At 37.4% G+C, this 72089-nt stretch overlaps 2 protein-coding genes across 2 annotated transcripts; one reads left to right on the top strand and one right to left on the bottom strand.

The window, feature by feature from the left end:
* The first annotated feature begins 23602 nt into the window (after positions 1-23602).
* On the top strand, positions 23603-58120 carry LOC149828226 (uncharacterized). The gene is made up of 6 exons (XM_090016788.1): positions 23603-23742; positions 24319-25125; positions 28585-28662; positions 52905-53196; positions 57297-57697; positions 57779-58120. The coding sequence occupies exons 2-6, from the start codon at positions 24397-24399 to the stop codon at positions 58034-58036; spliced, it is 1758 nt and encodes a 585-aa protein (XP_089872914.1). The 5' UTR covers positions 23603-23742; positions 24319-24396; the 3' UTR covers positions 58037-58120.
* Positions 58121-66242: 8122 nt separating this feature from the next.
* Positions 66243-69904, bottom strand: LOC149828225 (uncharacterized). The gene is made up of 2 exons (XM_090018134.1): positions 67243-69904; positions 66243-66755 (listed from the first exon to the last, which is right to left on the bottom strand). Exons 1-2 carry the CDS (start codon positions 69902-69904, stop codon positions 66427-66429), a joined length of 2991 nt encoding a protein of 996 aa, XP_089874260.1. The 3' UTR covers positions 66243-66426.
* Positions 69905-72089: the final 2185 nt, after the last annotated feature.

Below are 72089 nucleotides of genomic sequence, written 5' to 3'. Positions count from 1 at the left end.
CCTTCGCTTCTAAGCCCATGACAAGTTGGTACTAGAGCCTTGTCGACATTGGGATTGACAATGGCGTCGAAGAAGAATGTCATGACTCATTCAAGCAGTATGTTTCTTTTGAAGAATATTTTATGGCCAATGATCGGGTGTCAATCATCTCGCGTGATGTTGTCAAGCTTACTGGAACAATGACCAACATAGATAAGTTAGTTAATAGGACTTGTATTACTTTTAAGGATCTCAATGCAGAGATCAAGACAGCGGTAGAGGGAGTGAAAGACTCTATAGAAAGTCTTGCCACTAAACTTAGTTATTCGATGGAGGATTTTGCCACCAGATTCGATGATTTGTTGAGTCAGTTCAACATCATGGCTACTGAATTGGATCTTGTCTGACGAAAGAATGATCAGTTATAGCGGCAGTTGAGGACTGCTCCAGCTGGCACCGCTGCGACATACGCAGATAGGCCATGTTACAAGCTACCTGAGCTTGCAAAACATAAAGGCATGCAGAACTCGAAGGATCTCGAGAACTTTATCTACAAAATGAATCAGTTTTTGAAAGTTGCAAGAATAGATGAAGACGCAGATAGACTGTGGACCACAACAATGTACTTTGCAGATGGAGTGACTCTTTGGTCGAGACATCGCTTGGGTAATGTTCGACGTAGATTGGTTGCTATAGTATCATAGGAGGACCTCCAAAAAGAATTGTGAGACTACTTTTTGCTTAAAAATCAAGAGAAAATGGCTCGCAAAAGGTTGCTAACACTGAAACGGACAACATCAGTGCAAGACTATGTCAAGGCATTCTCTTCGATAATGATGGAAGTCGAGAGAATGGATGATTAGGATCAGTTGTTTTATTTCACTAACAGTTTGCAAGGGTGGGCAAACACTGAACTCATTCGACATGACCCTGCAACGCTAGGTGAGGTGCTTGTGATTGCAGAAAAACTTGTCGAGCTTGACATAAACGATACGACATTTCAAGGCAGACAACAGGTAAATGACCACAGCAATAGAAAGGACAACCGAAGGAATGACCATGCACAGAATGTTGGTTGTGGGAACCAGCAGAATCATGGCCGACAGGATGGCAAAAATAACAATCAAAATCGGAATAACTTTCAAGGTGGCAACTATCGTCGCCCCGACTGTCGTATCTACCACGGTGATCATTGGCAAGATACATGTCCCAATATAAATTACGGTCAAGGGAATGGAGACAATTGTGTGCCTCGAGCTGTGAATGATGTTCATGGTGAGGAAAGTCATCAACCTGCATTGCGCCAACTGTTGGCGCAATGCAGATGATCAATGTAGTGAAGGTAACAGCTATTGCAGAACCAATCATATGCAAAGAACTTATATACTTGGAACTTGCGAACTTAAGATCAAGCACTCGCTTCCTTTGATTGCGGACTTGTTTGATCAGTTCGGAAAGACGCATGTCTTTTCTAAGGTGAACCTAAGATTTAGTTACTGGCAGGTCAGAGTTGCAGAAGAGAATGAGACAAAAACTACCTGAATAACGCGATATGGGGCATTCAAATTATTTGTCATGTCCTTTGGCTTAATGGACACACCCGCTACCTTCTCGACCCTGATGAATAATATTTTATACCTGCACCTTGATAAGTTTGTCATCGTGTATTTGTATGACATAGTAGTGTACAACGATTCTATTGAGCAGCATGTTCAACACCTTCAGATTGTGTTCTAGACTCTGAAGGACTATGAGCTATATCTCAAGCGGGAAAAGTGGCTATTTGGTTAAAAGAAAGTTCACTTTTTTGGCCATACTGTGGGGGGAGGCACTCTGAAGATGGACCACAAGAAAATTGAGGCTATTCAAGCATACGAACTGTCTTCTAAGGTTCCTAAATTACGATCATTCTTGGGTCTTGCAAATTATTATTAACGCTTCATCAAGGGATATTCGCAGATCGCTACTGCATTCACAGTTCTACTAAAGAAAGACAAACCATGGCTATGGTCTGATGCATGCCAGAAGGCTTTTGGTGGGTTGAAGCATGCCCTGACAGAGGAGCCAGTGCCAAAGTTGTTCGACTGTCGGCAACCATTTGAGGTGCAGACTGATGCGTCTAACTTTGCTATCGGAGGGGTGTTGCTTCAGGAAGGGCATCTCATTGCCTTTGAAAGCAGAAATTTGAACAACACTGAGGTTCGATACACTGTGCACGAGCGTGAGATGTTGGCGGTCGTGCACTGTCTCCGCACATGAAGACATTGTAATATCGCGTATTTTCATAATTAATCATTTTGTGAGTTTTCAAAAAAAATGGCTAAGTATAGAAGAAAAATCGATAAAATCTCAAATTTATGCAGATGCTTTTGAGTCTGGGTTTGGCCCATGTTTCATTGTCAAGGCCTAAACGAGCCACTTAAAGCGTGAGAAAATTTTTTATTATTGACCTTTAAATTTAAGCAAAATTTAAGTTATTTTTTGGCGAATTTTTGAAGAAAAAATGGAGTTATATATCGTTGGATGCATCTAAAAAGTTGTGAGCATAACGATATTTTATTTGACTTGATTCGGGCTACGGTTGGCCCAAAAATCATATTTTTTTCAAAAATTGAGTAGTTTTTCGGTTTGAATTCGGGTTTGGATCAAACCAGATCTGATAGATTTGATCCAAATTAACATGGATTTCGACTCTATCCAAGACCCATATTAATCTGGATTTGATACAGCTCAAGACCCATTTGGATTTTTAAGATGATTTTGGATCTTGGATCCAGATTCATATCTGAATACATGCCCAATGATTTTTCCAACTTTAAATTCATCAAAAACCTTTAAATTGGGGTTTATTAATGTTAAGAAGCCTCTTGAGTTAATTTGGTAATTTTTTAAAGCTTCCAAAAAATTATTTAATATTTAACATTAAATAATTAATTAATTTAATATAATTTCAACATTTTATTTTGAGGGTTGTTTAGGACTCTTAATAGAGCTCTTAAACACACCTAGAAACATCTAAGAAGCATGGAGTTTCAAATAAAATAAAACTTTGAAAAAGTCAAACTTAAGAGTTTCGAAATTTTTGGAAAACTCTAAGAGAAAATCTCTTCTCCAGTCCATCTAGAGCTTTTTAAATAGATCAAAAAAAAAAGAAAAGAAAGAGAAGGAAAAAGATAGGAAGAGAGAAAAGAAGAGGAAAAGAGAGAAAGAAGAAAAAGGTTTCCTTCTTCAATCATCCACCGTTTTCACCATCAAATCCATATTTATTTTCAATCTACGATAAAGATACAGGTTCTTCTCTTGTTTTGAATAAAAAAAAGAGCATAGATTTGTATTCCATGCAATGTTTTGGTAAAAATATATAAAGGAGTAAATCTGGATATTTACTCCGATGAGACTTTGATTTCTATTTTTTTCGAAGAATATTTATGGTGAAAATTTATATTTTTATACTTGATATTGTGGATCCCTAATTTGGGACAGATTGCCCATGCTTAGAGCATGTGCAACTCTGATTCAGAGTTAGGATAGGTAAAATCTTGAAACCGGATGCAAAAAAATAAGCATATGCATGTATCCATAAGAGTGAATGTGTTCATACATGCATTCCTAATTGAAAATATGCATAAACAACATTATTGGTTTATAAATCTATGCAAATCTGAACATGCTTATATTATTGAGTGTAAATATGCATATGAATGCATACTTGAAATATGAAATTGTGTATACATGCATAAATGAATGAAAATATGCCTATTCATGCATACATGAGATGTAAAAATTTGCTTATACATGCATCCTAAACTTGAGTATGCATATGCATGCATAATCAGAAATAAACGTATATGTTTTCACATGTTTAGATTTTTTTTATGTGTGTGTTGGCTCGGTTGGCAGCTCAGCCGAGTGGCGCTTGACTAAGCAACAACCAGCCCTGACAGGCCCAGCCAGGCGGTTGGGCAAGTGCTGACAGACCCTACCTGGCCCAGTCGATTAGCTGGTCAGGTGTTCTTTCTTAAAAAAAAAGATGTTATTCTTTTGGGTTGCGGTCTGGTCGATAGACCAACCGAGCTCGGCTCGGTTGACCAGACCTGGCAGCGCCTTGACAGGCTTGCAAGGCCCAGCTGAACCAGTTCAGTTGGCCTAGTTTGGCCTGCCAGGCCTGTCGAGCCGCAAGGGCCCAGCCGAGTGGGCTCGGTTGAGCAAGTGTTAAAAAAAAAAAGGTTTCAGCAGATATTCAAACAAAAATGTTTATGTTGGGCCTTAGCCGACCCATAGTCGGCTGAGCTTATGGGTCAGTCAGCCCCCAGCCGACTGGGTCACATGTTCTCAAAAAAAGAAAAAAATTTAATTATGTGTTGAGGATTTGAAATTTCAGTTTTCGCACGTATGAATGCTTTGACTATGTGCATGCAAGAAATTGATTTCGTATGCTTATGATTGATTACTTATGCGTGATCAACATTCAAATGCAATGCTATTTACATGTGTATCTTGTGGGTATGTGCAAATCTTGAGCTTTAGACTATGTGCATATGTATATTTGCATGAGTAGTCACGTGTTTTAAGTGAAGAGATTCATGAATGAAAGCATGCATTTGACATGAATACATGCATTAAATGAAATCATGCATTTTATTTAAATATGTCTATTGAATGAAAACATGTATTTAACCTGAATATGTGTAAACTCATGGGTATGCATATGAATATTATTGTTTCATACACATGTATAGACATGAGATTGATATGTTATTACATAGAATGATTGCATGAGTATTCATCTGTTTAGTTGAATTGATTCATGAATAGCAGCATGCATTGGTTTTCACGTATACTTGAATTGGTTCATGAATGGAAGTATGCATTGGGCATAACCATGTAAACACATGCATTTGAAAAGTGGATACATGCATTTGAATACTATTGTTTCATGCACATCTCTGAATTGACATTCATGGTTGTGCATTAAAAAGCATGTGATATGAAATTAATGCATTAGCATATTCTTAATGATTTTCGCATATGAATGCATGGGTGATCAAAGTGAATCATCATGGGTTGTGGTATGCCTTAAGATGGTGTGCTTGTTGCTTTACTTGTTTATATATTGCAAATATCATATTTGATATTATGGTTTTAATTGCACTATTATATTGTTGCCATGGGTGATAGATCGTGAAGAGTTTCGCATGCTAATTTGTGAGCTTATGTTTGCATGTTGATTTGCAAATTTATGGAATTGATATTAACAACAAGATAAGAAAGAAAAGAGTGTAATTAACGTTCTCTTGATGTTCCTTCTGCGAAAAGGTAATCTTGGGCTTAGCGGTTTGGAGACTGTGAGAATACTAAAACTTCATGTGCATTGTTGTTGCCGCTGAACCCGATATTAAGGTTCTTCTCCTGACCACAGTTTTAGAGAGAGTTCACTACTTTGCCTGGGGGTGGTGTGTAGACACAGTTGTTGTTTTGATATACCAAGAAAGTGATACTTGTGGATGTTGATGTCCCGACATTAGATGTTGATTTTTAATGTTTTGATGGATGATGTTGTTTTCTAATATCGATTGGGGGTTAAATTTGGAACACAGTAATAAAATACAACTTGTATGCTAAGTTACCCTGAGAACCCTAATTGACCTCAGAATTTTTTACCCATTTGGAGTATCGGCGGGCAACAATAATTAAAAAGATGAACTTAAATTGTGTGCATTTAATAGAGATATGCATATGAAAAGAAAACTCTAATAAAAAATAATAATAATGCATTCATGCATTGTACTTAAGTCATGCATATTCCTCATATGCATTAAATCATGAATATTTACTTGTTCTCTTAGTTGTTATATATTAGTAAATGCATGATGTTGTTCCCTAATGCATGTTAAATGTTCATATTGCTTAATTCGTGATCCCTGTTATTTATTAAATGTTCTCTCATGCTTAATAATTGTGTCATATTACATAAATAGTTATTTAAGTTATGAATTTGTTATAATTGTATCTCTCTAAAATATTACATGAATCTTATTTATTTTCTTTTTACTTATTTGTTTCACTAGAGGGATTCGTACGTAAGATTCTTTGGATTTTGACACCCTACTTTTTGTATTTTTTTCGTATCCTCAGATGCCCAGTGAGGCGACTTGCTTTGAGAAGAGCTACGAGGAGACCCCACGATTGTTTGGCAGATTCTTTTGGACAGTGTGACTTTTCTTTTTGCCTTAACTATATTTTGTTTTCTTATGTCTCAAACTCTGCATTTTCAATAAATAAAGTTTGGGTTTGGTTTGGTATGAAAGATGAGTATAAGATCCCTTGTGGTGGTGGTTGCGTTTTAACTGTAAGGCCCTGGGTTTGGAAGAATATTTTTCGCACTTGTTTTTAAAAAAAAATGTCACTTTTTCACGATTATGAGTTGGGGTTGTTACAGACACTATCTTTTGGTATCACAATTCGTTGTGCATACTGCCAACATTGCAACAAGCTACTTTCATACTTAAAAGAAGCTTAGTCCAAGGCAAGCGCACTGGCAAGATTTCTTGGCAGAATTCGATATGGTCCTCAAGTACAAGCCAAGCAAGACCATTGTTGTTGCCGATGCCTTGAGTCAAAAGGCAAAATTTATAGTTTTGCTCGTGTGGGACAGCAGTGTGAGCCAACCGACGAGTGATCTTCTCGAACAGGTTTGAGAATCTTTGAAGAGTGACATGACGGCTCAACAACTGATCGCATTGGTGAAGAAAGAAAAGACATAGAGATTTTGGCTGGAGAACGATTTGCTTCGCTTAACGGGCGACCGTCTATATATTCCACGACATGATAATATACGAAAGCGCTTGATGCATGAGTGCTATGATACTACCTAGGCGGGCCACCCAGGACAACAAAGAATGTTGGCGTTGTTAGAATGCGTATTCTACTGGCTGCAGATGCGCGACGATGTGGATGCTTATGTGCGTACTTGCTTGATTTGCCAACAAGATAAGACCATTAATTAGAGACCTCGTGGACTACTGGAGCTTCTACATGTGCCAAGTTGTTCGAGAAAGTGCATAACCATGGATTTCATAGTGAGCTTTCCAAAAGCTCAAGGTTGTAGTTCCATCTATATGGTTGTGGATAGGTTTTTGAAGTATGCTATCTTTGTGCCTACCCCTGCCACCTGCTCAGGTGCCGATACTGCGAAGTTGTTCATGTAGAATGTAGTCAACCATTGGAGAATCTCATATAGCATTGTCAACGATCGAGATGCCCACTTTACTAGCATGTTTTGGTGAGAAGTGTTTTGCTTGATAGGGATAAACTTACATTTCAGCACAAGTTTTTACCCCCAAACCGACAGACATATAGAGAGGATCAATGACATGTTGGAGAAATATATGTGGCACTTTGTTAATGCAAACCAAAGGGATTGAGTTGATTTACTTGATGCAACTCAATTCTGCTACAACCTCTAAAAGAGCGAGTCATCCGGCCACAGTCCATTCAAAGTTGTAATTGGACAACAGCAATAGACTCTACACTCTCTTATTGCGTGAGGACGTGGCAAGGCGTCTTATGCATACCAATTTGTCAGAAACTGACAAGATTAGACAGAGTTAGCAAAGGCGCATTTGAATAAGGCGACCAAGTGCATGCAAAAAATGGGCAGATGAGAAGCGTTGACCGACAAAATTTTATGTTGGAGACAAAGTGTTGGTGAAGCTCTTTTTCAGTCGAACAGTTATCTTTCAGGGTCAACATCGAGGCCTTATTCGCAAGTATGATGGTCTCTTTACCATTATCAAGCACATGAAAAACTTGGCGTACCGGCTGGACTTGTCATCAAACTTTCAAATGCACCTGGTATTCCACATATGTAACCTGAAATCGTTCCATGTAGATGAAAGAGACCCTCAACGAAGCATGCCTCAACGTGCTCCCATTCCGTAGCATATACCCTCAACGGTCAACACCCCAGGCAAAGAACCATAAGTTATCCTCAACATTACAACAACTACCTTAGGAAAGTCAAAAAGTACCCAGTGCAGTAGAAGAGATTGCTAGAATGTGAAGCCACCTAGGAAAAGGCCAGCGACATGTTTTAGCATCAACAACTTGTAGAAGACTACCATGAATTGGCATCGAGGGCGGTGCCAACTTAGGCGGGGGAGCGTGTTTCGGACCACCATGTTTTTCACCTTTTTGTTTTTTATGTATATACCTCTTTGGCACTCTCGAGTGCCCCACAAGGCCTTACAGCTTAAAAACCCTTGTATTTGAACCCTCTCTTCTCCTCTTAACGTACTTTGCTTTCAAGTATTTATAAAGAAGCTTTTTACATTCTTGCCTTTTTGCTCTCTTTGTGATTGTGTATGTGTGTACTCTTGCTTTTGCTTATGCATGCATTGTGCATTGCTTGTGCAATAAAAAAGCCTGCTTTCGGTGTTTGCGATTACCCAAAGCTGCGTCACGAGGGCCTTCGCTTCTAAGCCCGTGACAGTACTGCACCACTATAATAAACTTTTTATAATGAAACAAAAAATGGGTTGGTAATAATAACTTTTTTAGCACATGCACACAAAAAGTGTGTCGGTAAAATAAAACCACATTTAAAATAAATTTGGTCATTTTCACTCGTTCACGGGCTCTCTCCCTCTATCTCCCACTCTTGCTCTTTGTCGACCGACGTCCTCTTCCTTTGCCACCATCATCAGTATTCTCTCTCTCTCTCTCTGCCACCACCGGCGGCATCCTCTCTAATGTCCTTCGCTCTCGATGGCATTCTCTCTGGTGTCCTTCACTCCAATTGGCATCATGTCTAACGTCATTATCTAAGGTATGTTAAACCTGATTTTTTTTATGTATGCTTTAGATTTTGGGGGTTTTGGATTATAATTTTTTTGTAATTTATTGAGTGAATTCATGTTAAATCTGATTTGTTTTCTCATATATGCTTTAGATTTAGGGTTTTATATTATAATATATAATTTTGTAATTTATTGAGTGAATGCATGCTAAATCCGATTTTCTTCAAGTATGATTTAGATTTTAAGAGTTTTGTATTTTAATTGCTAATTTAAAATTTTATTTAGTGAATGCATATTTAATCCATTTTTTTCAAGTATGATTTAGATTTTAGGGATTTTATGATTTAATTGCTAATTTATAAATGTATTTAGTGTATACATGCTCAAACTAATTTTGTTTTTAAGTATAATTTATATGTCAGGGGTTTTATATTTTAATTGTTATTTTAAAAATTTATTAAGTGAATGCTTGGTTAATCTGATTTTATTTACAAGTATGATTTAGATTTCAGGGGTTTTGTATTTTAATTGCTAATTTAAAATTTTATTTAGTATTCAAGTATCATTTAGATTTTAAGTGTTTTATATTTTAATAGCTAATTTAGAAATTTATTTAGTGAATGCATGCTTAATCCATTTTTTTTTTCAAATATGATTTAGATTTTAGTGATTTGTGTTTTAATTGCTAATTTTCTAATTTATTTAATGAATGAGTGCTTAATCCAATTTTCTTTTTGCTTAACATGATTTAGATTTTAGAGTTTTTGCATCTCATATATAACTTAGAATTTAGGGGATTTACACATTAATCCATATATTTGAAATTAATTTATTATATATGTATATATGCATCTATATATAATTAAATTATCGGGGTTTTAATTAATTCAATATATATAGTTATATATGTATATAGTATTTTAATATTTTTATGTGATATCTAGTTAGGCGATACTTTTTGAAATTATGTATATCTAAAAAAGTATGCAAGTTATACACGACAGAAGTTGGATTCAAATTGGAAGGTAATTTTAAGTATTTTTTTTAGTTGTCGTATCTGCAAGTTAATATTAAATTTGTATGCAGTAGTTGATCATGACAATTTTTTTATAACCTTTATTTCACAGAAAATACCTTAATTTTTATTTGAAAGGAGTTAAGAATTTCTTAGAACTTACCCATAACAATAATATAGTATGCCAGAAAAATCTCAAGTGCTCATGTCGAAAGTATGTAAACCTCTTGTAGCAGCCAGTGGAGGATGTTTTCGATCATATAATGTGCAATAGATTTTTATAAAGTTATGTCAATTGACATTTTCGTGGTGAAGCTATGAGACCACGTGCGAGTGATCTGTCGGCTAAAACATTTAAAGTACATCCAAATCCTCCAACTTAAATGTTAGTGGATAGATTTGGAGTATATTTGAATATGATAATTGGTGATCATGTAGATGAGATACCTGCTGGTGAAAGTCTAGAGGATGATGTGTATTTCAGGTTGCTAAATGATAATGCACATGAATTATAACTTGGATATGAGATACCTGTTGGTAAAAGTCTAGAGGGTGATGTGTATGTCAAGTTGCTAAATGATAATGCACATGAATTATAACTTGGATGCTCGAAGTTTACTAAACAATATTTTCTTTTATGTTTGTTCCATTCGAAATGCATTAACTGGTGGAGTAATAAGTTTTTTGATATGTTGTTAAAGCTATTGCATGAAGCTTTTCCTATTGGTGTACAATTACCTAAGGATTATTACGAAATGAAAAAAAAATTATTGAAAAACTATGATTAAGTTTTGCAAAATAGATGCACATCTCAAAAATTGCATGTTATATTAGAAACAAGACAAAAAAAGGAGAAATATGCGCACTATGAAATTTCAAGATAGAGAGAGAGAAGTTGATGTGACACATCAAAATGAAATTACCAATGTTCTTGTGAAGATTTTGCTATATTTTTCTTTGATTTTGAGGTTGTGAAGGTTGTTTATATCAATAATGACTCCTTTGAAAATGAGATGGCATGATGAAGGGCACATCAAAGATGGCAGTTGAAGGCATCCTACATACTCGTATATATGAAAATCTTTTGATTTTTTGCAGCCATTGTTTGTGGCTGACAATTATAATGTTAGATTTGGATTGACAAGTGATGGTTTCAATCAGGGGCATAGCCATGTTTTAGGGAGGGTGGGCACATGCCCACCCTGACCCCCCCTCCCCCCCCCCCCCCCCCAAAAAAAAAAAAAACAAGTGGTAATGGGTCAGGGTGGGCCATGCCTACCCTTACCTGGACCGTAGGTGGGCAATGCCAACGCTGACCCAAACTACAGGTGGGCACCACTCATGCCCAACTCTCGAGTCAAGTGGCAAATACATACCCACTCTTTCTCTCTCTTCCTTTAATTTTGGTTTGATAAATAGTTTTTTATTATTTTTAGTTAGCATAAATTAATTTTTAAAAAGTTAAGGTATTGATTTGGACCTGAATGTTTTGATTTTAGGGGTTCTATTTGCTTTTCTTAGCATAATGTATGATAGAGTTTTTAATTTTTTATTTAGTTTATTTTTAAATGATATAAATGTTTAATTAGAGTTTTAAGTTTTTTTGTATTTTTTTTAATTAGCATTAGGCATGTAATGAGAGCTTGATTTTAGTTAGAATATTAGTGTTTTTTTTAATGAATATAAATCATTGATTTTTTAAAGATTATGGTATTGATGTGCATTTTTCTAAATAATGTAAATGCTTAATTATAATTTTTGAGTTTTTTGTATTTTTTATATATAATTAAGCAAGATTCCATTAATGAATTTTGTTTCTGGTTATTACTTATCAAACCCCTAAATCTTTGATTTGTTAAAATTTAAGTTTTTTATTTGGTTTCTTAAATGTCATGAATATTTAATTCGCCATTTTTGTCTATCTTTTTCAATGAACATTATACATGATTCCATGAATGCATATTTGATTTTAATTAGAATTTTAGAGGTTTTATATTTCTTTTTCAATTAACATATTGATGAATCATGTTGTTAGAATTTAGGGTTTTGATTTTTTTATTGTGTATTTGTACCCACCCTAGTTTTGATTATTGTCTCCGCCTCTGGTTTCAATCTGTACAAAACTTTGAGTACCACTTACAACATATGGTTAGTTGTTGTTGCATACAACTTGCATCCATGGATGTGTATGAAGTAGTCTTACATGATGATGTCAATGCTTATTTTTTTAACACAATTTCTTGAAAAATAGATTGATGTGTTGTTGCAACCTTTTATTGATGAGTTGAAGACATTGTGGGTCAATGGTGTTCTCACTTATAATGCATCAAATAGCGAGTATTTTCAATTGTGTGCAACTTTTATGTGTATTATTAATGATTTTCCTGCATACGTAGATCTATCAGGATGGAGTACAAAAGAGAACTTAGCATGCTCATTATGTCATTACATATGTTTTATGCCACTAAAAAATAACAAAAAAATGTTATATGAGAAATCATAGGTTCTTGCCCAAGGATCATCGATATTGGTGGAACAAACACGCATTCAATGGCTTAGTTGAAATTAATACAACTCCAACTCCTATTTCAGGTACGAACATGTTGCAGAAACTGACTGATGCACATATTTCAGTCGCTAGTGAACTTAATCTTTCATGGAACTGAAAGAAAAAAAAATAAAGTAGCATTATTGAGAGCATAATTTGGATATCATGCATATCGAGAAGAATGTATGTGATAACATCACTGGAACATTATTAAACACTGATAAGAAGTGAAAGGATCATCTCAATGCTTGACTAGATTTACAGACAATGAATATAAAACATGTACTTCATTCATAAAGGCATGCCAGTTCTACTAGAGTGTTCATACCTATTGAATGTTTTTCTATGAGCAAGAAGAAGAAAACTATAGTTTGTAAAGTATTGAATTACTTTATTTATTCATAACTTTCAAAATTTACAGATTTTACATCCTTTCCCCTAAAAAAAATTTGCATCCCCAAAATTTACATAATCACTCAAATAAGTACTTATCCCTCGTACTCAATTTGGGTTCCCATGTACACTCCTCAATATCGTGGTGCTGCCAACACACTTAACAAGTAGAATGACTTTGGTTAGCAGAACATGCTTATTTTTTTCAACAATCTCAAGCAGTCTCTCATCAAAAGACAGGTCATTTTGGATATCCACATCCTCGAACTGAATAACATGTGAATATTGAATTATTATGCAGATATCGCAAATAATATGATAATTAATGCTAAGTACCACAAAATGGTTACTGAGCCAATGCACATTAAAAAAAAATGAATGCAATGCTTATAAAATTAGGTAAACTACCCATGGTGAGTATAAATGATGTCAAGCATTGCGCAAATATTGAAATATAGTTCGCAGATCATAGTGAGCATGATTTAAATGTAAGAGAATAAAAGTGTTCTTGTTGTGGTATAGAGATCATGCTTGACATGATTTTAGAATAATGGAATATAGAGTGCTTTTGCAGGTACATATTTGTGCATGCATGATTGAAATGAATGTATACATGAATCGTGTAAATATATAACTGAAATAAATGTTTGTGCATCATGAATATATGTGAAGCATGTCATATATTCTATGAATATGTCATGCATAAGAATGTGAAATGAATAATGCATGCGAGCATAAATGAAATATGACATGTATAATGTATAAAAGCAAGTTTTGAACAAATCATGCATGAAAGCATGTGTGAATGAATCATGCATAAAAACATGAGAGGGTTATCTTATGAAATAATGACACTGAAATGTAACGTATGGCTTCAATAAAAGATAACACTAGGACCACAGGTCCAAATGAAGCACCAGTGAAATTGGGCTCTTAGAGATGACTAGGTCCATTTTGATCTCAATGAGATGACTAAGTCTATCCCAATCTCAACGAGATGTCTAAATCCATCTCGATCTCATGTCTTTCTTGGAGAGAAAAAGATGAAACAAACCTTGTGGAGTATTACGATGATGGAGGACTATGAATGTCTCGTCCTCGCCCCATGAAGGTTATGGGGACAGGGCTATCCAAAAATTCACAGAGTAGGGTCAAAAACTCTATAGAGTAAGGTAAGACGTTCTTTTTGTTTTTAGCTTGGACAACATACACGGGCATAGGCCAATACAAGGACTGTGTCTATTTTTTAATCGCAACATTGTGTGATTGACCTCCTGAGATAGACCCAATTAAGTCATAGGATAGATAATGAAAAATACATAGCATAATAAATACCCCTATGGTTGTTTCTAAGTAGTTATACACTCTATCGTACCAGATGGGTTTAAAACAATCAAGAGAAACAATGCATTTAAACTAACTTGAGCTAAAAAAATTATAGAATATGGAAAAAATCTCAAAAGAGCAAAGGAAGAGGACTCTAAGAGCTTTTCAATGACACTTGAATCGCTAGAAACAACAAAAAAATATTGTGACACAGCTCTGACAATGCACCTATTTTAGGATAAATATAAGCACTTGAGTACCTATTATGTTAGATATAAACTATTTTCTAGGCACTTATACTAAAAATTCTAAGAAAATAATATAAAGAACATAGAAAGATAAAAAAAAAATTCTAACGACACCAAAAGCACCTAAAACTAATATACATTTGGAGAGATATGGCTCCTGAAAAAAAGATTGTCCAATGATCATCAGCTGTAGGCTAGAAATCTGTGCTGATTTTGAAACCTAAAAATAAAAACCCTAGAAGGGTCTTCAATTCTTACCCAAAACAAAACAATTTTATATAAAAATCTCAACATTTTAATGGTTATGGAATCATAATTTTTTAAAATATGAATATTGAGATCTGACCCAAAAATTAAGGATTAGTTGGTGTTAAAAAGTCAAAAAATCGACTATTTTCTGGATTCTTGTGCATTTTCAGAGGCACTAGAGGCATAATTCAAAGGTGTACCAAAAATAAGAAATGTAGCCACATATATTTATTTTCCAATGACTCCTAATACATGACAATATAAACCAAGGATGCGGAGATATGGCCTTGCCAAGAAGGCAAGGTCAAATTAGAAAGTACAATAGAAAGTGGATCTTGGATATGGGGTGGATCCAATATTTGAAAGCACCAAAAAAATGATAGAGGCTAACAATTCAACACTAAATCCCAAGAATTCCAATTCTGAAATTTAGATGAGTTGTCCCACCATGATCGCCATTATGTGAGTCCCCAAATTTTAATATGAAAAATATTGGTAGTTTGAAAAAGATTTTGTATTTGAAAACAGATTTGAATTTGAGACATAAGAGAATATGGGTCCACACTTCAAGTACCATGTCTTTCCTCCGATGCGCAACGATCAACTGCCAGAAGAACTTCAAAATCTTTAATGTCTGGGTTTTACCTTGCAAGTGACTAATATCTCATATGTGAATCCTAAAAAAAGGTGATGTTGATGATGCAACACCAATGCTAAAAAACATGGAAATAAACAATAACATGAAAAATATAAATATACATTTTTTTAAAAGGTGCCTAAAGTTTGAGAATTAGTCAAAAGGGTACCTAAGTTTTGGAAAACTTTAGAAAATACTTAAAAAATACTATGGTTAATTAAAAGTGCCCAAGAGTTTACTACCGTCAAGATTGTTGTTAAATGTGATATAGAATTACCATTTTATCCTCAACATCATATTTAAAAAAAAACACCTTAAGTAGAGGGAAGGAGTCTTTGAAGGGTTAACTAGTAAATTAACTCTCTTAACCCATTTTGGGTTAGTGATAACCTAGGTTAAATGATTGGAAATTTGTTAATTAAGAGTTTTTTTTTTCAAAACTTAGGTACACTTTTTAAAATCTCTCTTAGAAATAACACATTGTAAATCAATTAAATAAAATAAGTAAAGAAAAATAAACAAGGTAAAATTTCTTACCACGAGCTTAGGTAGACCTCCTAAGATGACTCTAACAAGCGACAAATTCGACAACATCTACATAGTGTAAATACTTAAAGAGGTTTGGATCCAACATAATAGATCCTACGATAGGTGATCTAGACCTAGATTTGAAAGATAATTTCGATAGGGTGAGGGTATCTAGGCTAGGATAGGCTCTCACAGTCACAACATCCTCACACTCATGATCTAGATATTGAACTAGGGGGCCTAGACCTCTATTTAGAGATTTCTGGTTGGGTATATATCATAATCCTGAGGTTGGGCTCTAAAGATTTGGATCTTCCTTCAAATGACATGGAGAATCCTATTGGTTAGAAGTTTTGAGGTCTCATTATGATTGGTTCTTGTTTTATATTCTGAATTCTATTGGTTAGAGATTTTTAACTTGAGAATTAAAAAATCCAAGACTGTTTGGGATCACTGAATGGTACTAGATGTTTCCTAGGATAGGGATGATGCGTTGGGATGAGGCTTATCTTCAACTAGCATGCATTCTGAGTGAAATGATGGCACAACCATGCTAATGACAATACAATGATGATACAACATGCTAACAACAATTGGTATCCTGATGACAAGCTAACGACAATTGACACTAACAAGAAGTGTACCTTTGGAGTTCATTACTAACGACAATTAGGGTTATCACTGGAAACAAGTATACCTTTGAAGTTCACTGCTAATAACAATTTGGATTATTCCTAATGACAATTGAACCTTTGGGTCAATTTCTGACAAGTGTACCTTGTCATCAAAAACAGGCTTTAACTGCATTTTTAGGTTGACTTATTTGGGCCACATTTCCCTATTTGAATGTCGTATTGAGATAATTTTTGATGTGTTGAAAACCTAGAATCCTCAACTTTAATTAATCTTTTAAGTGAAAACCAAATTCAATTGTTTTAGTAGTCAAAACCACACTTAAAATGACACCTGTCTAAAATGACAGGTTTTGACCAGATAAGTCATTTTATTTTTGTCGTAACTCTCTATTTCGATGTCATATTGACATGATGTTTGTCACATTGGAAAGCTAAGACCTTCTAGTTTGAACCTTCTTACATATAGTTCATTAATGCTTTAATTAATGCTTTATGATAATTCAATAATTCCTGATGATAACCTTGGTATTGCTAATGATAATCTAAGTTATCGCTAGAACTAAACCAAGACAACTTTGACAAATTGAATTGTTTCGACCATATCTCCCTAACCAGATGTCAAATCAAGATGTTGTTTGGTGTATTAAAAAATAGCATTCTCAACCTTAAGACACTATGAAAAACCAAATTCAATAGTTTTTATAATAAAAAATATATTTAAAGTGAGATATGGCTGAAAAGCAAGGTTTGACTACACAAGTTACTTTGTTTTGGTCATAACTTTTGGTTTCAATGTCTGATTGACTTAGTTTTTGGCTTGTTTGAAATCTGAAATCCTTTAGTTTATTTCATCTTCTGAGCAAAAACTTTGAAGATCTTATGATCTAGCTTGGATCATGAGCTTATTCAAGCATATCCTGAGTTTGTTACGAGTCAAGCTTGGCGAGTTGATCATGAGCTATCTCGTTTTCTTTAAAAAAATATTTGTAAGTATTTTTAAGCTTGATAATATATAAAATATATAATAAATATAATATAATATATAAGTATATAAGTATATAATATATAAAATGAGCCTACATGAATTGTGCTGAGCTGAACTTCCCATGTTCGTGCTCAACTTATTGTAGACACCCCAATTTTGACCAATCATATCCTGAGGGCTATTTTCCAAATGTTTGTTTTCTCAAAACATCGATGTCGCCTGTTCAAAACTATTGGATCTATTTTACATAAATTTTTAGCTTAAAATAGTGTTTCCAAGCTTTTCATTGCAAAAGGAAAATTAAAGAGGACATCATAAGCTTTCCAATGCACCAAAAATCAACTCAAATGGACATCAAAATAAAAAGTTATGGGCCAAACAAGCTTTTTAGCATGTTTGGATATGGTTTTGGATCCAAAATCATTCCAAATTTTCCTCCATACATTGTCGTCAAAGCCCAATTGTTGTCCTCACTAGTTTTTATTCTAAGTATGGATCTGAACCCGAATTATTGTTTGAACTGAATGGATCTAGATTAGATCTAGTTTAATTGGTTGCCTTGCTATTTGGATCTAGAGTGAATCCAAGCCAAGTTGTCATTCTAGATAATGGATCTAGTTTGGATCTGAAACCGTTTTGTTAAGACAACAACCTATGTTTTAGCCCATATTCATACGACAACCTAGGTTGTTGCCCAAGCAATCTATGCGGTACCCAAATCAAAACTTGACATTTTGGGCTTAACTCGCACTTGGAAGGTGTTTTGGACATTGTAACTTACCAAAAACCTTGCAACTCACTCCCTAAGCCTTCCAACCTCAGTCTATCAAATCTATAAAACTTAGTCCCTAAGCTAAAACCTTATCCAATCAGATTGTGCTATCTCAGATCTTTGGCCAATCAAATTCAGGCAACTGCATGGCACTTGGATATGTTTTTTTTTTTATCTCAGAATCCATTAGCTCTAGGTCCAAGACCCAATCCCCCCCCCCCCCCCACACACACCAATACAACATCTATGATGTATGGTCTCCCTATGCTCAATCAATAATGTAAGTCCCTTTGTAACCAGATTCTTCTAGATTCACCATAGCCTAGTGCACCCATACATGAAGCCCCAACGCTACCCCATAGATCTCGAACACCTATCCCCTCTCTACCAGTTCATCATTGTGCTTGTCATCATCATATAAAGGGTTACCTAACCATGTGTGATCTTTATTTTATTTAAGTGTAGATTTATTTAACGGGTACCATATTATATATTTTGGATCTTTTTCGAGCCTTGATGGTGTCTCTACACCATCAAGCTCACTTTGTTTTAAGATTGCATATGAGGTACATGATGTTGCATGTTAAAGCTTTAATTGAAGGAGAGCCAAAGTTCCTCGTGAGGTTGATCCCTTCTTAACAAAGAAGAAAAAATGCTCGACTTGCAGGCAGAGACCCCATATCTGCTTAAACAAAAATCTAGATCCATTTCAAAACTCAACTTGTCAAAACCCCATTGGATTAATTAATCACTCATTTACCTAAATGATCTGGCTCATAGCTCGGCTCACTGAGCTCAATTTTTGAGCCGACCCAAGACGAATTTCTCATGGGTCGAGCATGAGCCGAACAATAAGCTGCTCATTTCATTTTTCAGTGCTACCTATTTTGAAAATATCATACTTTTAACAGGATAATAATGCGAATAAACACACAAATTGCTTAGTTTTTACACTTTATATTTTTGAAATATTTTTATATATGATCATTTTTAGAAAATTGTATTCTTTTCAAAATATTATGAGACTTTCCCTTTGCAAATATTTTCTTGAGAAGAATTGTGAGTTGTGACTATGGTTTGAACCTTAATTGGTCCCTCTAAACTGTCATATATAGGGAAATGGTACTTTGGGAACAAAACTTTGTCATGTAAAATCAAGCAACCCAACTTTGCACAGTTGATGCCAATGCAATTTGGCAATTGTTACCAGTTCCAAATCTGTTTTTTATAAAAAATATGGGGCTAGGTGGACCCTTACCGGTTGTTGACACCCAATTTTTTTTGGGTTCCCAAACAACATAAATGTTGGCCCCGACACTTTGGAATCACCATATTGACTCATTGGAAATGAGATCATTTATTCACATTCCAAAGATTTTGGATGTGCACTCAAAGTATTCACATATGCAAGGAGCAAGATACTTTCATGAAAAAATCATTTGTGTAAGGTTGGCGATCAATTCCAAGCACTTCTCCATCAAAATTGTTTTCAAAACCAAGAGAGAGAAACCCTTTTTCATAAACCCCACAAAACATTCAAGCTTATTTTGAAAATTTTTTGGCCAAAATTTGGTTTATGCCATATTTACCTCTCAAAACTTCATCCTCCAAGAGTTTTCATGAAAAACTAAAGGTTTCAAGCTTTCCAACCAAACAAAAACCACTTTTGTTTGACATTAGAGTGCAAAGTTACAAGCAAAACAAGTTTTAAAAAACTAGGGTCCATTTTCAACACATTTTTGACAAATCAAATGGAAAAAACCTAACACATATTTCTTAGGAGAGGATGTCATATTTCCAACACTTTAAACTGTCGTTTCGATACCCGAGTAGAAAGATATGACCAAAATACCAAGCAAAGGCTGAGACGACACTAGTAAGTGTCGACAGATATAAGACATGTCGACAAGCATATAGCTTGTCAACATATCCTACGTTGAGAGACTTATTTTGAGATTGTTTTGGCCATTTCAAGAGCAAAAAACAAAGAGAGGGGGGCTCTAACTAGGGATGGCAGTGGACCGGGGCGGGGCAGGGGACAAGGTCTCCACCCTCGCCCCGTTTCAAAATTTGAACCTTCATCCCCGCACGAGGATGAATTTTAACCTCCACTCCTGCCTCCATCCCCGGTCCAAACGGGGGTGAGGCAGGGCGGGGCCCCGTTTTCCTTCGGTCTATAGTTATTCCTTAAAGGATTGGGGACGGGGCGGAGAAAGGCGGGAATTGAGATGCGGAAGGAACGGGGGAAAGCATAAGTCCATCCCCGCATGGGGATAGATTTTAACCTTCATCCTTGCCTCCATCTCCGTTTCATACCCTTCATCCCCGATCCAAATGGGGCGAGGCGGTGCCTAGCTCTAACATATAAATAGGAATCCCCACTTCTTTCCCAAACCATCTCATGTTACTCTCAAACAATCTTAAGTTCTCAAAAGCTCTAAAGTTCCTTAGGTTGTCCCTTTTTAAAAAAAATTATGGTTTTTTAGAGATTTTGAGTGAAAAAAAATCCCCTTGGCTCCCAAATCTCTCTCTCTTTCTCTCCTCCAAGTGTTGCCCAACCTACGCATCCTTCGACAAGTGTGCAAGGGAACCTAAGGTAATTTTGATCTTTTTCTTTGAAGATTCATTTTTTCTTGCTTTCTTGGGGTTCTTTTTCTCAAGATTTTGGGTTTCTTCTCCCAAGAAACCATCTTTCTTGGATTTTTGTTCCAAGAAACTTAACTCCTATGTCGGAAAAACCTTTTTTATACTTTGATTTCTACGTCAACGTGATCAAGACGCTGCCGCCATTATGCCGGATTATCACGACGAAAGGGCTAGGGTTTTGCCGGAAACCCGAGTAAATTCTCTCTCTCATTCTTATTTCATTTGTTGCACCTTTTTTTTACACTTTCCTAATAATTTAGTTCGTTTGCTCACATTCTAATTGAAAAACACACTTTCTTGAATTTGGTTTAGCTTGGGTGGGTCCACCATCCAAGCTTACCTCCCAGGTGCACATCGAAAGATCAAGAAAGCTCAAAAAAGGGTTTTCCCAGGTAAAGATCTGAACCTTGATTGGGCCATCTCTTGCCATTTGGGAAGGAAATACTCAATTTTGTACCGAGCGAGTGAATTCCATCACTTTTGAAATATAGGCGATCAATTCCAGCGAGCTCCCCACTTCACTGTGCTTCGCAAGGAACCAAAGCAAAAAACAAAAAAAAGAGATTAAAATAAGGTCTTGTGAGTGAGAGCCCATGTTCAGTCGTAGGGAGGGCTAATGGAGCTCTGGAATCCATTCCAACGAGCTCTTCGCCCTCCGCCCCCCTAAGCAGCCAAGTGCCTAATGGAGCTCGCCGGAATCGATTATGGCGAGTTTTCCCCGCCCCCTTAAGCAGTCAGAAAAATAAAAAAAAACCACTTTACTTGATTTTTTCGGTGATCTTCCCTTTTTCCAGCGAGCTTCCTTTTTCCGGCGAGCCTTGGAATTTCTAGCGAACTTGGTTGCTCCGCCTTTCGCCCCATCTTCCATGCTCTTCTTCTTCATATAGGAGAGAGGAGAAGATGAGGGAGACGATTGTTGTGGTTCCCCCAATGTTCGCCTCCGTCCTTCTTAGCATAACTCGTGAAATAATCATGTGATTCCAAATCACAACTCAACCCGTGAGATTCAAAATTTTACGGGTTGACGTGATTTTGAATAACGTGAGCCCCAAATCTCATGTTTGGTTGAAAATGAGATTTTGGGGTCACGTGAGAATCACTTTCTCATCGAGTGAGAGAGTGATCATCATGTGATCGAAGCAATAGTGAGGGTATTTTCCTTCTACTGGAACGATATATATATTTTTTTCAATAGACATATTGGAAAGATATACATCTTCTTAGACAACTTATTGAAAGATATAGAGAGAGGAACAAAGATTTGCATATGGTTTTTATTGATTTAGAGAAGGCATACGATAGAGTACCTAGGGACGTTCTCTGGTGGACAATGATGAAGAAAGGTGTTTCTCTCAAGTACATTAGTATAATTAAAGATATGTATGAAGGAGTAGTAACCAATGTCCGCACTTGTGGAGGGGTGACAACCAATTTCCCGATAACGGTTGGGTTACATCAAGGATCTGCTTTAAGCCCTTTCCTATTTGCGATAGTGATGGATGAGCTTACGAGATCAATTCAAGAAAATGTACCGTGGTGTATGTTGTTTGCTGATGATATTGTTTTGATTGATGAGTCTAGAGCTGGGGTTAATGCTAAGTTAGAATTATGGAGACAGACATTGGAAGCTAGAGGTTTTAAGTTGAGTAAGAGTAAGACTGAATATATGGAATGTCGGTTTAGTAAGCAACGAAGTAGTGATGGGAGTGTAGTGAAGCTTGGTGAGCAAGATATACCGGTGAATGATTATTTCAAATATTTGGGATCCATCATTCAAAAGTATGGAGAAATTGATGGAGATGTAAATCATAGGATAAAGGTTGGGTGGATGAAATGGAAAAGTGCTACTGGAGTGCTGTGCGATCGTAGAATGCCATTGCGGTTGAAGGGAAAGTTTTATAGGACGACTATTAGACCCGCTTTACTATATGGTACGGAATGTTGGGCTGCCAAGAGACATCATATTCAAAAAATGAGTGTAGCTGAGATGCGGATGCTTAGATGGATGTGTGGAAATACAATAAAAGATAAGATTCGGAACGAAGAGATACGTAAGAAGGTAGGTGTTGCACCCATTGAAAATAAGATGCGAGAGAATCGTTTACGGTGGTTTGGACATATTCGGCGAAGGCCTAATGATGCTCCAGTTAGAAGGTTGGAGAAATGGGAAAATATATTAGTTAAAAGAGGTCGGGGTAGGCCTAGGAAGACTTGGATGGAGATGATAGGAAAGGATATGAATGCTTTGAACCTCACCGAGGACATGGCGTTGGATAGAAATGATTGGAGGAAAAGGATTCATGTGGAAGACCCAAAATGAATTTCTTTTTTGGTTCATATCGCTGACCCCAATTGTTTTGGGATGAAGGCGTAGTTGTTGTTGTTGTAGACATATTGGAAAGATATTTCATATAGAAATACCGAGGTGGTATTCCATGTGGTAAGCGGGTCCTGTCCCAAGCTGAAGGCCCATGTTCGAATCCCTCTGCCACATGGGGCTTGGTAGCCCAGCTTGCCTTTCAAAAAAAGACATTTCATATAGAAATATTGCATCAAACTATCACATCGTTCAGTGTCATATGCTAGCCCTTTTTATTTTTGGTGAATGTGTGAACCACAATGAGCTTCATTCGGTTACGCAAGAAGTGAAAAATAATCAGAGTTTGGTTCCTTGAGAGTAATGGAGAGCTCCTTCAACTTCACCAGACAGAGAGATAGAGAGAGAGAGAGAGACGCTTTCAAAGGCGTGTCAAATTTGACACCTTGAGTGCGTGCGAGTCTAAAAACGTTAACCTTCCTTTTCCTTTACTACGTTTTGGTGGTCTCCGCTCCAAAGAATAGGAGGCCCTTGCAAGTACAACCGCCCATTCCCGGCCCTTTTCTTTTCCCTCCCCACGTGGTGGCACTGCTTACGTGACTGAAAACAACGGAGGAGGAGAAGAAGGGTTGAAATTATCATAGTGCTCATCATGATCTTCATTGGGTATGTGATTTGATACCTTGTTACTCAAGGTGAAAATGGGGAAGATAACAATTAGGGAAGTCTTGGTTGTGAATAGCACATTTTATCACAGTATGTGGAGAACTGTTTGATGGTATATTGATCGATTCGGTTCAATGCTATCTAATGTTCCTTATAATTATGTTTTTTTTTTAATTTTTTCATTCTGAATTTTCTGAAGTGTTATGCTTATTCACCATTTGCTGATTGTGAGCATCAATCCCTTGAAGCATAGTTTTGCTTTTGATCCTGATGTTTTAAGCTACCGATTGTTGTTATTATGGTGTCTGTTATTTAGGTAAATGGAGAAATAGGATTGCTAAAACCGGTCCCATATGGGTGGGAAAAGATCTGATTAAGATGATCATAAAACCTGTTTTTAACATTTGTGCTTACATATTGGCATTCATCTGCCCCATTTATTTGTTTTACATGTTCAATAACTAGATTAATTGATCTTTAGATCACTGGGATCGTGTGTTTAATTTCTGGTGCTAATTCATGCTCTTGATAACAATTTAATGATTTGGAAAAATTTTGGCCTCCCCTGTTTTGCAGTTGTCTCTGTTTATGTAGCACGATTTGTGGGATCGTGTGTTTCTGAAGTTTCTCTCAGCTTTTTCCTGGTTAAAGGACATGGCGAGTTTGTTATCCAGGTTTTCCTTTGGCTTAGCAAAAAAGAAAAAGGAAAATCATATGGAAAGAACACACTCTCATGATGATTTCAAGGTGGAACTTGCAGAAAGGTCTTCAGTTGCTGATATAGAGCTAGGCAGCAGAAATGGTCGATCACTGCGTTCTTTGAGCAGCGGATGCAGGAGTTCTTTCCGTGGTGGAAGTGGGAGAAGAAGCTCTGTGAGCATGTCTCGTTGCATCAGCAACAAGTTTGACGGAGATGATGAGGTTGAGATGGAACTGGCAGAAAGGTCGTCTTCAGGAGCTGATTTGAAGCCGGGTGGCAGAAATGATCAGCCATCACGTTCTTTGAGTAATGGGCGCACGGGTTCTTTCCGTGAAGAAAGTAGGAGAAGAAGCTCTGTCAGCCTATCTCGGGGAATTAGCAAACAGTTTGATGGAGACAGTCTCAATCCTAGTGAATACAGTGTTGTTGTTGATGGGGCATTGCTCCATGATGGAAACCCAAGATTAGGATCCATTTCATTGAGCGTGGATGGAGATAAACTATGCGCTGAGACTGGGATGGTTGTACCTGATGATGTTCTTATATTGACCAATGGCTTTCGGTTCCAAGAAGGTCATCATTCCAGCATGCAGTCACCTTCTTCACCATTGGATCCAGATATCGTGGACATTCCTATTTTGCATAGTAATGGCCATAGTAGAGATTCCATGTTGCTGGTTCAGGTTAGTTGCTTTTTCTTTCTTTCTTTCTTTCTTTCTTTTTTCTTTACAGCAAGAAAACAAAAAACAGATATATCGCAGTAATGGGTCTTGATATGTAAAGTGACTACTGAATATGAATTCTTTTTGTTAGAGAGAATTCCATCTATTTTATACATGTATATTGATTTTTATTAATTGATGTATTTATCTGAAATTAAAGCCTTTTTGGAACAAATATAAATGTTGCTCAGTTACTTCTAGATTCTCAATAACGAGACTGCAAGTCTCTTTTTTTCATGATGAGCAAGACTGCATGTGCTTGAAATGCTAAATAGATACTTTAAGCTTAGATATGTTATAGAAAGACAGTAGTGTAAGTTTTTATTTATCAATTTTCGAGGCATAGCCAATTGTGCTAGAAACTTTAATTACGAGGCTAGTTTGGTCTGAGGGCTCTAACAAAAGTTGATTGGCCTGACAACTCAAGCCCTTGCTTATAGACATTGTACAGATTTTTGCAGTGCATAGGATTTTGTAGTTTAGTGATTTCACAATGGTTCATTTCCCTGATCTTTTTTAGCCTGCATCTCTAGTATTTCTAGCGGAACTGGTATTCTATGAATCCCTTTAAAGGTGACCTGCCTATTTATTGTCGTGGACAGTAGATCATCTATTAATAATATACAATTTGGGATATTTCTGGACTTCACTTGAAATTCAGATTTTTGGCACAGACTCAGATACAATAACTATGCAAGCTCATCTCTGTCCATGTGCTATAGACATGGATGGCTCCTTCAAGATCAAGAATGCGAGATTGTACGAGTCTAAATTATGAGCCTGTTAACATCCTAATTAATAGATTTGTCAAGAGAAGAACTCCACCATCGATTGTCACTGAGCTGATCACTTAGATCTGAGAGCTTGCAACTGAGAATCAAAGCTTAAACGGTTCCTCTCCAAAATTGCCAGGGGCTTTATTTATTGGAACTACTAGTTGAAGATGGCTCGTGCTGCAATATTTTTAGCTCTCCTTTGTTGATGTAACTGTCATCCAAAACAGTACTCTTTGGAGGAGAAGAGTACAACTTACCAACTATAAGTTGCGTCAACTGGCTTTCATGATCCAATGTCTCTGCTTTAATCTGTAACAGTGAAGGATGATCAAATGTTGGACACCATGGACAAAGAAATGAAGTATAATAAAACTTAGATGACTATAAGGATTGAAAATGAAGAACCTTGTTGGGCGTAAGTGGGCATGTGATGCTAAATGATTTGATGTGTATAGATGGAATCGAGGCTTAATGATTATCTAGTGTATGCTTCAGAGGGATCTACTAAGAATGATGGTCTTGATTTTGACGATGCATTAAACCCTGTTCACATAAAGAATGATTTTTGCATAGTGTTGTAAGGGAAGTCTTTAACGTCATCTGAATGAAATAGATTTTGCTGGCTGAATGGTTCAAAGCTTCAAGTACATGGATAAAAACAAGCTTCACGAAGCCATTTTTAGACTTGAAATAATTATTGAAAAGAGCATGGGTTTAGAAGAGCAATAATTGAAGGCTTCTTTCTCTTCTCTGGAAATAGCTATATATGTCAGTGTACTAACAACATCCAGCTCACTATCCTTGAACAACAAATGAAAGACCTTGGTGAGCTGAGAAACTTTCTTAGAATTAAAGTGGATACAAATTCTTAATATATTTAGCTGTCAACAGTATGTGGTTGACTTATTTGAAGAGTTTGACATGGCTACCCATGCTTGAAACCTTTGTTCATATGAGTAAGCTACCAAAGGATCTGTGGAACCTCTTCAAGAACAAAAAGATATAATAGCATGACATTGTTTTAGGGTTTGAGAACCAGGCCCAATATAGCACTGTTAGACATGCCAATTTGAACAACTACCACTTAGTTCACCCTGGAACCTCAGAAAATAGATACATATGTTAAAGGAACCATGAAGCACTGACCTCCTATGATTAATGTTGTTATTTTTGCCATTTTTACATTTATTGCACAGAACAACGAAAAGAACTTATAAAACAAGTTTTTTGTTGTCTTTTTTACTTTGACTAATATAGAGTTCCAGATTCATGTAGATAATTTCTGTGCTGTTGTGTTTATTTGGAAGAAACATACTACCATGCAGAAATAACAGATACAAGACCGTTGTAAGACTAAACTAAAGCAATAACACAATTAGCCATCTTTTCAGAAATCTTGTGGACACAATATTGAAACTGTTTTTGATAAAAACTACTTCATTTGATTTGATTTATTATAATTATGCTCTAACAACTAAATCCAGATGATAAATCTGAATATCTACAAATCAAGTTTCTGACATAAGTTGGAAGTGCAAGCTATACGGTTTTGGTACCATTTGCTTTTAGCTGATTTTCTAAAATTTTGTCTTTTTATTATTGACTTCATAGTAAGTTATCATCTACGAAGAACAAAATCCTTGAGCATGGTAGACCATGTTAAGTGGCCTCCTCCATAACTAGACCAAAACAGGGTGAGAAGAACATGAAAAAGAAGATAAGCCAGTAAGTCAAAAGACAGAAGGCAAATGAACATCATACCTGAGAAACAAACAATGAAGCCATGTACTAGATGGTCTACCACAATGCACTCATTTATTTTATCTGAGCATTCAGCGGGGAGCAAAGAACTATTGTGAGGTCTAGTTAGAAGACTAATATTATCTTATGATAACCAGTATGTTTGAATTTACTTAGATAACAAGTATCATGGCAGCTCCTGGCCATTAGTTGGGCAGAAAGATCTTTACTGTGAAGAGCAAAATGCCTTGGTTATGTTGTGAAACCTAGACTGTAGCAGCATATGAAGAATAAATCATCATTTTGGTTTGAGAAAATTTTGAAGATTGCAAATTCAAACTGAATACATTGGTCAAAGGGTTGAGTTGCTGATATCTTGGATATTTTTAGTGCCATTATGCCATAGTTTGTTCAAAAGCAAGCCCTACAAGGTTTTTTCTGATGCATAGCTGGAAGGTAATCAATGGACCCAGACTGCTGTGCCATTGACACCTTGTCACCACTCATCAGATTGATAGCACACCAGTCCTCCTTGTACTTCATCATTTTTGTATCTTATATGCTATTTACAGTAATGTCTTCTGCACAAGGGAAGATGAAAAATACATTACTCAAAATATTTCTTTCTTTCATGCAGGTTGATGGTTTTGTGCAATACACAAATGTTGTAACTATAATTATTTATTTGTTTTCATAGGAGTTTATGCTTTTATGAAGTTGGAAGGGAAAATATTTGCCTTTTTTCCAACTTCAGACAAATATCTGTAGTTTCTGTATGTTGGTCCATGCACGTACCATATCATGTTTAACAAAAATTTAGTGATTACATTCTTGAATTTAGGTTTCCATGTTTATTAGTAGAATATTATCTTAATAATATCTTTTGCAATGTTTTGTATTACAGGCTAGGCAGGAATCACTTCCAAAAGTACTTATGCATATATCTATACTTGTTCACCTGGCTGTTTTTGGAATCTTTGGGGTAAGCACCTCCATTTAAATAATTTTATTTTAGCGAAATGTGAAAATATCTAATGCAAGTATCTAAGCTTATATTTACATTCCCCCACCTGGATGTTTTTGGAATCCTTAGGCTCTGAAATTCTATTCAGATTGTATTCTTCAGTGGAAATATACAATATGATTGTCATAGAAAAAAATCAACTTTCTTAAACATCCTGACAAATCCTCGCTGCCTGCAAAAAATGGTGATCTTTGTTACTTTTGTTTCTACATCATTTGTTCTGATCCAATCTCCAACCTGTCAACTGCTTTTCAAGACCCATGTGTGGACAGAACCCTGAGGTAGTAAGATATGGTTTCATTACTGAATACTCGGGTGTCTTCAAAGTCCATAGTGCTTGTTTATGTAATTTTAGTTATACTTTTGTTGTTTATGTATTTGTGGAATCACAGAAGAGGTGATTGCATTTTGGGGTCCTTTTACTTGTATTAAAGTGCTCCAAGCATTAAACATAGATAGTGAAACCCTAGATGATTATTTGGGTCCTCTATTCTATTTCAGCAATCTTCACTTGATCTCTCTCTGGCAAAATCATTAATTTCAAACACGATATTCATCTATCACTTTAATCATTCATGAAATCATGCACACATATATATTTTCAACATTATCAATATCATGATGAAATAACTCATAAAGATATATAAATAACAAATCATTTTTACACAGTGAAAGATAAGAAATGATTTCAATTACTCAATATATTTAAGAAAAATCAAATACACAGATGACTTCCATTTTAGAAGCAATATTAGCCATACAACTAAAAAAGTCACTTATGGACCAATTTTAAGAGATAATAATGAAAAATCTTTCAAAAACACATGCTTAGAAAACTAACTAATGAAACCAACAATATCTCATGGAAGTGCCACAAAGGCTACAATGAGATATCAATACGATGAGGGTCACTTATGGACCAACTGAAAACACACAAACAACTCCCAAGGTAACAATAATATAGCCTTCATTAACAAATGCTTAGAAAGCATTAATTAAACTTATGCAAAACATGCAAGGCAATCAATCATGGAACAAATCATGCAACTAAATCATGTTAAATGCAAAATGCATGAAAAATTTTCAATAATCATTTATCATACAAGAGCAAATGAGTTTAGAAAAATTACGAAGAGATTTAAAAATCCCACAATGAATGATATTAGCAAATCTTAAAACTAGTTTGACCACCTCCCTAAACCTCCAATCCTAAAAAATCAAATGTATTAGCGATTAGAATAAAAGCATAATCATAATGTCACTAAAGGGCTAAAAAACACAAAAAAAATGTTAATAACCAACATCTCTTGTCTATATAAAATATCACTTAAAACTTGTACGGATGTATCAACGACTAGAACAAGAGCATAACCAAAATGTATGCACATAACTCACCACATTGAAAACATTTTCTCTTGTCTACATATAGTGACACTCAAAATAAGTGTATCAAGTATTAGAACAAGAGTATAATTTTAATGTCACTTATGGGCTAAAAAAACACAAAAAAAAGTGGGAATAAACATCTCTTGTCTACATATAATGACACTCAAAATAAATGTATCATCTACTAGAACAAGAGTGCAATCTCAATGCCACTTATGGGCTAAACAAACACACAAAAAATATGAATAAATATCTCTTGTCTACATATAATGGCACTCAAAATAAGTGTATCAGCTACTAGAACAAGAGTGTAATCTCAATGCCACTTATGAGCTAAAAAGACACAAAAATGTGAACAAACATCTCTTATTTCATAGCCCAATTATGGGTCACCTTTCAAATATGTCTTCAGAGAACTATGTGAAAGAACTAAGTAAAGATTTGAGTTTTCTTTATAAAATACCACTGTTATCTTCTGCCCATACTTCCAGCAAAGTGGAAAAGCCAATTGAAAAAAAACACATTTTTTTATTAAGTTAAAATGTGACTCAATCACCTATCTTAATATTAGCTATAACAAATTCTCATACTAGAGTTTAAAAATTAGCCAGTGCCAATGATGTGTTTGCACGAGAATGACATTTGTGGACACACACACACACATATATATGTGTGTGTGTGTGCGCACAAATCAATGGATGAATACATCAATTATATTAAAATACTATAAAAATCAAACTTTAGATGCTACTGGTTTTTAATTCGTCATAATGTACTTCAATATGTTTATTATTTAATTAAAAATCTCATATTTGGAAAAATAGTTGCCAATGATTTAATTGAATCATATGAATGAACTATAAGAAAAAAAATATTTGATGAATGAGCAAATTGCAATGAATATGCCCATAATATATGATGAAAATAAAGGAATGAAGGTGGTTGGGACAAACAAATGAACAAATTGATAATAAAAATATTTGACAAATGAATAAATGGCAGCGCTTATAGGCACAATAGATAAACGATAAAAATGAAGCAAAAGGGAGGGCGAAAGTAGACAAATGGGTAAATGGTGTTAAAACTGTCTTGGGTTGGCAGACTTTGTCTTGAAAACCGAGAAGAAGTGGTAGAAGGGAGGAGAGAGGAGAGAGAGAGGAGAGAGGACGTTCTTTTCTTGGAATTGGCAGCCACACAGATTTCCTGTAGCTGCACTAAACTTCATTAAGGTGAAATAGGTTTTACAAATCTTTTACAATGACAAGACTACCCTTAGTTAGTAATGTATATTATATTACAATATAACATACACGTGATCTATATGGATCCTCTACTGGATCCATATCTGATCTGTATTCTAATACCCTCCCTCAAGTTGTGCATGGGATTGAACCATATGCAACTTGTTCTTCAGATACCAAAAGTGGTTACTTGTGAGACCTTTTGTGAACATATCAGCAGCTTGGTCTTCTGAAGACACATAAATCGGTTCAATCTCTTTGTTTGCTACTTTTTGTCTGATGAAATGTTGGTCAATCTCAATATGTTTGGTCCGACTGTGATGAACAGGATTGAACGCAATTTGTATAGCACTTCTATTATCACACATGAGGGTTGAACTTGAGATACTCTCTCCCATCTCTGTAAGGAGATGCCTAATCCAGGTTACTTCTCCTGTGGTAGCTGCCATAGATCTATATTCTGCCTCCGTGCTAGATCTTGCCACAACTTTTTGTTTTCTGCTACTCCATGAGATAAGATTGCTTCTAATGAAAACACAATATCCTGAAACAGACCTCCTTTCATTTGGGTCCCCTGCCCAGCATCTGTATAGGCCAATATGTCATGTTTCGGTGTTACCCATGAAGATTGAGCATATATGAGTCCATCACTCACCGTGCCTTTTAGATAGCGGAGAATACGTTTGACGACATCCATGTGACCAGTCTTTGGTTCATGTATGAACTGAGATACTTGATTTACAGAATAAACAATGTTTGGTCTAGTAAAGGTAAGATACTGTAACATGCCCACTAAACTGCAATACTTGCTTGCATCAGGATACAACTTGCCATCACAAATGTTGAGTTTTTGATTGACAACACTGGGTGTAGGCACAGGTTTGCAATTTGTCATTCCTGCTTTGGCCAGAAGATCAAGAGTGTATTTGCGTTGAGTTAATGATATTTTTCCATCTTGTCTGTCCACCTTTACACCAAGAAAATATCTTAGTTCTCCAAAATCTTTCATCTTGAATCGCATACTTAGTAAAACTTTAATTTGTTGAATATGCTCTGGAGCATTACCAGTGATCACTATATCATCAACATATATAAGTAAGAAAACCATAGTGGTTTCATCCTTGTATATGAATAAAGAATGATCTAGTTGGGAACGAATAAAACTGTGGTTTTGAATCTCTAAGGAGAAGCTTTCAAACCATGACCTGGAGGCTTGCTTTAAACCATACAATGCTCTGGTTAATTACATACATATTCTTTTGGATTTCCCTCTGCATAACCTTGAGGTTGCTCCATGTAGACCTCTTCTTTTAAATTCCCATGAAGAAATGCATTTTTAACATCAAGCTGACTAAGGCTCTACCCATGTTCAATAGCCAGGCCAAGGATAATACGAATAATTCCCATTTTCACCACTGGACTGAAGGTCTCATCATAATTTTGACCATATTCTTGGGTGAAACCTTTGGCAACAAGACGTGCCTTGTATCGTTCAATGCTCCCATCCGGTTTATACTTAATCTTATACACCCATTTCGAGCCAACAACATTTTTATCTAGGGGACGACCAACTATCTCTCATGTTCGACACTCATAAAGTGCCTCTATCTCCTCATTCATCGCCTCAATCCATTTGTTAGATTGAACAACTTGACAAAACCCAAGTGGTTCTTCATGTTTTTCAATCTTGGATAGAAAGATATGAAAATCCATAGAGAAGTTATCATAACTTACCCATTTTTCAATAGGATGCCTTATCCTGCTTGATCTTCTTGGTGCCTCTCTGTTACTGGGTAATGCCATGTGTTCTCCAACAGGTGCATCTGTTTGCTCTCTGGGTCTTCTGGTTTAGACATTCCCTTTGTATTTCAGACATTCTGTTTCCGATACCTTATCCGAATCCATCTCATCATGTATGCTTTTAGGAGCCAAAGTGGTACATTCAGCAGCATGTGAAATAAGTTCAACACTGAGTCATGGATCATACCAATTATCAGCTATATCGCCATATTCACGATCATAGTTGGCTTTATTTTCCAGAAAATTATTTTCATCAAAAACAACATTTCTGGAAATTCTGATCTTCTTATTGGCAGGGTCATAGCACCTGTACCTCTTGTATTCATCTGCATAACCTACAAATTGGCATATAGAGGCTTTGTCTTGAAATTTAGTTCTCATGGATTTGTCAATATGTACATAACATGTGCATCCAAAAACTCGTAACTCATCATAATCAGGGTGTATACCAAGGAGAACATAATAGGGAGACTGATTTTCAAGGATAGGCATAGGAAGGCGATTTATCACATGAGTGGTAGTGTGAAAGGCTTCTGTTCAAAGACTGATGGGCAAGTTACAACCATGCATCATACTCATTGCACTTTCCACAATATGTCTGTGTTTACGTTCAACAATTCTATTTTGTTATGGAGTATACGGGCAAGAAACTCTACAATGTATCCCATTATCTTGGAGGAAATTTAAAAATTCTTTGGAGGAATACTCACCACCTCCATCGCATTGGAGAATTTGAATATTTTGGGAGAATTGATTTTTAACATAGGCATGAAAGTGACGGAAAATAAGAAAGACCTCTGTTTTTTGTTTCATGAAGAATATCCAGGTAAAACGAGAGAAACTGTCAATAAAAGATACATAATATTTACTTTCAGAAGAGGAAGGATTGGGAGCTGGACTCCAAACATCCGAACATATTATCTCAAAAGGAATAGAAGCTCTTTTATTTATTTGATGAAAATGAAGTACATGACTCTTGTAAACTTGACAATTGGGACACATTTTATCCTTCAATGAAGGTGAAACAGACTCTCAAAGAAAACCATTAGACATTAACTTTTCAATAAAGACTTGACTACAATGACCAAGACGAGAATGCCAGAGATCTGCCTTATTACATTTGGATATACTTAGGACGTTTTTAGAGACATGATCAGACTTGGGCTTCAAGACACTGGCGGCTGGATCTTCATTAAAGACATACATGTTTCCACGTCGCTCTCCTTTAGCGAACATCTCCTTCATTTGAAGATCCTTGACAAAGACAGAAGTAGGAGTAAATTCCACAGATGAATTGGTAGAGTCAACAAGTTTAGATACATAGACAATATTTTTCTTTATATTTGGTGCATGAACAACATCAGATAAAAAAATAGATGATTCAGACAAAGGAATAAGGACGTTGCCTATGTTTGAAATAGGGTGGTGAGTCTCATCTCCAGTTACAATATTAGATTTACCAAAATAGGAAACCAAAGTAGAGAATTTACCTGCATTGCCTGTGACATGAATCGCTGCCCCAGAGTCAACATACCATATTCCATCATCATTCTGTTTCAGGTTCAAGTTGGCCATCGCAGATAAGAGAAGATCCTTAGCATCATCACTGACCCGAAATGTACCTACAGTTCCTGATGTAGCAACATTTCTATTGTTTTGCGCTCTATTTCGATTTTGTGGGTTGAACCAACAGTTGGCTTTGATGTGACCTCGTTTATTACACTGATAGCATGTGAGAACATTCCTTGAAAAACTGACTGTGGAATTTGGTGTAGGTAGTAACCCATGTCCACCCTGGATGGGAGTTCCCCTGCCTCTGCCACGTTCTCCTCGTGCACGATCAACTATCATCCCTGTGGCAAGAACCTCATGCGTAGATGATTGTCCAGCTGAAGTATCAGACATGCTCTTCAGAGTCATCTCGTACTGAAAGAGTTTGGCACGTAATTTCTCAAAACTGAGTAACGTAGGCAAGCACAATAAAGAGGTCACAAGAACATGATATTCTGATCCTAGGGCATTCAGTGTCTGCTGCACCTTTTCTTTATCTGACACTGAATATCAAACTATGGCTAACTGATCTGTGATACTTTTGACTTGATTTAAGAATTCAATGATGCTGATTGCTCCCTTTCTTAACATCTGAAATTCGCGTTTGAGAAACAACACTTTGGCCTCTGATATCTGAGAATATGTCTGAGCTAAATCTTCCTACAAAACTTTGGATGTGCAATCATCAGGAATGAAAATCAATACTTCTTGTGATAATGTGGAAGTGATGTACGCGACAAGAGCCTGATCGCGCTTCATCCAAGAAACAAATGCAGGATTGCGAATAATATTCGGCAATCCTCCATCCTCTTTGGCTTCGGTTGTGATAAATTCTGGAGGCATTGGAGTGTAGCCATCCAAGTGGCCCGAAAGGTCTTGACTTCGAATAAAAGGAGCAATTTGCCTTTTCCAAGTCAGATAGTTGTTGGTAGTTAACTTTTTCGAAACTAGCTGTCCCAGGAAGTTGGAAGAAAGACCTGAATTGCCTGAAGTATCCATTGTTAGCTTGTTGACAACGGAAAGACACTAGTGACTGAAACTGAGATGAAAAACTGACAAAAGAGTGTAAGATAAAAGGTTAAAATAAATGAGAATAGAGCAGACGTGACAAGGTAGTTTTCAGACCAGCAGTAACGTGATGTTCAAAACCGATAGAGAAGAAAATCAGAAAACAACAGCAGCGTGAGAAAAAAAATAATTTGCGTGATATGGGAATGAAACTGCAAATCAATTTGCGTGATATGAGAATCAAACTGGATGGGAATTCGGCTCTAAGAAGGAACAATAACAGATCTGAAACTGCTTCAGATCTGCGACAGAGAAACTCAGCAGATGAAAATAGAGAAAACAGAACTCGGCTTTATAAGATTGAAAAGAAACTCAGCTTAAGGAGAGACGATAACAGATCTATGTTTCAAATCTGCGACAGAGAAACTCAGCGAAAGAAAATAGAAGAAGAGGATGATGTCGTTGAAAGGAAAGAAATATTTCAGCAGAAGGGAAAAAGAAGCAAAAGAAGAAGACAAACGAAAGAAACGTGACCTGTCGACCTTTCACGCTGATGGAGCACGGGCTTGACAACTTTTCTTCATGCCCAGAACCTGCACCGCTCTGATACTATGTTAAAACTGTCTTGGGTTGGCAGACTTTGTCTTGAAAACCGAGAAGAAGTGGTAGAAGGGAGGAGAGAGGAGAGAGGAGAGAACACGTTCTTTTCTTGGAATCGGCAGCCACACAGATTTCCTCTAGCTGCACTAAACTTCATTAAGGTGAAATAGGTTTTACAAATCTTTTACAATGACAAGACTACCCTTAGTTAGTAATGTATATTACATTACAATATAACATACACGTGATCTATATGGATCCTCTACTGGATCCATATCCGATCTGTATTCTAATAAATGGAAGAAGGAGGTGAGGGAGGGAGGGACAAAGACACAGGCAGGTGGATGAAGGAATGGAATGAGGGATAAAAACGATGCGCAAAAAATAAATATACAAATGAATTACTAGATGCATGCACTCATGGGGCCTTTAGTAAATATCACCTCCTCAATTAGAAGCAGGTGTACTAGACATTAACTTTGTTGTGAAATGCACAAACAAACAAATTACTACATACATGCACTCATGGGGCCTTTAGTAAATATCATCTCCTCTATTAGAAGCAGGTGGACTAGACATCAACTTTGTTGTGAAATGTGCAAACAAACAAATTACTAGATGCATGCACCCATAGGGCCTTTAGTAAATATCATGTCCTCAATTAGAAGCAGGTGGACTAGACATTAACTTTGTTTTGAACTCCTGATCACCTCTCTCATCAGCTTACCTGGAACTTGGGTTTAACTTGATCCAAACTCCAATATCAAATGCTCTCATTGCAGTCATATACTAACTACTCCAATCCTAATTATAAGTCACCAACTAATGACAACTAATCCACTAGTTATTAAGTTTGTCATGTCGGGACAAGTCATGTGGTTTATAGGACAATCTGTGGCCGAGCCCAAAACCATTTCTTCTCTTTATACTATGGCACATTTGAAATGCATCATTCACAATTCAACAGTAGGAAAATCTGACGGCCTTATGACATCAATAAGAGTCCATGTATGATGATTTAAATTAGGATGCACATGGCAATCATGGATATGATCTTCTCTAACAGTCCTGACCTAACAAACTTATACATATTTAACTATCCAGACAATAATTAACTAAGTTATGTGACATGAAAATTCATTTGACCAATGTACTTTCCATTGGTGAATTTTCTGTCCATTCATATTCCACCAAGCATACAGAAAAAGCCGCACCTAATTAATGCCATCAAGAAGAATAAGGATAACGATTTTAACAATCTTTTGAAACTCCATGGTTTCAAAAACACTACCATCACAAGAAAATAAGATATCAAGCATCCAATACTCTAACAATGGCCATATAAACAAATGAGTGATAAAACACTCATAGAAATCGAGGTTAATCACCTGCTAGTTGGGTACATACCTAAACTGACAAGATGACATGAGGTGCACACATACAACTCGCCCCAACGACTAACTCGGATTTCCAACAACAATGAGTTTAGAAGCCAATCATCCATCAATCAGACCCAAGGCAAATGACAACACGTCACTCAAACTTGAAAATCGAGATTGATAAGATGAGGTGCATACACAACTCAGCTCAACAGCTAACCCTAACCCAATACATACTCATGGAAATCAATTTTCAAATAGATAAGTTTATATCAAATATCTATATCAAATATTTGATTTGAAAAACAAGTTTCAAATCAAATCCAATAAGGTTAGATGAAAACCTTAGCATAAGAATTAGTGCAATCATATGCACAACAATATGTTAATTGATGCAATTATATGCAATGATGTCTTATGACAATTTTTACAAACTGGAATAAGCAAATAATAAGTCATGCCCCAAAGCAATTTACATAGAGGAGATGGAATTATGAATTTTGATAATCCTTTGAAAGATCAATAAATCTTACTGAAGAGACAAGAACCCATATGATTTTAAGCTATGCCACAGGGACTCTACCAACTGGGTGTCTCACCCGCGTCGACGCGATGCGATGCAGGTGCGCTTGCGGATGCGGCACCTGGTGCGGTCAACCTGACATTGAGTGTGGTCAACGCACTCGGGGTCATTTATGTCCAACTTTATATATATATATATATATATATATATATATGTATATATATTTATTTATTTATTTATTTATCGCACCCCGCACCAAAGTTTTTTGAAAGTGCCGCACCCCCACACCCGTACCCGCACCCGCACCCGCACCAGAGTTACCGGAAGCGCCTATGTAGTAGGGGAAGCGCGCTTCCCCGATACGCGTTTCAGAAGCGCAAAACGTCGTGCTTCCGAAACGCGTGGGGAAGCGTCTCTTTTTTTGGAGAAGCACGTTTTTCTTTTATGGGAAGCGCATTTTCCTTTTATGGGAAGCGCGTTTCCCTTTTATGGGAAACACGCTTCCCCCACACTTCTCTCTTTTTTTAAAATTTTTTATATATATTTATATTTTTTATATTTTTTTGCTTCCCCCTTGCTTCCTAGGTCGCTTCCGGTTCGCTTCCGAGACGGTTCGTGATTCGCTTCTAAGTCATCCCACACTTTTTGCTTCCTAAAATTTTGAAAGTGCCTCGCTTCCCGTATCGCTTCCTACTCCCGCTTCCTCGACTGACAACCATGACCCACACCCATGTGACAGATTTTAAGTTGTTAGAGCAACATCATAAGTCTATATGAGGCTATTGAAGACAATCTATATCACAGGGATTCGGCCATACAGGTGTCGCACCCGCATCGACGCGATGTGGGTGCGGCACCCAGTGCGGCCAACACACCCAGGGTCATTTTGGTTCATTTTTGGATTTTTTTTTAAATTTTGCCCTATGAAATGGGCTGCGGAATTTTTTTTAAAAAAAAATCTTGGGGAGGGGGGCGCTGCCCCCCTATAACCCCCCACTAGGGGCAGCCCCCCCGGACCCCTGCGACCCGCACCGGGGGGAACCCCCTGACCCCCCTTTTCTCTCTCTCTCTCTCTCTATATATATATATATATTATATATATATATATATATATATATATATATATATATATATATATATATATATATATATATTTGCCGCACCCCCGCACCCGCACCCATGTGACATAGAAGACAATTATATGGAGATTCCCAAAGAGCTATAAAATCTTGAGTTCCCTAGTGCACAACCACACAAATACAGAGCCACTAGTGGGCGAGATATAAAGAGCCAACTAAGGGCTATACCCAATCCTGACAAAGAGGAACAAGAGACATAAAAACAATATAGATATTATTGATAAAAAAACTCCAAAAAGCCATAAAGATCCACATATATATGGTCACATCAAACAAGAATTTTTTTCTTACAATGTAACACTCTCCAACAGTGGTGTGAAAAACGTTGAGGCGTAGCGAGGCACTCCACCAAAAACCGAGGCGAGGCGTAAGCCTCAAGGCGCAAAGTGTAAGCCTCAAAAAGTTTTTTTTGAAAACTTTAAAAAAATTGTAAAAAAATATCTAAAAATATAAATAAATAAGGAAATGCTTTATTGATGAAATAACAACCAATAAGAAATAGAAAATCTCAAATAAGTACTAAAAAATATGAGATTAACATATAAAAGTAACTAAAAACTGATTATATAACTGGAAAATATGAGATTAACAAAAAAAAGTTAAAATATACTAATAAACTGATTACATAACTGAAATAACTGAAAAATATATGAGATTAACCTACAAAAGTTAAAATATATGAGATTATTCAAACAAATATGAGATTAACATATAAAAGTAACTTTAAAAATGATTACATAACTCTAAAATATAAGAGATTAACCAATAAAAGAAAAAATATACTAAGAAACCATTTACATAACTGGAAAATATATGAGATTAACCAACAAAAGTTAAAATATATGAGATTAACATATAAAAGTAACTAAAAAACTGATTACATAACTGGAAAATATATGAGATCTATGTCACATGAGTGCGGGGATTCGGCACTTCCAAAAAACCCGGGTGCGAGGGTGCGGCAGGGGCAAAAATGTATATATATATATATATATATATATATATATATATATATATATATATATAAGGGGTCGGGGTTCCCCCGACGCTGGTTTTTTCAAGCAGTTGCTGACAGACAGCTGCTGTCAGCAGATTTTTTTTTTAAAAAATTCGAGCAGCTGACAGACAGCTGCTGTCAGCAGATTTTTTAAAAAAAAAAAATTCGAGCAACTGACAGACAGCTGCTGTCAGCAGAATTTTTTTTAAAAAAATTTAGAGCAGCAGCTGACAGACAGCTGCTGTCAGAAGATTTTTTTTTTTAAAAAATTTCGCAGCATAGGGCAAATTTTAAAAAAAAAATGGACCTAAATGATCCTGGGTGCGGTCAACGCACCCAGGATCGGGTTGACCGCACCCGGTGCCGCACCCGCGTCGAGTCGCGTCGACGCGGGTGCGGCACCCTGCTAGCCGAATCCCTGTGACATAGTATGAGATTAACCAAAAAAAGTTAAAATATACTAAGAAACTGATTACATAACTGAAATAACTAGAAAATATATGAGATTAACCTACAAAAGTTAAAATATATGAGATTATTCTAAAAAATATGAGATTAACATATAAAAGTAACTCAAAACTGATTAAATAACTGAAAAATATATGAGATTTGATGAGTTGTGGAGTCTGATTCAGAGTTTTTTTCCCTTACAGGAAGGGGGGGGGGGGTACGGGGGGGCGTAGGAGGGCAGCGCCCCCCGGAAGAATTTTTTTCTTGGGCTTAAGTTTGAGACCCAGTTTCTTATGGATCAGACTTGACTTGTTTAGGTTTAGGGCTGTCGCCCTTGCCTTGTATAAATTCTTTCTTTTCTTCTCTCTTGTAACTGTCGAAAAAGAGCAATAAAGTTTTTCCTCTGGGCGACCGTGGTTTTTTACTCTCTCTCTCAGATTTGAGGGGAGGTTTTTCCACGTAAATCTGTGTGTCCTTGCTGTATTTGGTTTGATCGTTCTTGTTTATTGTTTCCTTCTGTTGTTTCTTGCTCGCGGTTTTCGTAACAAAATTAACCAACAAAAGTTAAAATATACTAAGAAACTGATTACATAACTGAAATAACTGAAAAATATATGAGATTAACCTACAAAAGTTAAAATATATGAGATTATTCTAAAAAATATGAGATTAACATATAAAAGTAACTGAAGAACTGATTACATAACTGGAAAATATATGAGATTATCCAACAAAAGTTAAAATATACTAAGAAACTGATTACATAACTGAAATAACTGGAAAATATATGAAATTAACCTACAAAAGTTAAAATATATGAGATTATTCTAAAAAATATGAGATTAACATATAAAAGTAACTAAAAAACTGATTACATAACTGAAAAATATATGAGATTAACCAACAAAAGTTAAAATATATTAAGAAAATAATTACATGACTGAAATAACTGAAAAATATACGAGATTAACCAACAAAAGTTAAAATATAGTAATATACTAAGAAACTATTTACATAACTGGAAAATATATGAGATTAACTTACAAAAATATTTTTGATTATGTCCCAGAAGTCTTGTTGTAAAAAAAAAAAATTTGCGCCTCAGGCTTGCGCCTTGAGGCACAGAGGGTCACGCCTCAAGGCGAGGCATGCCTTTTGCGCCTCAAGGCGCGTTTTTGATAACACTGCTCTCCAATAAGCATGATGCAAAATATCAATACGCAAAAGAGAAACCACTAAAATGAACACATTTATTATATGATAGCAAGTCATGCTTATGAAATTCAATAAAGACTTTTTAAGACATATACCTAAAAAAGGGCCTTAATCCAACACATGTCATTTGAAAATAATCTTACTTAATAGAGCAATATCGCTCAAATGAAACAACATATTCAAATGGTGATAGAAAGACTTTATTAAAAATAGATCACGATAAAAGTTCATGTTTACGTATCACAATATATTAAAAATTCCAAAGATAGTCCATACATACGTTAAGAGACATTCAAATATGAGACATTCACATATGAATTTTAGTATTTTGCAAAACACAACATTTTAAGAAGCAATTCAAAAGTGTCTTCAATCACGAACCAAGAGTCCACCAACTTCAACTTGAGTGGATAACAACAAAAGTGTTCTCCAAGGAACACTTACAAATCCCACAAAGGGGATTCACACAATATAAAAAATATATAATTTTATTCAATGAAATAAGTGTGCAAGAGCTTATATATTTTTGCAAAATATAGTTTTTCACTACACATATTCATAATCTAAGACATATATTTTATCTATCAAAACACAAGAATTTCTACATACTTAAAAATATTTATGTTTAACATAACTCCATTTAAAAGCAATATACTTACCATATATATGAAAATCAAGCAGGAATGCAAAATCCTTGAATCCAGTGTTATAAAAAACGCGCAGTAATATAAAAAACGCGCAATAATACTTACCCTAGGTTCTTTCCTCAGTCTCACGACTTGGGATCTAACTAGTTCTGCACAATATGCAGATCTGATCAGACACCCTAGGTCATGGGTTCTTCTTTTGTTCCTTGTTGATGACGCCTCAGTAATATTGATGGATCGTGGTGCATCAACTCTACCATCATGTGGAGATTGCGTGGAGCAGATGTGGCATCATAATCGTGTTGCATCAGATCAGGAATCATTCTGTGATTGGGTGGAGCAGACCTGAGATCGTGCAGTAACTGAATGTCGTGTAGCGTGGAGCGTTGATGTTGGATCAGATCTGAATGTTGTGGCTGACTGATTGTTGCTTGTATCAGAGTCGTGTTGATGTGGTAGGCGTTAAATCTGTAGTGCTTGCTGTCGTTGGAATCAGATTTTCTCGTATCAGAGTCGTGTTGATGTGGTAGGCGTTAAATCTGTAGTGCTTGCTTTCGTTGGAATCAGATTTAATCAGATATGGTTAATTTTTGTTGAAGTTCAGATCTGAAATCAATTTTCGTCATCTGAAATTTTTTTTATAGTGGTGATCAGATTTATTATCTTGCTAGTGGTGTCTAATATATATATATATATATATATATATATATATATATATATATATATATATATATATATATATATATATATTGTAAGACAGGGATTTTATTTCAGCTGGAATCTGGGTCTTTACTATCAGATTGCTCGTGAATACTTTCTGGTTATTATTATTATCCTGCTCATTGGCTAGCTACTGTCAGCGGTGAATACCATGGCTGAAATAAAGTCCAGTGATGGTGAACAAAGGTCCGAAGTGTCTGCAGAGTACAAAGCTTTTGCCAATCCCTTCTCTTATGGGTCGTCTGTAAAGCTGGATGACAATAATTATGAAAGGTGGTCGAGGACTTTTATGATGTCTTTGTCAGGACATCGTCGAAAACATATTTTGTTAGAAAAGGAACCAACGGAGAAAACTGGGAAATATGCCACATGGCAGGAAGATAATGACATTGTTATGTCTTGGATTATGAACAGTGTTCAGCCACATATTGCAGACAGCTTAATTTACTATTCTACCACAAAGGAGATGTGGGATTCATTACGTGACACGTACTCTCAAGACAAAAATGTCAGTAGAATTTTGCAAGTTGAGCAAGAGATATTTCAACTGCAGCAGGATGATCAAAATTTTTTCCAATATTATGCATCAATTAAATGAGCCTGTGAAAGGCTCAACTCTATTTGTCCTCCCTACTGCACTAATCATAAAACTCATCAGGAGCAGACTATGGTGGCTCGTTTTCTATCAGGATTATCTCCTGATTACTCAGTAGCCAAGGTGCAAATGCTTACTGGCTCTGAGATCCCTACTCTAGCTGATGCCTACAACCGGTTAAGCTGTCTTGCTATTACCCTTCCTCCGCCTCATGGGGACTCTCAGACTTTAGCTCTTGTTGTCACTGGTGGATGAGGGCATGACTTACCTAGTTCTTCCAGAGGCAGACGTCGTGGAAGAGGCAGTGGAGGTCGTAGCAGGCTTTAGTGTACATATTGTGGCAAGCAGGGGCACCTTGAGGATCGTTGTTAGGATAAGAACCCTAAAAGTCGCCCTCAGAGCTCATTATCGTTCCCCAAAGCAACAACTCAAGTTGTCTCTTCCATCATTGAACATGTGCCTATTTCTTCAATCAATACAATTACTCTTAGTCGTGCAGAATATGATCAGTTTCTTTCTCAGAGTTCTGCATCTGTGTCTGCCTCTACTGGAGTGACTGATGTGGCATGCTCTGCGGGTACTCAGGTGGATGATGGGGGTAAGATATGGATTATTGATTCTGGCGCCTCTCGACACTTTTGTGGAGATTCACATAGTTTCTCTACACTGGTTCATACATCTTTCCCTTGTCATGTTAAATTGGCAGATGGTAGATTATTCCCAATGGTGGGGCAAGGAGATGTGCATCTTACCCCTACATTACGAATTCAACATGTTCTCCATGCTCCACAGTTTCCTAAGAATTTATTATCCGTAAGCCAGCTTACAAAAGAACTAAATTGTCGAGTTATATTTGACTCGGGTTCTTGTGTATTTCAGGATTTGCTGTCTGAGAAGAAGATTGGTGGAGGCCATGAGGAGGGAGGTGTTTACTATCTTACACAACCAGTTGGAGTAGCAACTTCGTGTGTGGAATCAAGTTCTAATTCCTACCAATGGCATCTCAGATTGGGTCATCCTTCTCTCTCTAAGCTTCGAAGAGTCATTCCACATGTCTCTCCTACAATGTCCTTTTAGTGTGAAGCATGTCAGTTGGGCAAGCATCATCGTAATTCATTTTCTTTAAGTCAAAGTTGTTCTAGTCAAAGTCCTTTTGATCTAATTCATGTTGATGTTTGGGGGCCTAGTCGGGTTCCTAATAGGTTTCAGTCCAAGTATTACCTTGTCATTGTTGATGACTACTCTAGAGTGTCTTGGGTCTTTTTAATAAAGGAGAGATTTGAAGTCCTGTGTATTCTCCAATCTTTTATTCTTGAAATAAAGACTCAATTTGGTTCCATTGTTAAAATTGTTTGCACTGATAATGCTCTTGAATTCAAATCTAGCAAACTATTACAATTTTATCGGGATAATGGGATTTGCCCTCAATTTTCATGTGCCCATACGTCCCAGCAAAATGGGATAGCTGAAAGAAAACATCGACACCTTTTGGAAGTAACTCGAACCTTTATGATTCAAACAAACATGCCAGCTTCTTTTTGGGGAGATGCCCTTCTTACTTCCTGTTACCTTATTAACAGAATGCCTTCTACTGCTCTTAATGACCAAATTCTTATCAGACAACTTTATCCTGATTGTTCTTTGTTTAAAGTTGCTCCTAAGGTATTTGGTTGTGTTTGTTTTGTGCAAAAACTTGGACCTACTAGGGACAAACTAGCTGCACAGGCAACTAAGTGTGTCTTCCTTGGGTATCCAAAAAAACCAAAAAGGGTACAAATGTCTTGACCCCATTGCTCGTAAAGAGTATATCAGTGCAGATGTTATATTCTTTGAGACCATTCCTTACTTCTCACCGTGCGCGTCTCGTGTGAATCCTGATATGTCAAAATCGTTTCCCTTACCCATTCTCCCATTCCTTTGGAGTCAGTTCCTTTGTTGCCTTCATTATGTTCTGATCCCTCTTCAACTCGGTTCCATGATCCTTCATTGGTGTATACTCGCCGTCAAGCCTCCTCTCGTGGCCCTTCATTGCCTTCTTCTCCTGCAGTCAGTGATCCTGATCATGTTGATGATTCTATTGCTTATCCTGATGATCGTAGAGCAGATCCTGAGATTGAAAATGATTTGCCCATAGCCTTGAGGAAAGGCACGCGTCAGTGTACTCTGCACCCAATTTCAAAGTTTGTGTCCACAGACAGGATTGGAAAGAGCATGCAAAACTTTCTATCTGCTCTATCTGCCATCTCCAGCCCTATCAATGATCAACATGCTTTATTAGATCCTCAATGGAAACAAGCAATGCAAGAAGAAATGGACGCCTTGATTTCTCAAGGGACTTGGGAGCTTGTTGATCCTCCTTCTGATGCAGACATTGTTGGTTGTAAGTGGGTGTACACTATTAAATATCATTTTGATGGCACTCTGGAGAGACATAAAGCTCGTCTTGTTGCCAAAGGCTACACCCAAACATATGGGGTGGACTTCTTTGAGACTTTCTCTCCCGTTGCTAGAATGGGCACTATACGCTTAGTTATTTCTGTGGCTGTTCATCATGGATGGAGTATGACTCAACTTGATGGGAAGAATGTTTTTTTTGTATGGGGATCTATCTGAGACGGTCTACATGCAACAATCGCCTGGCTTTGAACAATAGGGGGAGTGTGGCAAAGTGTGCAAACTAAAAAAGACAATATATGGCCTAAAGCAAAGCCCGCGTGCATGGTTTCACAAATTGTTTGAGGTGATGTCTAAATTTGGTTTCCAGAGGTCACCATCAGACCATTCTTTGTTCATAAAGAATAGCTCTAAAGGTTTTGTGATTATGGTTGTTTATGTTGATGATATAATTTTAACCGGAGATAATGAACAGGAGATTTCAAGCACCAAGGCATATCTGCAGAAATACTTTATTACAAAGGATCTGGGTCCTCTCAGGTACTTCTTGGAAATCGAAGTAGCAAGAAATAGAGAAGGTATGGTTCTTTCTCAGAGAAAATATGTGCTTGATCTTTTACAGGAGATAGGGATGCTTGGTGCAAAATCATCCACTATTCCTGAGGCAGTTGATAGTAAGTCCTATAGGACTCTCATTGGTAAACTCCTCTATGTTACTGTAACTAGGCCTGACATATCATTTGTTGTTGGCAAGTTGAGTCAATTCATGGATAAACCAAGAAAAGTTCATTGGGAGGCAACTATGATGGTTCTTAAATACCTGAAGACATCTCCAGGAAAAGGTCTATTATTTACAAAAGGGGCAAATCTTGATGTGGTTGCGTATACTGATGCTCACTATGCAGGGTCGGTTGATGATAGGAAATCTACTACAGGATTCTGTGTTTTTGTTGGTGGCAACTTAGTTTCATGGAGAAGCAAGAAAAAGCTGTAGTAGCAAGATCAAGTGCTGAGTCTGAATATAGGGCCATGGCACAAACTGCTGCTGAAATGATTTGGATAAAATCTATGCTTACCGGATTGGGCATAAAGGTTTCTCTGCCTATGAAGATGATGTGTGATAACAAGGCAACCATGTATATTGCTAATAATCCTGTATTTCATGAGAGGACTAAGCATATTGAGATAGATTGCCATTATATTTGGGATATGGTTCAAATGGGAAATATATCAATTGTTCATGTTTCTTCAGAAGATCAAGTAGCAGATGTTTTTACCAAACCCCTTCCTATCGCAGAATTCTCAAAGTGTTGTAACAAGCTGAGCATGATTGACATCTATGCTCCAGGGGGAGTGTTGAGAGTTATTATCGTGAGGGGTTTATTGGAAATCAGAAAAGTTATAAGGTGGTCTTGTTTATATTTTAACTTTTAATGGTCTGTTTGTAATTTTCTTTATTGACCCTAATCACTACTTAATGGTGATTAGGGCTAATCGTGAATATAACTTTTTCTTTTCTCAAACCAAGCTTCAACAACATGGATCTTCCATCGGAGGTTTGCATTGGAAAATAAAAAATTCTTAAACTTAAAAAAGCCTTATATGGTCTACAACAAGCCCTAAAAGCTTAGCATGATAAATTTAGTGTTATACTGACACTGCTCTTTTTGTGAAAAGTATAGGTTTTATAGTGGTCTTTCTTCTACTTTATGTAGATATGATTATCACTGGAAGTAATAAGTAAGAAATCAATAACATTAAGAATATTTTAAAAGAAAATTTTGGCATATTTGATTTAGGATTTTTAAGATACTTCTTAGGTAGTGAAGTTGCGTAATCTCCAGAGGGTACATTCTTTCTCAAATGAAACTTGTTGTTGACATTTGTATTAAGTCTGCTATTTCAGATGATAAGAAGATAGAAACCCCTGAAGTTGTTAATGCCAAATTGAGGCTGGAAGATGAGACTTTACTCAAAGATCCTACTCCTTACCGTCAACTTGTTGGATCTCTTACATACTTGTTCATCACTCGGTCAGATATAGCTCACGCAGTTCATTCAGTTAGTTTCAACATGCCCCTACCACTGTGCACATGAGTGTTGTCTTAAGAATTATCAGATATATCAAGAATACCATAGCCAAAGGGTTTTTTCTTTCTTCATCCTCTTCATTTGATTTATATACCTATACTGATGCTGATTGGGGTGGAAATCCCAATGATAGAGTCTCAACTACAGGTTTCTATGTATTTTTAGGTGACTTGATGATCTCATGGAGATGCAAGAAGCAGCACAAAGTATCGTTATCTTCAACTGAAGCCAAATATCGTGCAATGACCACTATGACCCTGGAGCTTGTGTGGCTTCAAAGTCTTCTTAGTGATATGGGTATAGCCATCTCCACACCTTCGAAGATGTGCTGTGATAATAAAAGTGCAATTTACATCGCAAGCCACCATACCTTCCATGAGCGTACTAAGCATATTGAGATAGATTGTTACTATGTACGTGACGAATATGTGAGAGAAACTATTACATTGTCATATGTCACATCAGAGTACCAGTTGACAGACTTTTTCACCAAAGCTCTTTCTGCTCCTCGTTTTATTTTTCTTCTTAACAAACTTTCGGTCATCTCCCCGTAAAGTTTGAGGGGGGGTGTTAAATATATATATATATATATATATATATATATATATATATATATATATATATATATATATATATATATATATATATATATATATATATATATATATTGGGGGTCTCACCATAGAGTCATTGGGACCCCCAATTTATGACCGTCGGGAGCTTCCAACGACTTTATGTGAGAGTCCCCAATGGTCTCGCACTCTCTTTAATAAAGATTTTATTTCTCTACTTGTGTTGCCTTTTCAAGGCTTTTGTATTGTCTCATTATGGACTTATTACTTCTCTTGTACTATCGTGTTTGTCGATTATTGGACTTTGTAAATGCTTTTGCATTCTTGGGTTGTATTTCAACATACTTCATTACACTACGTATATCATGCATGCCCATTTGGTATACCATATGACATGGATATACCTGGATTTTGTAAAATTATGATAGAAAGGAACAACCATATGCACTAAATTTCATGTCTAAAGTAGTAAAGCATGATTGTGATCCGATTGTTGAAGAGCACACATTTAAGCCATTATGATAATAAATGGTGGGTTATCTTGGGGGCCTGGTTAAAGAAATGTTCTAGGAGAAAAATGTTAGTGTGCGGAAAGGTATAACAAGAATGCTTAATGCATTCATATGGTCCAATGAATGGACAAGCACAAACCCACAATGGGGAATATAGAAATAGTCCACTAAGGAACAACACAAGAAGCCTTCAAAGAGGCAACACATAAAAAATATATGAACTTTATTGAATGAGGGCTTGAAAAGCCTATGGAATACATGGGGTAGAGACCCCTATTTATACAAGAAAAAGGAGCACAAGAGGGGGCCATTGGGGGCTCCCCATAGTGTCGTTGGGAGCCCCCAACGGTCATAAATATGACCGTTGGGCTATGTCACATGGGTGCGGGTGCGGGTGCGGGTGCGGGTGCGACACGGGTGCGGCGCAATTTTAAAAATTTTGGACACGGGGACTCGGCTATATATATATATATCCAGTGTGTGCATATGTCTATATAAATTTTGGACTCGGCTCGTGACTCTTCCAAGTTGTCTCAGATCCTGAACTAACTGAGTTAAAATAGTAGTATAACTGTGTTAGAACCAAACTAGGCTGAGTTTATCATTGACTCAGCCGAGTCTTAGCTACCATGGGAATAAAACATCATCAAGGTATTAATTAAAAGCATTAACTAAAAGCATGTTCTGGTAAATGCATTAAATATCTTTTGCTAAAATTCATAACATTAATTAAAAGCATTAAAAGCTTTTAATTTTTCAAAGCTAGATTTGAAAAAGAGAGAGAGAGAGAGAGATCTCGGTGGATGAGAAAGTGTTGCTACTCGTGGATGAGAATTTATTAGCTTTTATAAGAGAGAGAACTTGGTGGATGAAAAGTGTTGGTACTCGTGGATGAGAATTTATTAGCTTTTAAGATTGAGAGAGAGAATTAAATGATAATATTTAAGAATAATTTTTTTTCTGGGCCTAATGTTTAAGACTCATGTTATATATATATATATATATATTTTTTTTTTTTTAAAATATATAAAAAGATCTTTTTTTTTATTTTTTTGTACTAAAAATGGACATTTTTGGACTCGGTCAACGTTGACCGAGTCCAAAATTAAGACGGACTCGGCCTGGACTCGTTGACCGAGTCCGACTCGGCGTTGACCGAGTCCAGGCCGTGTCCGAGGCCGCACCCGTGTCCGCACCCGTGTCGGGGCGTGTCGACTCGGGTGCGGCACCTCCCTAGCCGAGTCCGTGTGACATAGCCGTTGGGGGTCCCAACGACTCTATGTGGGACCCCCTTATGATGTAATAAAAAAGGGTTTTTAAGAAAAATAAAAAATAAAATAAAAATAGAGAAATAAGAAAAGACAATTAATAAAATAGTTGTTTCTAAAAACAACTATGTGAAATGACTAAAATATCCCTATCGGGTATTTCACACACACACACACACACATATTTATATATATATATGTGTGTGTGTGTGTGTGTGTGAGTACATATATTTTAACAGAAAATTTGAACTATAAACCAAAAATTTTATTCGTTTAAGTGAACTTTGGGTGGCTTTAACCTGACTTGGACTAATGGCTAGTTGGTCAGTATGAAATCCATCCACAAAAATGAAAATTTTCGCTAATCTGTGTTTGGTACAATTTTCACATTTGTCATGGGTTATAAGGTATCCCACTCCTGTGTGTGTGCAATTCACATTAGCATGCATCACGGCTGTTTGAAATTCTTTTGGGATTTTCACAATTCAATTGAAACCTTCACTAGCTATATTTTGTTTGGCCTTCAGTTTGAATTGGAAGATGCTATCATGTTGTTGGTTGTTAGCGATGCACATTCTTTTCTTCTTTTTCTATACTTGAAAAGTGTTTTGGCTCCAAGAATGGAGAACAGAAACTTGCTTGCTTAAAACATGACCCTTTCCTACTCCATGCATATCCCTTGGGGCCTCAGTCACCCAAACCTCGCCATTGTTTTTCTCTATGACAACATAAATGATTATGTTTGAAATTGAACAAGTTCTGACAAAGAGAGAATTTTCAATTTCTTCCATATTATAAAGATTTTTTGTAATACCATAGGTGCCTGCTAATAGTTTTGTTTCATCCAACTCATACTCCTGGTGGCAATGTCATGTAGACATGGATGCTGAGCACAATTGTGACATATCATGCCATGGACCCCACAGTTGATAAAAGTTGAAACATACCTAGAAGTTTACATATTATTGAATTTATTGAATAGATAGTTTTATAACATTATATTATTCTAGAAGATGAGTATGGAAGGCTAAGTTCTTAAAGGTGTAAATGTAGACCACAGTCAAAATTCCAGATCATAAAAAAACTTGTTCAAGGGGTGTTCATTGCATCCAAAGAAACGTTTGGTGTCCATAACTTGTTCCATGCAAGGCATCTTGGTTAGTATTGTGTTATATCATGTTGAAACCTTCATGTAGTCATATGTGATATATCCATGTAGCATAGCTTGGTGATCTCTACCAATAGAAGGCACTGCCATGGTGTATCACAAAATCACAGACACAAACAGACTTTCTGAACATGATAGGATGTGTTTTGATATGTTGTAAATGGGTAGAATGGAATTCTGCACATCCTCTTTTTGTGTTTAGGGATTTGTTGGCAAATCTGTCTTAGCATTTCTATGCCCCTGATTTATGGGGCATTGGATATATTGAAATTACTTGGTGTGTTGGCATTGGATAGTATGGTACACCCTTAATGTACACTAAGAAATGAGAGAGGAAAAAAGAAAAAACAATCATGTCTGTTTTGTGAGCACATGTTCACAATAATTGCCACGTGTACATACATTATCTGAATGGATGTATGTATGTGCATGCAAGTGCACATGAATGGCAATGCCAATTGTATGTGATTGCTTACTACAGAATCACAAATCCACAGAAAAAGAGAATAAAAGGACAAGAAAAAAAAGCTGCTTTTGAGGTAATTAAATAAATGTACAGTCGGATTTTTCATGATCAAACTGGAAAGGGTTTGGGGAAGCATATAATTGCTCTGGGTATTAAAGCATGTTGAACTGTATCTTTTTAATATTCAAACTCCTATATAAAAGAGACCATTTTGTATTGATTAAGGGGTTTGCTTTTATTTGACTGCAAGATTTAAAGCTCATAATTTTTGTGTTGCTTTTCATGTGTAAATTATTATGGAAAGTTCAGTTCATCGTGATCTGAACATATTTGTTTTTACTGAAAGTGTCATTTCCAAAGAAATTCAAAAACAACATGATGAGCACAAGAAGTATCTGCTAGCTGGAAAGATCATCCGTGACTGGTATGTTGGATTTTTTATGTAATCTTATGCAAGCTTCTTTTGGTTTATTTCCAGGTATTGCTGAGGTATGTCTTGCAAGTGCTCTTGGGGCCTGATGTTGCACAATTAACGAATGATCAGTCTCCCCTTTATGTGGACCTTCCAGCTAATATTGTTGGATCCTTTCTAATGGGATGGTTTGGGTTTGCATTCAAAGCACACATAACTGAATTTTCAGAGTTGTTAGCCATGGGGCTGACTACTGGTTTCTTGGGAAGCCTCACAACGTTCAGTGGTTGGATTCAGAAAATGCTCAACCTAGCAACTCAAGGACAATGGGTTTACTGCTTTGCTGGCATCATCTTAAGTAAGTTCTTTTGTTTTTTTCTTTTTGAGTTGCAAAAATTGTCACATAGGTGCGTGTGCGGGTGCAGGTGCGGCAATGCAGCACTTTAAAAAAACTTGGGTGTGGGGGTGCGGGAGGGTATATATATATATATATATATATATATATATATATATATATATATATATATATATATATATATATATATATAATTTTTAACAGTTAACAGCAGTAACACTAATTTTTAACAGTATTTTTTTTTTTTGAGTCCAAATTTGGACATTTATGACCCTGGGTGCGTTGACTGCACCCAGGGTCAGCTTGACCGCACGAGGTGCCGCACCCGCGTCGCATCACATCGACGTGGGTGCGGCACCCTGTTGGCCGAATCTCTGTGACAGCAAAAAACTAATGAGTCCACTGAGTGGAGACTTAATTTACCTTTAGTTATGAACTGAAAAGGTACTGTAACATAATTTACCTTTAGTGTTCAACTGAAAAAAGTATTATCACAAAATAAAATACCTCTAATTATGATCTAGGAATTGAAAAAATGATTGTAACAACACTGAAATTTACATATTACATATTGATAGAAGCATTAGTAAAATTGTATGTAGTACTCTGTCATACATCAAAATCTCAGATAGAGAGAGAAGGAGATGTGTTATATATATAATGCTATGGTGCTCCAAGAGTACCTACACCCACCTATTAGAAACCATGAGCGTAGGCTGCATCTCCTCAATCAGACTCATAGATGAATTCAGCATAGTTTATTTGATAGGAATCGTGCCTTGGATCATGCTTTATGATAAAAATAGGGTTTTTTAAGTTATGAAATTTTGGCATACAAGGCTGTTGATTTTTGAAGATCTTAAAAAACATACTCGTCCATTACAATCAACATGATCCAGAACTTTGTTTTCCATTAAAAAATTATGTAGATCATATCTATAGTACCTGAACAACAAAGAAAAACTAAAAAATTATAAAAGTCAATGGTTTCTAATAAGTGGAAGTAGGTGCTCATGGAGCACCCTATCATTACTTCACACACACACACACACACATATATATATATAGGGAAGAGTGTATCATTGAACTCCCTTTTGTCAAACAGGAAGGTTGGACATGATCAGCGGTGGAATTTTTTTTCGCAAAAAAGGTCTTGAATGGTAGTTGTGACCACTGCTAAAGGCCTTACAAGCTATCATGCAAAGCCTGTAAGGCCTTTAGTGGCAGTTGAAAGACTTTTTACAACAACAACAACAACTACGCCTTCATCCCAAAACAATTGGGGTCGGCGATATGAACCAAAAAAGAAAATCATTCTGGGTCTTCCACATGAATCCTTCTCCTCCAATCATTTTTATCCAATGCCATGTCCTCGGTGAGGTTCAAAGCATTCATATCCTTTCCTATCACCTCCATCCATGTCTTCCTAGGCCTACCCCGACCTCTTTTAACTAATATATTTTTCATTTCTCCATCCTTCTAACTGGATCATCATTAGGCCTTCGCCGAATATGTCCAAACCACCGTAAACGATTCTCTCTCATCTTATTTTCAATGGGTGCAACGCCTACCTTCTTACGTATCTCCTCGTTTCAAATCTTATCTTTTATTGTATTTTCACACATCCATCTCAGCATACGCAGCTCAGCTACACTCATTTTTTGAATATGATGTATCTTGGCAGCCCAACATTCCGTACCATATAGTAAAGTGGGCCTAATAGTCATCCTATAAAACTTTCCCTTCAACCGCAATGGCATTCTACGATCGCACAACACTCCAGTTGCACTTTTCCATTTCATCCACCCAACCTTTATCCTATGATTTGCATCTCCATCAATTTCTCCATACTTTTGAATGATAGATCCCAAATATTTGAAACAATCATCCACCGGTATTTCTTGTTCACCAAGCTTCGCTACACTCCCATCACTACTTCGTTGCTTACTAAACTGACATTTCATGTATTCTGTCTTACTCTTACTCAACTTAAAACCTCTTGCTTCCAATGTCTGTCTCCATAATTCTAACTTAGCATTAACCCCAGCTCTAGACTCATTAATCAAAACAATATCATCAGCAAACAACATACACCACGACACATTTTTTTGAATTGATCTCGTAAGCTCATCCATCACTATAGCAAATAGGAAAGGGCTTAAAGCAGATCCTTGATGTAACCCAACCGTTATAGGAAAATTGGTTGTCACCCCTCCACAAGTGCGGACATTGGTTACTACTCCTTCATACATATCTTTAATTATACTAATGTACTTGAGAGAAACACCTTTCTTCATCATTGTCCACCAGAGAACGTCCCTAGGTACTTTATCGTATGCCTTCTCCAAATCAATAAAAACCATATGCAAATCTTTGTTCCTCTCTCTATTTCTCTCAATAAGTTGTCTAAGAAGATGTATAGCTTCCATAGTTGATCTTCCAGGCATAAAACCAAATTGATTCTCCGATATCATGACAACCTTCCTCAACCTAGACTCAATCACCCTCTCTCAAAGTTTCATAGTATGACTCATGAGTTTTATACCACGATAGTTTGTGCAATCTTGTATATCACCCTTATTCTTTTATAGAGGCATCAAAGTACTCTTCCTCCACTCATTAGGCATCTTATTTGTCCGTCAAATCTTGTTAAAAAGATTTGTCAACCATTCTAAACCTTTCTCTCCCAAGCATTTCCAAGCCTCGATAGGTATACCATCTGGGCCAACTGCCCTTCTTGATTTCATTTTCTTCAAAGCTTCTGCAATTTCTTTCTTTTGAATCTTGGGCATGAAGTCATGATTCATCTCATGAAAAGGAATGGAGAAGAGTCCAAGATCCTGAGCATGACTTTCGTTAAAAAGCTTATCAAAATAATCTTTCCATCTCTCCTTAATCTCCTCATCTTTGACTAAAACCCTTTGCGTTTCATCTTTGATACATCTAACCATACCCAGATCCCTCGATTTCCTATCTCTCATCTTTGCAAGCCTATAAATATCCTTCTTGCCCTCTTTGGTATCCAACTTGTCATAAACCTCCTTATATACCTTATCACTCGCGTTTCGAACTACTTTGGGCACAAAAAAAAATTTGTGCCGCTAATCGCGTGCGTGATCAGCGGCGCAACGAAGTTTGACTCAGTCGAACTTTTTGGGTGTCCAATGATACACCCTTCTCTCTCTCTCGATATATATATATATATATATATATATATATATATATAGTAATGCTAGGGTGCTCCTTGAGCCCCTGCATCCACTTAGTAGAAATCATAGATGTAAGTTGCATCTTCTCAATCGGGCTTCATCTATGTCACATGGACACTCTATTTTGCCCTCCGTGCCAATGTCGGCATGTGTGTCTCTGCGTCGACACTTGGACACACCATTTTACCTGATCCGTACATACAAGTTTGTATTTATTTATAATTATATTTTCAGTATATAATATATATTTTAGATATAACATATATATAGATTATATTCAGTTTATTTTGAATTTATTTTGTATTTATGTGATGTTTTATATATATATATATAGCCGTGTCCCCGTACCCACATTTTTTCGAATTGCTGTGTCGTACCCTCCCTACCCGTACCCAGGTGACATAGGGCTTCATAGATGTGTTCCATATAGTTTATTTGATAGGAATCATATTTTGGATCATGTTTTTTTTAAATTATGAAACTTTGGTACATTGTGGACTATTGATCTTTCTAAGGTCTTAAAAAACCTATACAAACATCACAATCACTTAATCCAAAACTTGTTTTCTACTTAAAAATGCATTTAGAACATATCTTTAAGGCCCTATTATTACTAATATATATATATATCGTGACATTTTAAGTATGTAAAAGACAGACAAAGTTAGGGATGTAGTACTAGTTATGTCGGACACAGGTTTGATTTTTTTTTTAACAATTGTCTAATCTGTCTGATGTCCCTGTAGGTGTAATGTTTGTTGATACCGGCGACATATCTTTTAGTGTTCTGTGACAGAGATCTTCTCCTTCTCTTTTTTCCTTTTGCTTGATCTACAGTTCTCTGCTTTATAGTTCACCAGATGTTCATTTTTACTTTCTATGGGTGTTTAATAGGCATGATGGCTACAGTTGGTGGCCTCATATTTGGGATGTCTACAGCAGAGCCCGTAAATTGGTTTTTCAAAAGGTTAACAGGAGGTGGCGTTAAATTTCGGGTCAAGCAGAAAAGACACCATATTATATCATGTTGGATTGTTGTAACAGTGTTCACTGCACTTTTGGGAGTATGCATTGTCCTGCTTTGCTTAAAGTCTGAGTCGAATGAAATGACCAAGGTATTGATAGCATGCTTGGTAGGCCCACCAGGTGTTTGGGCACGATGGTTTCTAGCTAAAAAGTTCAATGAAAAGCGCTTTAGAACAAAGCAGCACATAAAATGGCTGCCTTATGGTACTCTGGTTGCTAATGTAGTTGCAGTGGGAATTATGGCTGCATTGTCCACATTGGATTTGGTGGTAAGCCTATACTCTTGTTGTGGTTTGTGTAAAGTTTTGCACAAAATAAATGCTTCATTTTGCATTTCAATTTGTGTGCAGGTGAAGACTCAGCATTCGCATATGCTAATTAAGGCAATACAGCTTGGTTTCTTAGGATGCTTGAGCACCGTATCTACCTTTGTTCAAGAGTTGTACATTTTATTCGAAGGTGGTGATCTGGAGGATCATCAACGTGATCATGTCTCTGATTATCAATGGAGAGCCATTTTTTATGCTTTACTGACTGTAGGCTTATCTTTTGGCTTAGAGATTTTGGTTTATTCCATACCTGTATGGACTAAAGGGTACCCCAAGTAACAGTATGTAGGCTCATGCTAGTAATTGGCTTCGTAATAGAAAAAGGTTCCACCCTTTCTTTCATATTTTTGAATTACAAGAAAAGCTTCGTAACGGTCTGATTCTGCAAAAAATATTATATGTTAATCAAGAAAAAAACGTAGCTGCACAACCCTTGGGTGTACAGCTACAGTGGAATGACTAATGAGGCTGGCTGTCCATCGCCTGCGTGATGGATGACCAGCATGCGAAAACAGTGTTTTTTAATTAGCGGCTCTTTTGAAGTGCTGCTATTACCGCACAGGGATGCACATGTCTTTTTTAAAAAGATACTTAGCAGTGCTTCAGAACTGCTAAAGGCCTGTTTGAGTGGTTTTGATGAGTTTTCAGCATTTTTGCTGGAAAAAATGCTGAGCACCAGGAAAGTCCCATTTTTGCTGCGCTCCTATGGATTGTGCAGCTACACCCTACGCTGTAACCAATACACACTAAATAAATTGTTTTGAATCTCTCGAACAATCAACTTAACTCACTAAAAAGGCTATGCTCTTTCAGCGTTGGGCTTGGGATAAGCTCGGAAAGAAGGCTAGATAAGAGACTTTTGTAGAGGGCTTGATTCATGCATTTTAGCAAAAACCTTTGTGACGGTGTGTATCACGGACATAGAATTTTTTGCAAACCCGCGATGTGCCAGTCTAGCCAGCATAACGGCCAAAGGTTACGCACCAACACTTTTTTTATGTGTTGAATCATTTTATCGGCCTACGAACCACCTCTTGCGCAGTTGCCTACTAGAAGCTGATCAAACGCATTTTCAAATGTGTATTCTATTTAGCCCATGCCACTTAGTGCATAGCTGTCGCATACCAGCTATCACTTCTGAAAAGGACACAAACTTGCTTTAGCCTTGCGTGTCATAGAGCGTATTGCGACTCCATGCACACGCTATAACAAAACCTCACCACTGAAGGAATAAGACCTTGTGGCCCCCAGTCCGAAAATCACTTGATGATTGAACACCATAGTAAAGAGCATCAACCAGACTCATTCGTCGGTATCTAGGCATTTACTCGCCTAGCCCTGAGTCACCATACTCGGTTGGAATCACCTAAAGTGATCCCTGAGAGAATTAACCCTAACTCACACGCACCCCCGTGTATCCAAACGCTACGCATGAAAAACTCTTACAAGCTGAAAGGTTTTTAACCAAATCTCCAAAGGCAACATCCACTGACACTGCTTAACCAAACAATGTTTCACGTCTATGTCGTTGCCTATCGTGTGTCATGCTATCACCGCACGTCATCGATCAAGCCAACGCATACCGCGCGTTCCTGCACTCGATGCATTTTTCACTCAGTAGAGCTCCACACTGCACCTGCTCCATTTCGAAGGCTCGGTCTGGGATATTCTCTCTCACCCAAACTATTGTCGTCCTCGACAATGTCAGTGCATGTAAGAACACAGTCTTAACTGATATGTCAGTTTTTCTTTGTACTTATCTTTGGTCTACTTTTTTTCTTCACTTTACTCAACTTGTTCTGGTTTTCGTTCACCATTGTCGCAGCCTTTGACATGTCAAGTCTCATTTCTTAACGCGCTTCTGATCACTTAGACAACGGTCTTCCGTTTTATCAATATCGAGCATTATTTGCTCGTGGAACCCCAATGCAATCTCATAGACAAGTGGGTCATCCTCGCCCGCATGACAAACTTGTCATCTTTATGCTCATGGTTGGGGGTGACTTCCGAGCTCAACAAGGGCAATTTTAAGCCCTTCATGGTCCTCGCAGAAAATGACGACCATCAACGTGTGCCGTAGGGATATCAACTCCTTCAAGGCACCAACTTGTGGTTTTTCAATGGTCCAAACTAATCCTCAAGTGGGGGATGCCTACTTGCGTATCACTTCAAAACAGTCCTTTAAAGCGTCTTCCTAGGCACTCGTCCACACAAGGAGCAACACAGCTCAACACTGCAACTCTCATCTAGAGCCAACAAAATGTTCCTGCAGGAACCAAATCAACGAGCCACGAATAATAACTTTTTTCTCACACACAATCCACAGAGGAACTGCCAACTTAAGAGACCAAAATAATGAACATTCTGCTCAAGATGGGGACTCTGCTAACCCATAATCTTGGAAGAGAATATAGAAGTTTAGTTGAGTCTCATATACCTAAATGTCCAAATCTATCCATCTGAATCCAACGTGCATTCTCTGCATGCAAAAGACAAACGTCACACTCCACCTGCGAGCTTAACGCACAATTGGTAGAAATCTTTAGCTTATCCATGTTCCTTTAGCCAACTGAATAACAACCTTATATTTCTGCTTATCATCAACAAGATGACCTGTACCACCCTGCTAACATCTTGCTTCTATGTTTGGACAATAACACTTCAGTTGTGCAAATTTGTGTAACCAGGATAAACCATCACTGTCCCCTTCAGTGTTGCACTCAATGAACAACAAGGTCTTCATAAATCTTTCTGCTCTGATGCCAATTTGTCACGGGCATAGAATTTTTTGTAAACCTGCGATGTGCCAAACTGCCCAGTTTGGCCAATTTAACGGTCAAAGGCCGTGCAACAACACTTTTTTATATACTGGATCATTTTATTGGCCCTGCGCACCATCTCGTGCGCAGCTGCCTAAAAGAAGCTAATCAAACACATCTTCAAATGCGTATTCTATCTAATCCATGCCACTTAGTGCATAGCAGTCCCATACCAGCTATCACTTCTGAAATAGGCACAAACTTGTCATGGACTTGTGTGCCATGGAGCGTATTGCGACTCCATGCACGCGCTACAACAAAACCTCGCCACTGAAGGAACAAAACCTTGCAGCCCTCAGTCCGAAGACTAGTTGATGATTATACACCATAGCGAAGAACACCACCCAGACTCATTTGCCGGTGCTTAGGCATTTACTTGCCTAGCCCCGAGTCACCATACTTGATTGAAATCACCTAAAGTGATTCTTGGGGGAATTAGCTCTAACCCACATGCATCTAAATGCTACGCATGTGAAACTCCTACAAGTCGAGAGGTCCTTAACCAAATCTCTAAAGACAACATCCTCTGATCTGCTGGTACTGCTTAACCAAATAATGCTTCACATCTGTGTCGTCATACAATGACTAACTAACGATAAAATTGTTGCCTATCGTGTATCATGCTATCACTGCACGCCATCGATCAAGCCAGCGCATATTGTGTGTTCCTATACTCAATGTATTTTCTATTCGGTAGAGCTCTACACTGCACCTATCCAATTTTGAAGGCTCGGTTCGGGACAATGTGAGTGCTTTGTAAAGTTGAGGCAATACCCGTGAACGCCATGACTTAAAAGCAATCCGATGAAGCTCTTGGGATTTCTTATCAGATGGTTGATTATTTACTTGTAGAACCAATTGGAGCACTTTGCTTAAGTTAGATCATGTCATAAACTGAAATAGTCGCAAAATCTTCATTTGTGAAACCTCAAATCAATGGCCTCTACTTATCACATATTTGCCCAAAAAGTAACATTCCAAAACCTCCAACCTCCACTTTTTTCCTAGCTTTTGTCTCAATATGGACATATCTTGAGGAAGCGATGAATAAAAAGGGGTAAAAATCAAGGTTGTCAAACTAGGAAGCGGAAGTGAGAAACAATACGGAAAGCGATAAGCGAGGCATTTTAAAATTTATACGAAGCGGGAAGCGAAGTTTCAATTTAAAAGCGAAATATGAATAAAAAATGAAGCAATATGGAATCAAATAAGAAACAAATAAAAACTAAAATAAAATTAATCATTCTTGTATTTCATGATTTTTTTGTAAAAGAGTTAAATTTTTGTTAAAATCTAACAATGATGGTTACCAATTTAAAGAAAGTACATGGAAAGTGAGTGAAAGCGTGAGAGAAAATACATGAAAAAGATGAAAAGAAATGTGAGAAAAGTATATAGTATGCATAGACCATGTGTATGAGAAGCATAGAAGAAGTGTGGGGGAATCAAGCTTCCCATGAAGCTTCGAAAGCGAGGAATATCGCGCTTCCGAAGCGAGTTTTCAAGAAGCGAGCTTCCCACCTACCTAAGAAGTTTCCGATAACTATGGTAAAAATCATTCAAAAATCTAAAAACCCCAAATCATTACAAAATCATTGCAACAGTTCAAAATAAGTTCCAAGAAAAATCATCAGAAATTATTATGAATATTAAAAAAAAAACTTTAAACTCATGATTAAATCTTCAAAAAAATCTCAAGAAATGAAAGAAAAATTCAAGAATGCATATCTTTAAAATTCTTAGAAGGTCCCCCTTCCTCAAAGGTACGTACTTGCTTACCTGATCTTGGGAATCGATGACAATATGAATCAGATTATACTAAAGCCGTTTCTGAACCTCATGAGGTCTTGGATCAGCAGCAGACCAACGATGGCCATAATGAACAATTGACCAATCATGGTGTCCGCCTCCTTCTAAAGATGGGAATGAACAAAATGAGCCCATTCAAAATCCGTCCACTCAAAATGATGCGAGTATCACTACTAACACTCATAGCATGCTTACCCAGACCAAACGTGGGATTGTTAAGCCAAACAAACCCCAAGCATTTCTTAGCATGTCGTGACATAACCATTGAGCCTAAAAGCATAAAGACTGCCCTTGGTACAAAACCATGAAAGAGGAGATGCCTGCTCTTCACCAAACCAACACGTGGGAGCCGGTTCCCTAAAATCCAAACATTAATGCCGCTGGGTGCAAATGGGTCTTTAAGACCAAGATAAAGGCCCACGGAACTTTTGAGAGATTAAAGGCCTGGTTAGTTGCTAAGGGCTTCACTCAGCTCCCCAGAGATGATTCATTATCAAGCCTGCCATGATACAAATAGTCATGTCTATTGTTCTTTCTCATAGATGGGATATTCATAAGATGAATATTAAAAATGATTATTTGCACATATCCCTAAGTACGACAGTGTTTATGAAGCAACCACCTGGATTTAAAGATACAGACAAACTAAATCACGTGTAAGCTCAATCAACCTTTGTATAGGCTCAAACAATCTGCCAGGACTTGGTTTGACAGATTTAGTACCTACTTGTTAGCTATGAAATTTTACTACATTGTGTTGTTCTTATGCCACAACCATCGTGGTTGAATATTCTTATTATTATACGTTAATGATGTCATCATTACATGGAGTTGCAACAAGTTCTTTAATTAAGTCATAAGTAGGCTTCACAAAGAGTTGAACATGAAGGATATCCTGGCTACCTCCATCATTTTCTTGGGGTTCAAGTTCAACGATTCAACGAGGGACTCTTCCTTAATCAAAGTCGATATGCATATGATATTCTAGAGCATGCTGAGAAGAAAAATTGTCATCCCATTGCCACTCCTATGCTAGGAAAACCCCATTCCTCAGAAAAGAATAAAAACTATTGGAAGATCTTCATTTTTACCAAATATTGTTGGAAGCTTACAATACAACTTTTACATGGTCATGCTTATCTTTTAGTGTTAATTATGCAAGTGGTATATGCATGCCCCAAGCAAATTTCAATTTCAGCTTGACAAAAGAATTCTGGGGTATATAAAGAACCCACTTGTTTTATATGGATTTTCTTTTATGCAGATTGGGCTAGATGTCCAAGGTTTATCTTGGAGGCAATTTGACAGTTGCTCACTCCAGTTCAAACGCTGAATATAGGCACTTGCATCTATCACTCTTGAAGTCACCTGGATTACCTATATTTTATCACATCTTGGAGGTTGCATCTCTTGGGTCCCAACTATTTTTTGTGATACTATGTCATCATTGCACATTCATAATCGATCCAAACACATTGAGATCAACTACTATTTTGTTCGAGAAAAAGTTACCCAACAACCTGTTTGTCCCCTCATAGTCTCAAGTTATAGATTATATTTACCAGGCCTTTTACTAAAGCCATATTTGAAGATCTTAGGCCCAAACTTCCTTTGTATTTCACCTCAACCATGTTTGAAGGTGGGCATTAGGCAAGAGAACAAGATCCATATCGAATCTCTAGAAGGAACCGAGGATAAGGCTAGCAGACCAACAGAGAAAGGAAAGTTGAAGAATTTTTGTTCATTTGACAGTTACTGCCAACACGTCCTTCTCTCAGGATTATCCTGCAAAACAGAAAGAGAATCAGAAGAAAAGAAAACAGATTCAGGATCAGGATAAGGTCTTTGAATGTAGAAACTTATCTCTCAAGGAATTGAACTCGTATGGCAAGTGTATTTATCCTTGTAAAATGCTTGTTGAAGGATGAGAAAGCATCATCTTTTTTCCCGTGGATGCAGTCTAATTAGTCGAACCCCGTTATCTTGTTCGTTTCTCCATTCTTTCATGTTTCTATTTCAGTTCACTAGGGTGCAAACACTGAACAGCTGAAACAAAACAAATCTGATGGTGTTCTGGCCAGTGTTGTCAGTATTGGTGTGTATCGGCCTGGTATCGTATCGCCAGAAATCGATACGATAATGACTTTGAATCAGTTATTTTTTAATAAATATAAAATAGCTTAAATCTATTTTTTTAATATTATTTTAATGGATTTAACACATGTTACATTCTGATTGACATGTAATATTTTTAATTCTTTTTTAAACGATTCACTTGAGAATTGGTATTGGCCGATTCACCTGAATCGTTGGCCAAACGATACAAGTCCGATTCGGATATCGCCTTTTTATACAGGCCCTTAGCCCTTAGGGCGTGTTTAATTGAATACCTCAGGCATGTCTTTCAATCCCATCTGGCATGGAGCCCATGCTACAACAGAGGTGCAAACGGATTGGATTTGGGCCAGTCATGCCAGATCCAAATTTGAAATGTGACCATCAGATGCTATTCTGAATCCAGATATGAACCAGATCCAATGAGGTAAAGTTTAACAAAATCCAACATATGTGTGATATAATTGATGCAGTAAAAAAATTAAAAGAAGAAGAAGAAGCTAGTTAGGTGTTAGAAATACAAATGGATCAATTTTTGATCAAAATCCGAATTAGATTCAACTTACAATATTAATCTGAATCCATAAACAATGCGACTTGACCACTTCAAATATGATCCAAATGCGTATTCGGATTTTACTTCAAAGATCCAAACAAAAAAAACATATTGGATTCAGATCAGATATCCTATCCATTTGCGCCCCTACCCTATGTCATAAGGACACGCCATTTTGGGTGCATGTCCCTAGTGACACCAGCGGACATAATGATACTGGCACTGACACGTATGGCCCTTAATTTAGTATTTTCAGTAATATTTTAATCCTTTTTAATATTATTTTCCTAAAATGTATTTTTATTATTCAAATATTAAAAAAAATTATTGATTGCAAAATTTAAAATTTAAAATTTTGTGTCCTCGTGTCTTATTTTACTAAGAAAAATCAGACTTGTGAGCCGAATCCACGACACGTGTCTTCCTATATACGTATCTTCGTGTCAGCTCATATGGATGCGGAGCCTTTTTTTCAAAAAAAAAAAAAAACACGATCCAAAATCCAATTCTCCCTATTCTGAATATGCTGAGTCCATTCATGTGGTCGGATTTGATCAAAGCAACCTGCACCATAGAGATCCAAGGTGTTTGTATATAATGGTGCCATTCATACCAAAGGGGGCTATGCTTGTTTGGTAGGAGCTGTTACTGCACGTCACCATGGGTTGGGACGTTGCAAGTTCAAAACCCAATGGTATGTTGTGTAACTGGTGGGGATCTGCCTAACCCCAGCTTGCCTATAAAAAAAAAATGGTGCCATTCATAAATCATTACTTGGTGCATTTGGTATGAAGTAATCCTCCATGAATTTAAGTTGCAGAGATCAGGAAGTTGAGAGAGAGAGAGCCATTTGGGCAGATAAATAACAATACCTGAAACCAATGGGATAAGTTATGAGGTTGTATGAGTTACCAACCAAAATTTTCTTTTTGGGGGCAGAAAATTTTTTCTTGGGGGCCAGAAATTTTTTTCACCTATGCTGGGAGCAGCCAGATAAAGGCTCCAATATAAGTTTTAAATTCTTGGGGGGGGCAATCCTAATGTATGTCCGTCTCTGTATGGAAGCTTGCATGAAGGCGAAACTTCTTTCCATCAAGAGACTGTCATTGAAGGCTAATTGAGATCCCAAACTGTTCCAGTGACATGTTTGTATATCTCACACAACAGAAGACTTGTTATTTGACAAAACTTACATATATGTAGTTCAGCATCACAATGTTTATCTAACAAGCTTTTCAATATATTATGGATCATGTTGATCCACTTATTTGAACTTAGCTTTTTATGTTATTCACTTTTGATCTTGTCTTGTCACTACATCAACGCTAGGACCACTTTGATGATCATCATATAGGCAGCTGGAATCAACCTCACTTGTAAAGTTGGTTTCTAATGCCCTTTAATGCTGCAGTCACGTCTCTCATGCTTGGCCGTTCTTGTGCAGATTCTGCAGTACAATTCAAGCCTAGTTGAATCACAGAGACCAGATACTCCGCATACAACTCCATGTTATCCAGCAATTCGAGATCTACAATATTCATAACATCATAAGGGAATGCGGATCTTGCCCATTTCTGCAAGCTCAGTTCTCCAGTGAACATTTCATCAGTAGGCTTCTTTCTAGTGAACACCTCCAGCAGCAGAATTCCAAAGCTATAAACATCGCCTCTTGAAGAGACTTCCCCACCAATGCCATATTCTGCAAATCACAAGTAGTTAACTTTACATACAATTGCCATTATCTTATGGCAGTTCTTTTAGTCCTTTCAATTTAATATTATCATTGAGCATTTCAAAAGATGAAGACTATCAGTTTGTAATATGCCCACAGTTTAACAATTAGTCTTAGAATTCTCCTACCAGAAATCTCATAGATGAATTTGACAGGGGTATGAGTCTAGACTAATGATGAACTAAATTCTACTTCAATGTTGAACTATTGACAGTGCACTGTGTTTCCCAGACTTGTGAAAACTTTCATAAGTCAATTGATTTGGCTTCAGTGTTTCATAGTTCAATTTACCTGCTATAACAGGTAGAGCCATATTTTGTTAGAGGGATTAACGGGTAGAGTCATATGAATGATATGGAAATGCAGGACCCATCCAAAACTTCCGCATTGCACTCACAAACACACATGTGCATGCACACATGCACACACACAATGCACACATGCACACACTCACCTGGAGCAATATAGCCAATAGATCCTTTAAGCCAAAGAGTGCTACTCAAATGGCCGTTTGAAGCAGCAACACTCAGGACCATACGTGCAAGACCAAAATCTCCAACATGGGCAACCTTGTCATGGTCCAGAAGAACATTACTGGGCTTAAGATCACAGTGAACCACCTGAGTCTCACAATCATGATGAAGATACTCCATTGCACTGGCTACATCAGTAGCTACCTGAATTCTACGCTCGAAATCCAACCACTTCCTTTCTTCAGTTGATTTCTTGTAGAGCCAATCCTCTAAACTGCCATTGGGCATGAACTGCAGGATCAGAGCCTTGAATTCACTGCATGAACATGCAGACAAGATCTTCACCAAGTTCCGATGCCTAACATTGCGAAGAGCTTTGCATTCTGCGGCAAAACTCTTGGTAGCTCCATGCTGATCCATGTTGAATACCTTCACAGCAACAAGGCTTCTATCCCTCATGATTCCTCTGTAAACACACCCAAAACTCCCCTGCCCAATCAAGTTCTCTGCACTGAAGTTATTAGTTGCACTTCTGAGAGCAAAATATGAATACAATCTATGTGGATCCTCAAATGGTATTGCTGCACCTGAAGGATGGGAGATCATTCTTTTCCTTCTCCAGATGATGCCCAATACCAATAAGAAGCAGAGGATAAAAAAGATAGACAAGCTGACCAAGATCCCTACTATCAACTTTGCCGCTGCATTGTGGGAATGGACTTTAGGACCAGGGCACTTAGATAACTTCAGTTCAGGTATCCCTCCGCAGAGGCGATCGTTCCCAAGGAGGTAAACTTCACTAGAGTTAGCAAAGACACCTTCTTTAGGAACTTCTCCTTGCAGATCATTCCTTGACAAGTCTAGCAAAGACAGATACTTGAGAGATTGTAGAGAAGTTGGGATTGTACCAGATAATCTGTTGTAAGAAAGATCGAGGGACTCGAGGCCTTTTGTGTTACCTAAAGAACTTGGAATTGGCCCTTGAAATGAATTATTGGCCATTCTCAGATACTGCAGATTTTCACAAGAGCCAATCGACTCGTGAATGTTGCCTGTGAAATCATTAGACGATACATCAATTACTTGAATTCTTTTCAGTTTTCCAATATCTGAAGGCAGTGTCCCACTGAGTGAATTGGATGAGAGATTTAGTTGTTCCAAATCTGGTATGCTGAGAATTTCTCTGGGTATGCTATCTCCAAGTCTGTTAGCAGAAAGATCCAATGTATGTAGGCTCCTGCACTTGCCAAGAGTTGTTGGCACTCTTCCTGTTAAATAGTTCCCATTCAAGTTTAATTCAAGAAGCCAAGTCAGATTGCCCAGCGTCTCTGGAATCAATCCAGAAACCATGTTTCCTGCAATTCCAAAACTTGCCAGGTTCCCAAGCTTCCCTATGGAATGAGGGATGCTTCCAAAGAAGTGATTAACATCCAATGATAGCAGAGTAAGGCCACCCAAATTGCCAATTCCTTCGGGTATATTTCCAGTAATGACGTTTTCCGAAAGGAACAATCTTGAAAGCCGACTAGAGAGATTTCCAATTGATGATGGAAGATTACCAGTTAACTGATTTTCAGCTACAGAGAAAACTTCAAGTTGAGTAGCATTCACTAGTGATGAGATAAAATTCATGCCATCCCTCCCATCAGTCACTAGCTCATTGATCTCCAAATTTAAATATCTGAGTTCATGCAAATTACCCATCAAGGGAATGTTCCCGCTAAATCTATTTGAAGAAAGATCAAGGTGATCAAGTTTTGAAGCATTGGACAGAGAGACAGGCACCAATCCCTCAATCATGTTTCCACCAAGAAGCAAAAAGCTTAAATTAGGAAGGGAAGTGAATATGGTTGGTGGAAGATGGCCAGACAATGAATTCCCTGCCACGGCCAAGTACCTTAAAGAAGTGATATTCAAGAGAGAGGAAGGAATCGCGCCTGTTATGTTGTTAACACCAATCTGAAGTATTAACAGATTCTGGAGATGGCCTAGCTCATCCGGTATCGATCCTTGAAGTCCGTTCTTGGATAGAAACAGAGATTGGAGCAAAGAAAGGTTTCCAAAAGAAGAAGGTATGGGGCCCGTGAGATAATTCTCACTCATTGAAACATCTTGAAGCTTTGACAGAAGGCTCAGCTCTGTGGGGATCCTCCCTTCAAATCTGTTCATAGAGAGGTCAAGTGTTGTCAGCTTTGAACAGAGACCGAGAGATGAAGGGATGGTTCCCTGTAGGAGATTTGCTGAAACATTGAGCAAACGTAAGCGGAACAAGCGGCCGATCTCCGGAGGCAGATGGCCACCAAAGCTGTTGTTTCGAAGATTAAGGACATGAAGGAAGGAGAGGTTGGCAACATGAGGGGAGATAGAACCTTCAAGACCAAAATTCTGAAGTTCAATCCTCACAACTCTGTTGTTGTTGGAGTTGCAGAGGATTCCTTTCCAAGTACATAAGGATGTGTTGGAATTCCAATTTGACAAGGCTTTCAAAGGATCATTGGTTATGTGGGACTTGAAGGAAATCAGAGAAATTTGGTCCGTGGCATTGCTGAGCCTCTGGTGCATCATACCATATGCAATAGAGTCCAGTGAACAACAGAACAGGAAAACAAGGAGAATTGACACAATGCTGGCGTGGGTATCCATTGTTGGTTGCTTGGTTTTTCCAATGAGGCTGATGATGAATTTAAAGAAAAGGTTCACTTAGTGCTTGAATGATTTTTTCTCATCTGTAATCGTCATGCTTTCATCATCACAGAAAAAAATTGGTGACTCTTTGAGTGCTCTCTGGCCAGGTGGGTCGGATTAAAAGTTGAAGGATGTCAAGAGTTTGATACATGAACATATACTTTGTTGTATGCCCGGAGCCAAACAACCCGACCCACTCAAAGGTGTAGTCCATTCAACACTCCATCACACCTAAGTAGGGGTGGCAATCGTGTCGGGTTGGCGGGTCGACCCGACGGGTCAGCATACCTCAACCTGAACCCAACCCGTTTATTAAATGGGTCGGCTGTGGTAAACACGAACCCGACCCGTTTGATAAACGGGTAACCCGACACGACCCGCCAACCCATTTAATAAATGGGTTGGGTCGGGTAAACGGGTTCTCAGGTTGGCGGGTCGACGAGTTGGCATACCCCCAACCCGAACCCGACCCGTTTAATAAACGGGTTACGTGGGTCGACCCGTTTATTAAATGGGTTGGCTTAAGCCCAACCCGAACCCGCCTAAGAGGCGGGTTGGCGGGTCTTGTCAGATTTTGCCACCCCTACCTAAGGGTGTCAACGCCTCCGGTTTGGTTCGGACCCAGTTGTTACCAGACTTAGAACCCAGTTTTCAGGTATGGTATCAGGTCTGGACCCAGGTCTAATCAGGTCCACTATAAGAAAAGCTATACCCGGACCTGATAAGAACTACATGAACCAGACCTGGTAAAACAAAAAATCGAGTCGGGCCCAGGTCTAGTACAAAATTTCACAAACTATACTCGGGTCCATGTATTAATCAGACCTTCGGGTCTTAATCGGGTCTTCTTATTTATCACCATACCTGGATCCTATAGGGTTTGGTTCAGGTAACTACCACCCGGGTGGGTGTTATCTATGACTTGATTTGTAGGTAATTTAGTGTAAAGCTATCAACCTAGCACCACTCGTTTAGTGGGTGTGTGAATGGTCCAATTGGAATTATTTGTTACGATTTTTGGTGGGATGCAAAGGGATCGGATCCAGAACAACTAAATACATGGGAGAGTCGGATTCGGGTCGGGTTCAAACAGCCAAAAATCATAAAACCCTCAACCTGAATCCGACTGATTTGCATTGCTATGTGGGCCCTGGATTCCAATCAAACCTGTAAAACAATCCGCTTTTTGTGTCTTCGGTTTTCTTTGCTTTACCCTAACTTTTTGTGCCTGGCAGAAACGCGGCTGTCGTACGTGCATCATGTAATACGACGTATGTTGAAATTATCATGTAAAAAGCACTCTGTTTTGTTCTCACCGAGTCACCAGTGGTGGAGAAGCCGTACATGTAAAACCGCGTATTTCCGGGGCGTGTGGAATACGCTCTATACTCGCTTTCATAAGCGGTCCCACCATAAAGACCTCGTTTGTTTCACGGTCAATGGACCTTTGACCACAGGTCATGAGCGAAACAGATACCCGAATGTGGGCCCCACTGTAATGGGAAAAACCCCACGGTTCACACGGTGCAACCACGTATTATATGATGTGTGGCCTGTGCTCTAGGGGTGTTCGTCAGATCTGGTTCGGACCAATCTGAGTCTAAACCTGGATCTGACTTTGAGGTGGGGGTACTGAGTACTGGACCCAGGTCTGATTGGGTCCACTATAAGAAAAACCATAACCGGTAAACTCTGACCCTATAGCGTTTGGTATGTACCCATTAGGGGTGGCAATTTCTGACACAACCCGCCAACCCGCCTCTTAGGCGGGTTCGGGTTGGGCTTAAGCCAACCCGTTTAATAAACGGGTCGACCCGCGTAACCCGTTTATTAAACAGGTCGGGTTCGGGTTGGGGGTATGCCAACCCGCCAACCCGGCTGACCCGTTTAATAAACGGGTTAGGCGGGTGGGTCAACCCACCAACCCGACCCGCCAACCCGTCTGCCCGACCCGTCAACCCGACCCGCCAACCTGCCTACCTGCCAACCCGATCCGTCAACCCACCAACCCGACCCGCCAACCTGAAAACCCGTTTACCCGACCCAACCCATTTATTAAATGGGTTGGCGGGTCGTGTCGGGTTACCCGTTTGGGTTCGTGTTTGCCACAGCCGACCCGTTTAATAAATGGGTCGGGTTCGGG

Source organism: Nuphar pumila, chromosome 9 (genome assembly GCF_984573655.1).
Source record: "Nuphar pumila chromosome 9, dmNupPumi1.hap1.1, whole genome shotgun sequence".
NCBI classification, from domain to species: domain Eukaryota; kingdom Viridiplantae; phylum Streptophyta; class Magnoliopsida; order Nymphaeales; family Nymphaeaceae; genus Nuphar; species Nuphar pumila.
Note: the sequence above shows the minus strand (reverse complement) of the source record. Positions and strands in the feature narration are given on the sequence as shown.

What these genes read in the sequence shown, in the direction of transcription:
- LOC149828226 (XM_090016788.1), top strand. Translation starts at nt 24,397, where the DNA reads ATGGCGAGTTTGTTATCCAGGTTTTCCTTTGGCTTAGCAAAAAAGAAA. An exon ending in ATTCCATGTTGCTGGTTCAG is followed by an intron (nt 25,126 to 28,584) that starts GTTAGTTGCTTT and finishes TTTGTATTACAG; the next exon opens with GCTAGGCAGGAATCACTTCC. An exon ending in CTTTGCTGGCATCATCTTAA is followed by an intron (nt 53,197 to 57,296) that starts GTAAGTTCTTTT and finishes GGTGTTTAATAG; the next exon opens with GCATGATGGCTACAGTTGGT.
- LOC149828225 (XM_090018134.1), bottom strand. Translation starts at nt 69,904, where the DNA reads ATGGATACCCACGCCAGCATTGTGTCAATTCTCCTTGTTTTCCTGTTC. An exon ending in TATTGGCTATATTGCTCCAG is followed by an intron (nt 66,756 to 67,242) that starts GTGAGTGTGTGC and finishes TGTGATTTGCAG; the next exon opens with AATATGGCATTGGTGGGGAA.